This window comes from Hypanus sabinus, chromosome 6, assembly GCF_030144855.1.
Source record: "Hypanus sabinus isolate sHypSab1 chromosome 6, sHypSab1.hap1, whole genome shotgun sequence".
Lineage (NCBI taxonomy): Eukaryota > Metazoa > Chordata > Chondrichthyes > Myliobatiformes > Dasyatidae > Hypanus > Hypanus sabinus.
This window is the reverse complement of record NC_082711.1, coordinates 125,628,458-125,700,546: the sequence shown is the minus strand read 5'-3', so window position 1 is coordinate 125,700,546 and position 72,089 is coordinate 125,628,458.

The following is a 72,089-nucleotide window of genomic DNA, read 5'->3' as shown; positions in this document are numbered from 1 at the left end:
GCTGATATCCGGGAATCCTCCCATCCTGAAGCAGATCTGTTAATTGAGTTCCTGTATTCTCTGTGAAAACTATCCCTTTATCCCTGTGAACTAACTTCCCCTAGTCCTGTAATTTCTGGTATCCTGCATCAGCATTCCATGTGACATCTTGTCCAATGTTTTCTGAAAATCTACTCAGCACAGCTACAGGTTCCCTTCAAACATCTAGAAACACTCTTTTCATATCTGTCAAACATAGGTTACCTTTCACTCAATGAGATGACAGGATCTCAAAACTGGGTCACAGATAGACATATGGTAATAAGAGCTTCTAGCGCATTGACCTTCATCAAACAATGCACTAAGTATAGTGGTTGGGATGATTTTTTTCTTTTTTTGCAGTTGTGTAAGATCTGAGATCACGTTGCAATATCATGTTTACTTTTGGTCACCCTGTTACGGGAAAGATGCAATTAGGCTGGAAATAAGGCCGGGGAAGTTTAGAAGGTCAATGTTGGTACATAAACGACTGAGTTATGAAGAGACGTTGAGCAGTTTTAGGGTTTTTTTCCTTAGAGTGAGGGAGAAAGAAATGCATTATTATAGACGTGTCTGAAATAATTAGGGTCACACATAGTGTGAATGCTCAGAGATATTTTAACAGGGAATGTGGAATCGGGAATTATAGGGCACTAGATCGTGAGAGAACAGAGATCAAAAAGAAATCTGACAGGCAATTACTTACAGCCAGACGGCGGTCAGTGTATGGAACGAACTGCCGGAGGAAGTGGTTGAGGCAGGTACATTAACAAGATTCAAAAGCTATTAGCCCTGGATGGAGGTTGGAAAGATTTACTGTAGCTAGGTATAGATGCCAATTAAATGGGATCTTTGTTTGGCATGGGTCCTCTTGTCTGAAAGACCCATTTGCATGCACTGTGATGCTTCAAATCCAAACCATGTGGACTCTAGTTGATTACTCCCCTCAATGACTTACTACGTATTTATAGATCGCTGAATCCAGCATCTTGTCAACAACAGATGAGACATTAACAGTTACAGTGAGATACTTTTGCCTTCTTCCATTCTTGAACAATTTGCACACATTTGAGAATTTCTACTTCACTGATACCTTCCTAGAACACAGTGAGTTGTGAAAAACTTTAGCTTAGTTCCCCACTTCCTCTCTAGCAAATTTCTGTGAAACCACTGACTGCAGGTCGTTGGGAGCTGGTGACTTTTACTTTAAGTTCCATTAGTTTTCCTCTCATGATTGTGATTGTAAATTATTGCACTCTGTTCAAAAGTGACAATGTTCACAGTGTTGAGTTGCACACTACAATTTCCATTTGAGTTTCTGCCATCGAGTCTCTTACCATTGTTTCCTGAAGTATTCTCAATCCAGTGGGCACTCTAACCCTTAGGCATTTTCTGTGTTCTAGTCTTTATTAATACCCTTGATCTCATTTTTTCCCCTGACCTATTTACCTATTCCAACCACATCTGAAATGACCTGTTCTTGGGTAGGTTCTGTAACATAATTCGGTCTGAAACAGTTGCTGACGACTCCACATATTTCTCTTCCGCGGCATCTCTCTAGTTTGATTAGTTTTTTCAATACAAGGGTCAAATTCACCTATGATAATCACAGAGTTCCGTTCTTAACTCCCTTTGAATATTTACTTTCTCATGCTCTGTCTTATGAAGCGGGAATGGATGAGGGCGTACAGCCCAGAAACACCCATGCTGTCTTTCCCCACTGTTCATTGTCTCTACACGTGTGTCACCCCTCACCATCCCATGATTAACAGGGTCGCTCTCCTCCTTTTACTTTTGCTGATTAGTGTGGATCATTGTTAGTTAGTTAAGCTCGTCACTCCCATTGGAGCCCAGGCCACCGACGGTAGATCACCAGACACCTTTTTGCTGTGCCTGTATTTCACTGCAACTGTCTCCAGGTGCAGCGCGTCTTCGTGGTGAGTCTATTCTCTCCCAGGGGTGAGGTCCTAAGAGCTTCAGTAGTTCTGGGTTTTTTGGGATTGGTTTGCTGAGGATGGGATGTCCAACTCTCCTCCATTTCCAACTGAGATTCTGACCGTCCATGGCACAGTGCTGCAACATGGAATTGGAGGAATAGTGAGATCCTTCTCCTGGTCAGTCTGCAATCATCACCCTGTAATAGTTGTGCAATCAAATACATATCTCATAATACAGTTCTTGCATTCATTCAGCCTTTATAATTTTATATACATCTGTCAAATCTCCGTCATTCCCATACGCTCCATGGAATAAAATCCAGGCAATAAGGGTAAAATACATTGAGATCATTCTTAATCTTTCTCACCAAGGAGATTTCAGGTTCGCTCTTTTTTGGATTTTCTAATCACCTGCTTCTGTAATTCTTTGCTGTCTTTGATTTCAGTGAGAAATCCAGTCCGATTTTAGCGTCCTGAAGCCCTTTAGTTGTACTGTAGAAGTTTGCAGAAGCACAGATCTGCTTGTAAATTCGGCTCCTTCACGTGACAGTATTTTCATTTTCTCTTTACTATCTGGTAACACACATGTTTTACACTGAGACCAACTGTACCCTTGCTCACCAGCTGCTGTGTGTGAGAGAGTTTGCCTGGAGTGCTGAGTTTCAGTTCTATTGTATAAATGCCGGTGGAAATTAGTGACTCTGTTAAAATGTAAGGGGAGCTGGAAGATGTGGAGCCACTGTCCGTAGTTTGTCACTCTGACTCTGTATCATCCTCTTCCCAAGTAGTTCTATCTGCTCCTTAATCGGGCAGTTCGAGATGTTGTGTGTAACAGCCGACAACAGCAGTCAGTCTGTCACTGAGCAGCGACCTGAGCAACGACTTGAAACATGCAGAGGTAAAGGAGGCAAAGGACTGGGTAAGGGTGGAGCTATGCCCCATAAAGTGCTCTGTGGTAACATCCCGGCTATCGCCAAACAACCATCGGCCACTTGCCCGCACTGGCATATTTCAGGCTGCAGTAGCACATGCTCTCGGACACACTGAAGCTTGGTTCAGCAGCGGCGGGGGTGTTCAGCTACTGGAGAAGGAGGGGCCTGGTTGGGTAATAAAGCCTCTCAATTAATTCAGTTGTAAACCACCCCAGTGTGTGACATGAGTGGCAGCAGTGGTATTGACTGATGTGTAGTAATGTAATAGAACACTACTCAAAACATTGACCTTGAATGGGAAGAATGAAAAGGCTCTGGATGGTTTATTCCTGTAGCTTTTTTAGGTGAATAAAGATAATTTGTTAATGATGTGTACACGACTGTGTAGCTCTAGAATGATTGTGTATAGATGTTTATAGTCCTTCAGCCTCCCGAGAATGTCATGTTTATCTGTATTGTAATCCATTTGCCACCATGTAGCCCTCTTCCACAAATGATCAGGATCGCACTGTAATCTAGATAACCTTCTTCACCATCAACAACATGTCTCAATGATCAAGCCTTGTGCAGTTGTATACAAATACTTTATTAAAATAGTTAACAATGCTTCCAACTCTGTCCCCTGTAGCACATCACTAATCACCAGTCTCCATTCTGAGAAACAGTTTTATTAATCTCCAAAATCTGTGAAAGATTAATCAACCAGAACATTCCAGCCACCTGCTAATCAGTCTCTGTCCATCAAAATACTGGTTGATCCTGTCCATCAGAAACCCCCTCCATTATATTTCCCACTACTGAGGCTGACTGGCCTGTATTTCCGTGATTTGTCCGAGACAACTCTTTTAAACAATCCAAAATGATTTTTTTGTCAATTCTGAAGCAAATATATTCATAAAGGCCTCCACAACTTTCTCTCGGCTTCCACAAGGCAGTTCGTCAAGTCCTGAGGATACATCCACCTTAATGCACTGTAAGACTGCAAATAACTGCTCTCTGGTAATATCAATGCACTTCAAAGAAGCTCCACTAATTTTCACTATCCATTGAGAAATCATAACATTGTATTCGGTAAATATCAAGTCAAAATATTTATTAATTGATTAATGATCCCACCCATCCCTTCTGGCTCAAGACATGAGGAACCTGCTGATCACTATGGGGGTCTCTCTCCCGAGCCACGCTGTTAGTCTTAATACAGCTACAGGCCCTATTGTTGTGACCCTGACATGCCAGATTAATCTCTTAACAATGTTTTGTTCTCCTGCTTGCTCCCTTAAGAGTGTCATTAATCTTTTATATTCTTATCCGGTGATTTGTCCGATCCTGACCTCCTACACTCTGTCTATCCGTCTTTTATTTCTTGACCAGAGCCTTTATATCTCTCATTGTCTAAGTTTCCCTAAACTTTCCAGGTTACCCTTCAGACGTACAGCAACGTGCCTCTCCTGAAAACTTGATATCAAACTCATAAAACACTCCCACTTGTCCTTTATTCGTGTTCCCTCCTGCACTATCACGCATACAAAAAAAAAATACCTTTTCTGCGGAATAGGTGCCAAAACTGTGAACGATGTACATTCCCATCACTACCTTCAAACTAACAGAAAGAATGAAAAGACATTAACAATTGTAAGGGGAAGACGTGGCAACACGAACAAATCCTCATAAAGGGATCAGACACGGAGAGAGTGAGCAATTTCAAGTTGCTGGGAGGCAAGCTGTCTGAGGATCTAACCTGGTACCAAAATAACAATACATCTATAAAGAAGGCATGACAGTGGTTCTATTTCATTAAGAGTTTTAAGTGATCTGGTTTTTCAACTGAAACAATCAAAAACTCTTATAAAGGGACCATAGATACAATTCTGACAGGCTGTACCACTGTCGGGTGGATACTGAAAGAAGGTACAGAAATTTATAGTCATTGCCCATGACATCTTCAAATAGCGGTGCCTCAGAAAGGTGACGTCTGTAATGAAGGAGCCCATCATCCAGGACATGCGATCTTCTCATTGTTATTGTCAAGAAGAGGTATAGAAGCCTGAAAGCACACCTCAGTGATTCTGGAACAGCTTTTTTCCCCTCTGCCATACGATTTCTAACTGGGCATTGAATACATGAACACTACCTCACTTTTAGTCGGTATTATTTCTTTATTTTTCACTGATTCAATAAACGTATATGCCTACAGTTATTGATTTATTAGTTTTATTTTCTTTCTATATTATCATGTATTGCATTGAACTGCTGTTGTTAATTCAACAAATTACACGACACATACCGGTGATACCGATGATTCTGATAAATGCTTTCATGAACAACATGGGGAGCAGGTTAAGGAATGGTAAATGTTGCTCAATCCTAATGAGTGATGAGTGGCAATATTTGAATTCATAACAGAAGATGATTTTGTGAACAGAGCTTAGTCTGTCTGCATTTGCTGCTGCCCCAGGAAAGCAGATAAAATAATCAAAGACCCTTCCCAACCTTGTCATTCACTCTTCTAATACCTTCCATTGGGCAGCAGACAAAAAAGAGTGAGAAGATACAGCACCAGGGTCAGGGACAACTTCTATCCCACTGTTACTGTGCCTAATAAAGTATTCATCCTCCCTCGGAAGTTTTCATTTCTAATTATTTCACAACATTTAAGCGCAGTGGATATAATTTGGCTTTTTGACACTGATCAACAGAAGAAATAGTATTTTCTGTCAAAGTGAAAACAAATGTCTACAACGTGATGCAGTACAATAATTGATTGCAAGAACATTTAGCCCCTTTAATATGACACATCAAATCATCACTGATACAGCCAATTATTTTAGAAGACACATAATTAGTTAAATGGATATCACCATGTGCAGTCAGGAAATTTCAATTGACTGTAGTAAAAATACACCTGTATCTGGCAGGCCCGATTGCCTGTCTCCTGGCAAGAACTACATCGTGAAGACTGAAGACTCTAAGCAAATGCATTAAACGTTATTGAAAGCAAGAAAATTGGCGAAGCCTGCAAGCAACAATTATTTGTATACACAGTCTTTTCTATCTCAGCTACTGAAGCTTGTAACTCCGTCCGAGTTATCACTGGTCACTTGGTGGCCTCCATCACTGGTCGCTTGGTGGCCTCCATCACTGGTCGCAGACGCAGGGAAGTAGCGAGAGTGATGGGAACCCTTAGATTTGCCGGGGTGTTTGATGGCGAGGCCTTTTTAGAGGACCCCTAGTAAGAGTCACGAATTCCAGCTACGGTGCTGGTGAGCTCTGAATTGCAGTGGCCCTCGATGGTACAGTCGTGCAGGACGGCGGTGGCTGTTCGGAACTCTACGAAGAGAGAAGTCACCTTTAAGAGAGGAATGCATTTGTTCCCGTTGACTGGAATGTCTAGCGCCCCCGTGAGGCCCGCTGCGGGGTGCCAATGGACAACTGAGGAAAGCTGACCGCTGAGGCCTTTAACTTTGGGGACTCTCCTGTGCCACCAGGTTGGAAACACAGGCTGGTGGAGAAGATGTTGAAGCTGGAAGATATTTTTTCTCTTGGAGTGTTTGATGTGGGTTGTTCCAAGAGCACTCGCCACACCATCCGGGTGACTGATGACATCCCGTTTAGAGAGATGTCGTGGCGACTGGCCCCTGCAGACGTGGAGGATGTGCGGCAGTACTTGTGTAAGTTGATGGAAGCTGGGATCATCTCTGAATTCCGAAGCCATTATCTGTCCCCAACAGTAGTGGCCCGGAAGAAGTACGGAAAGGTTATGCATGCGTGTGGAATATAGGACCCTGAACAGACCCTGAACGGACTCTGGTCCGTGACCAGAGTCGAAGGCGTGCTGGCCTGTATGAGTTTGACGAAGTGATTTAGTGTGCTGGACTGTGGATATTGCCGGATCTTGATGTGTGAGGCCGAAAAATCGAAGACGGCATTTATATGTCCTCCGAGATTTTTCCAGTACGAAAGGATACCCCAGGGCATATCGGGAGCTCCTGCCACCTTCCAGAGGGTCATGGAGAAGGCGGCGGTGGATATAAATTTTTTCGAACTGTTGGTGTATTTCAATGACTTAATAGTAATTGGACCCACCAATAGCGAGGCTATTAAAGGTGCTAAGCCGACGGAAGGAGGAAGGGTTAAAACTTTCCTGGGACAGATGCCAGATCTGCACATAATCATAAAGACTGTGTAACGCTTGCACGAACGTCTGGTGTATGTCTAGGAGAAAATTCATCCACCCGCCAAACCGCGCCTCCCGTATACGTGGATGCTGTGAATTACACGCTAATACAAACTCGCACACACAATATCAAGTACACACCAGGTACGTTTACAGAATACACTTTATAGATCTTACCAGAACTAAGTGATTAATAACGATACAATGTATATGAAGGGAAAGAAAATAAGGAAATGTCGCCAAAATTTCTCCGACCTCCACGACCCGCTGACCTGGGACCACCCTCGGGGATCGACCAACAGTGCTGCCCTTGACCACCGCTCTCGCCGTCTCTCACCGACTCCCAAAAAGACCGCACAATCCCAGCTCCCAGACCCACAAGAGAAAATAACATCCAACCCAATTAGTTAAGAAATGAATGCAATCCCACGTTATCAGCAGCTTTAAACCCAAATAAGCTTCGGGAAGCTTCGAGAGTGCTCTATAAGAAAAGCACACTCTCACCAGTTAACATAACAAAGAAGCATTCTTACTTTTAACAAAGAAGCCATTTAGATTGACATACGCAGCAACATAAAGAAGGAACCCTTTACAACTGCTAGCTGTGATAGGCACATAATCTCGCAGATTGGGGCAGCTACAGACCCGACTGAAATAGAAGAGGTGACCACGTGGTTTTGGTCCCGGACTGTGAGCGGTCTCCGCTCATTCTTGGGGTTTTCTGGTTATTATTGGAGATTCGTGAAGGTCTGCCGTTACGCCATCTTCTGCGTGGTTACCCTCCCTTAGGGAAGAACGGGAAAGGGAAAGGGGGATGGGAGGTTGGAGAATATCTCAACTCATCGGTGCTCTTCGGACAGAGGTGGGATGCAAAATGCGAGGAGGCTTTTAAATTGCTGAAAGTGTTGCTGACCCAGGCACCTGTGTTGGCTTTTGTGGACCCCCGATTACTCTGTGTACTACACACTGACGACAGCCGAGAGGGATTAGGGGCCTTCTTCTATCAGGATCAGGGCACCGTGTTGAGCCCAGTTGTGTTTGTCAACCGGAGTTTGTCGCCCCTCGAGAAAAGCTATCCCACCCACAAGTTAGATTTCCTGGCGTTGATATGAGCGGTGGTGGATAAGCTGAGTGATTCTCTCTACGGGGCCACGTTTGAGGTGCGGACGGACCACAACCCGTTCACTTCAATCCTGACCTCTGAGAAACTGGATGTTGCAGCCCATCGGTGATTGGTAGCCTTGTCGGTATATGTTTTCAGCCTGAGGTACCGACCGCGGAGCCGGAATGTCGATGCGGACGCTTTGTTCCGACGGATGCATGAGGAACTGGAGAGGGAGGAGGAGTGGGAGAGCGTTCCTGTCCCAGGAGTGAAGTCCATGTGTCAGTTTGCTATCATCATTAAGCTATTGTGGGGAAAAGGGGAGGCCTGACCGCACAGTGGGCCGCTTGGGGGCTTCTGAAGACGCCTTACAACAGTTTACTGTGATCTGACCACTTTGAAGAACAAGCAGCTGCCGGGATTCAGTCCTGGAGAAGTATCAGCTACTCAGCGAGATGACGTGGGCATTGGCACTGTTTGGAGCGCGGTGCAGAAGGAGGATATGGCGCGGGCGAAGAAGACGAAACACGCTTCAGTGCCTCCATTATTCTGGGAATGTCTTCAGTTGAAGTTGAGGAACCAAATTCTCCATCGGATAACGGCACCCCCGGACCGACCTCGGTGTTGGCTGTTGGTTCTGCCTAAGAGGTATCGGAAGATTGTGTTGAAGTGACTGCACGATGATTCTGGACATTTGAGGGTGGAGTAGACTTGTGGAGAGCTCAAAGACAGGTTTTACTGGCCCAGAATGATGTCGGAGTTTGAAGAGTACTGCAAGTCATACATTCCCTGCATATGCCGGAAGACACTGCCTGTGCAGGCCTCTCCTCTGTCACACTTGTAGAGTGCTGGGCCCCTGGACCTCGTGTGCTTGCATTTCCTGGTCATGGAACCCGATGCTGGGAACACGGCGAATCTCTTAGCCATCACGGCCACTACAGTAGATATGCTCAGGGTTTTCCTCCCAGGGACCAGAGGGCGACCACGGTTGCAAAAGTGTTATGGGAAAATAATTGTATCCATTATGGCATTCCATAATGACCAAGGACGGGAATTTTAGAGTAAGCTGATCTATGAGTTACTGGGCATGCTTGGAGTTAAGAAATCGAGGACCACGCCCTATCATCCGCCGGGTGAGTCCCAGCCAAGGAGGTTTAATCGGACCCTACTAGACATGCTCGGGACTCTGGAGATCAGCAAGAAAGAGCAGGTAGGGCCAACATATTGGACATCCGGTTCACTGTTACAACTGTACACGAAATTAAGCTAGTGGGTACTCGTCATATTATCTGATGTTTGGGCACGAGTTTGCCCATTGACCTTTGTTTTGGGACTGACGCGGGTGACGTACCCTCGAAGTATTATCTGATGTATATGTCTGAAATGGGGAGAGAGAGCTGAAAACGGCTTATGAATTGGCGGCCGCCAAGCATAATCGAGGAAATAAGTGGAGCTATAAACAGAAAGTGAAGTTCTCTCAACTCCTGCCAGGAGATTGAGTTCTCATAAGGAATATGGGATTACCTGGAAAGCAAAGTTGGCCGACCGCTGTGCGGCTGCACCCTATGTGGTGGAGAGTCAGATGACAAACCAACCGGTCTTCCAGGAGAGGCCTGAGGAAGGGAAGGGGCATGTGAAGATTCTTCATTGGAACTACCTGTTGCCCCTGGGACATGAGGTGCAGGTAGACCTGGAGTCCAACTTGGAGTCTATACCTAGTACGAAGACACTGCGGAAGCGAGGGGCGACGGAGGATTACATCGCGAAAGAGACTGGCAGAGCCCGGCCCCCGAAACAGATGCTGATTCGGAAGATGCTGATTCGCATGACTGGTATATGCTGCCGTTGGCTATCTTCCAAGTGATGGAGTAAGAGACTCCAGGCCCTTCTCCCTCTGCGTCAGGTGAGGTGAGGGAGGCTGTTGATGGGCAACAGCGAGTGCAGAAGGACTCGGGAGGAGAGTAAGTGGGGCATGAACCAGAGACAGGGGGCTCCGAGTTGCATAGGGGTTTGAGTGACAGATCGCGGGAGGTTTCTCTAGGTGTCTCCAGTAGTGTCTGAGCCGGAGGAGCTAGACGAGGGGGTACAGAGGTCTCAAAGGATTAGGAACCACCAACCCCCAAGAGGTTTGCGTATGTTGCGCCTGGCGTGCAGGGTGTGATCTCCACAGTTTTGCGGAGTTATTTCACTGCTTTCTGCACTTCGGTTGGGCTTTCTATTTTGCGGGAAAAGTTGGCAAATTATCTGAGAGTCATAAGGGCATAACTATATTCGGTGGGGCGAGAATGCAGTAATATTAATTGTGATGTTAACTGTTAACTGCTAACAATAAAATGGCTTCTCTGTAGTGTTATAAAGAAATGGCTTCTCTGTAATGTTAACTGATGAGGTAATGTTCTTTGTAGCTGAAATATTTGGGTTAGAATTATAGAAAACGTGGAACTAACCAATGGAAGTCATATTATTCTATCTGTATGTGTGGGAACCTGGATGAGTGCGCGGGATATTGGCGAGGAGAGCTGAACAGGAAGCACATGCGAGAAACAATAAGGTTGTTTCTTACAGTGGACAACCAACAGTGGTTGGTCCCACTCCGAGGGTAATGGAGTTGGGAGGAAATCGAATGCTGGACAGGGAATTTTGCATGAGCTGCAACGTTATGCACGAACATTATAATCTCTATTCTTTGCGCCTTTTTATCTTATATTTTTGTTTCTTCACTCACTCCACAGTTCCAGTACATTTCCTAATCGTTTAAACGTACATTCTGTACAGACTGATATTTTACGTTGTGTGTTTGTGCCAGGGTGCAAACACAGCATCTACGCAAACGTGACTGTTTGACCGACAGACGGCGGTTTCCTCTCAACGAACGTGGGTTGATAGAGCTGAGTGTTACATTTGTTTCATCAGATCTGTTCTTGATTATGGCGGTGTGGCTTATGATCAGCTTCATTTACAACTTTAAAATGTTCGAATGTGATACAAGCACACGCTTTAAGATTGTGTTGTGGTTCAATAAGGTCGACTCGTTTTTCGGCTTTACTGGTTGAATTTGCGGAAATTCAATTTAATATTAACATACTGAATTAATTTGAGGGGGCAGGAAATAATCATCCTGTTCAAGGTGCTTTGGAGGACTGTCGGGCATATCACAAGAAGAGTTTTTTTTTGGGTGTGTACGGGTTCTTGGCATAATGGTTTTGTTCAATTTCGAAATATGTCCCACTGTCGCCTTCTCGGTAACGCCACCATGTTTATTTTTACTCTTCATTTGGTTGATTTTAGGATACACGATTCAATGAAGTCTGAGGATTCTCTTCGGCTTGAGAACCTGTTGATTCATCAGTATACGAGGAGTGATTGATGGATTCGTGGAGTGAGATGAGTTAGTAACTTCAAATTGTCTGCATTATGGTTCAACGAGTTGAACTGCACGACCATGTAACGAGAGCGTCTATGACCTCCAGGTGGTCCACAGCAGGGGTGATTGACAAGTTCGTGGCCTAAGGTAGAAGGAGATAGGTTATAGAGCTCTAGTTACATTCAGGTGCAGTTCAACACTTTGAGGCAGTTTTTGTGTCCGAAGTATGGGTAACAATAAAGAAACGACATATCAACCATTTATTAGGATATGTGTCAGAGAAAAGATGCCGTTATTTTGCGCTTACAGTGGGTGGAGGAAACTTGTTCATGTGAAGTTGTAATTTGCTCTGATTCCTTTTCCTTTTTGAAAGTTCATAAAACAGCTCCTTCTCGCAGATGGTCAGATTTACCATTGAAAACTAATCAATGCTTTTTTCCACATTCAAACGTTTGGATTCCTGGTGTGCACTGAATTGGGAGTGGATGAAGATACGCTGAGCATTCGGGCCCCGAGGACTCGGTAGAACCGAGTGTTCTGGGTACACAGAATCATAATCACTTACAAGTGGCGTCACAACTAGATAGATCTGGACATTGTTCTTTTTAAATCGAAGTATTGAGTACAGGAGTTCGATGTTATGTTTAAATTGTATAAGACGGCGGTGAGGTCCAAGTTGTACTATAGTGTGCAGAAAATAAAATCATATCAATAACTTGGAAAGAGCGCAGAGAAAAATTAGACTACTTTTGTTAGGGCCTGAGGACCTGATCAGCAGGAAAAGATGAAAACTTTATTTTCTGGAGTGTCGGAAAATAACGGGACAATTTTCAAAGGTGTAGAAAATTATGAGTGCTATTGCCACGGTAAATGCAGGCAGGAAATTTTTCTGAGGTTGGGTGAGACGAGAACTAGAGGTTGTAGTTTATGGGAGTAAGATTGAAATATTGAAGTGGAACCTGAGTTGGAACTCCTTCACTCTGAAGGTGGTCAGTGTGTGGGAAGAGCTGTCAGCAGAAGTTATGGATATCATTTCGAAGAAGTTCGGATATGTACATGGACGGGAGGGGTATTGAGAGCAATAGTCTAGGTGCGGTTATGGAACTCGGCAGAATAACAACTTGGTATACACGAAATGGGCAAAAAGCGTTTGTTTCCTTGTTATAGTGTTCTCTGACTCAAAATAAAGAATAGATGAAAGGGAATTTGTTTAGTCCGTTGTTGAGAAGGAAACGGAGAGCTTTCCTTTCCAACAGGGACTGTTGGTGTTGGATAGAACTGAATAGGTACTGGACATCCATGGTCAAAGAGAGGCGATCGTCAGGGATTTTAAAGTTGTTGAACAGAATACACACACACACACACACACACACACACACACTCGACATCTGCCTCCCTCGGTCTCCACTGTATTCAGGCGGATTCAGTGTGATTTCTCCCTCATTTAGTAAAGCTGTTGAAGACACACATACCCCTCCTTAACTCCATCCCTCCCCAGGTCTCTACAACGTTCTGCGTGCGTTCAATATTCGACAGATTTCAATGTGATTTCTTGCTCATTCTTCTGAACTCCCATGAGTTCATCAAACGCTCCTCAGAGGTTCGCTCTGTCATCCCGTTAACCTTCACAAATGTATCGAGTAGAGACTGTCCGGATTTTCCCTCTTCAGAATTAAACCCATGTATTGCTGTATCCCTTACAAACAATGCAAAGCTCTATAGTTCCCTGAACCAGTGTCCTCTGGTATCATGAAGGATTTCTTCCACATATCTATCCAGATGTTCTCAGCAGCAACGCTGCCTCAACAGTGACTATGCTGCCTGCTAGCTGGACTCCGACACAAACCCATACAGACACACACGAGGACGCATATAAACACACAGAGATGCAGATACATATAGATACATTAATAATGAATGCAGTTTGAACATTGAACGTTAAGAATGGGCAGGTATTTTGCAAACTGTTTGAAAGTTCTTGTTGCCGGAGAATTTAATCTGCATGTGGGGATGTCAGCAGGTTTGGGGGCGCACTTGGAAATGAGCTGCACTTTAATTAGTGGATGTGCGCTAGTTTCAGGGTGTGTTAGTGAATATGGGGTTGCACAATGATTTTGGAGTGACAGAGATTTTAGAGTGTGTATGCATTTGGGGTTGTGCACATATGTACGTCTCTCAGCGAATTTCCAGGTGCACGCGTATTTGGGGGTGTGAAGAAACTCATGGTTGTTTCATTTTTTGATTCTTTAATAATGCAGTTTGAACTTTGACCTTACTATTTGTTTTAAAGTGGAGGTTGCTATTTTGTGAAGAGTTAGGAATGTTTCCTTCTCTGGGACAGCCTTATGGGTCGGTGTATACACGGATTTGGGGTGCGCATGGATTTGAGGATGTGTGCTCACTTCGGGTTTGTCGGTGAATCTGGAGGCGCAGAGATAGGTTTAGAGATATCTCAGCGAATTTTTCCCTATAAGTACAGATATGGGGATGCGCACTTTCTGATTTGTCAATGCATCTGGGGGTGCATGAGGATTTGCGGACGTGCACAGATTTAAGGGTATGTCAACGAATGCGTGAGTGCACAGGGATTTTGGGGTGTCGGTTGCTTTGGGGGTGCACATTAATTTACGGGTTGAATGAGGGTTTGCCCGTGAGCACAGATTTGTGGGTGCACACTGGTTTGCAGATATGTGCAGAGTGGGTGTGTTGTCGGATTTGCGGGTGAACAGTGAATTGAGGGAAACGGTGGATTTCCAGTTTTGTCGAATCTCAAGGTGTTTCCTAATTTGCAAGGGGTTGGGACCCGGAGCGATAGAGCAGTGAAAGAAGTGCATGGAGTAAAGCGGGATCTAACATATAGAGAGGCTTTGAGTAAAGAGCAGCAGAATAAAGGGTATAAAGTTAGAAGGACTGAAGTGTGTGTACTTCAATGCAAGAAGCATCAGGAACTAAGGTGATGAACTGAGAGCTTGGATACATACATGGAAATATGATGTAGTGGCCATTAGGGAGAGTTGGCTGGCACAAGGGCAGGAATGGATTCTCAATATTACTGGATTTTAGTGCTTTAAAAGGGATAGGGGGGGGGGGAAGGGGGGAGTGGTAGTATTACTGGTCAGGAATACTATTACAGCTGCGGAAATGATGGGTAATGTAGCAGGATCCTCTTTTGAGTCAATATATATGGAAGTCAGGAACAGGAAGGGAGCAGTTACTCTACTGGGGCATTCTATAGGCCCCCTGGTAGAAGCAGATATACCGAGGAGCAGATTGGGAGGCAGATTTTGGGAAGATGCAAAAATAACAAGGTTGTTATCATGGATGAATTTAACTCCCCTAATATTGATTGACACTTGATTAGTTGCAAGGGTTTAGAAGGGGCAGAGTTTGTTAAGGTTGTCCAGGTTGGATTCCTGTCACAGTATGTTGACAAGCCGACTAGGGGGGGAATGCCATACTAGATCTAGTATTAGCTAACGAACCGGGTCAGGCAACAGAACTGTCAGTGGATGACCATCTGAGAGTCAGCGATCACCGCTCCCTGACCTTTCGCATTATTGTGAAAAAGGATAGAATCAGAGAGGACAGGATTTTTTTTTTTAATTGGGGAAGGGCAAATTATGAGGCTATAAGGCTAGAAATTGCGGGTGTGAACTGGGATGTTGTGTTTGCAGGGAAATGTACTGCGGACATTTGGTCGATGATTACGGAGCTCTTGCAGGTTGTTAGGGATAAATTTGTGACGGTGTGGAAGATAAAGAATGGTAGGGTGAAGGAACCATGGGTGACAAGTTAAGTGGAAAATCTAGTCAGGTGGAAGAAGGCAGCATACATGAGGTTTAGGAAGCAAGTATCAGATGGGTCTATTGTGGAATATAGGGTAGTAAGAAAGGAGCTTAAGGACGGGCGGAGGAGAATAAGAAGGGGGCATGTGAAGGCCTTGGCGAGTAGGGTAAAGGAAAATCCTAAGGCATTCTTCAATTATGTGAAGAATAAAAGGATGACAGTATTGAGGGTAGGACCGATTCGAGATACATGTGGGAAGATGTGACTGGAAGAAGTGGAAGTGAGCGAGGTCCTCAATGAATACTTCTCTTCGGTTTTCACCACTGAGAGGAAACTTAATAAGGGTGAGGACAATATGAGGGAGGTTGATGTTCTGGAGCATGTTGATATTAAGGGAGAGGAGGTGTTGGAGTTGATAAAATATATTACGACTGGTAAGTCCTCGGGGCCTGACGGAATGTTCACCAGTCTGCTCCATGATGGCACAGAAGAGATTTCTGAACCTCTGGCTAGGATCTTTATGTCCTCCTTGTCCACGGGAAAGGTACCGGAGGATTGGAGGGAGATGAATGCTGTCCCCTTGTTCAAAAAAGGTAGTAGGGATAGTCCAGGTAATTATAGACCAGTGAGCCTCACGTCTGTGGTGGGACAGCTATTGGAAAAGATTCTTAGAGATAGGATTTATGGGCATTTATGTAATCATGGTCTGATCAGGGACAGTCAGCATGGCTTTGTGAAGGGCAGATCGTGCCTAACAAGCCTCATAGAGTTCTTTGAGGATGTGACCAGGCATATAGATGAGGGTAGTGCAGCGGGTGTGATCTACATGGATTTTAGTAAGGCATTTAACAAGGTTCCACACGGTAGGCTTATTCAGAAAGTCACTGGGAATGGGATCCAGGTAAGTTTGGTCAGGTGGATTCAGAATTGGCTTGCGTGCAGAAGACATAGGGTCATGGTGGAGGGTTTACATTCAGATTGGAGGGTTGTGACTAGTGCTGTCCCACAAGGATCTGTTCTGGGACCTCTACTTTTTGTGATTTTTATTAAAGACAAAGATGAGGGGGTAGAAGGGTGCGTTGGCAAGTTTGCACACGACACCAAGGTTGGTGGTGTTGTAGATAGTGTAGAGGATTGTCGAAGATTGCAGAGAGACATTGATAGGATGCAGAAATGGGCTGAGAAGTGGCAGATGGAGTTCAACACGGAGATGTGTGAGGTGGTACACTTTGGAAGGACAAACCCCAAGGCAGAGTACAAAGTAAATGGCAGGATACTTGGTAGTGTGGAGGGGCAGAGGGATCTGGGGGTACATGACAACAGATCCCTGAATGTTGCCTCACAGGTAGATAGGCTAGTTAAGAAATCTTATGGGGTGTTAGCTTTCATAAATCGAGGGATAGAGTTTCAGAGACACGATGTAATGATACAGCTCTATAAAACTCTAGTTAGGCCACACTTGGAGTACTGTGTCCAGTTCTGGTCGCCTCACTATAGGAAGGATGTGGAAGCATTGGAAAGGGAACAGAGGACATTTACTAGGATGCTTCCTGGTTTAGAGAGTATGGATTATGATCAGAGATTAAGGGAGCTACGGCTTTACTCTTTGGAGAGAAGGAGGATGAGAGGAGACATGATAGAGGTGTACAAGAAATTAAGAGGAATAGATAGAGTGGACAGCCAGCGCCTCTTCCCCAGGGCACCACTGCTTGGTACAGGAGGACATGGCTTTAAGGTAAGGGAAGGGAAGTTCAAGGGGGATATTTGAAGAAGGTTTTACACTCAGAGTGGTTGGTGCGTGGAATGCACTGCCTGCGTCAGATGTGGAGGCAGATACACTAGTGAAGTTTAAGAGACAACTGAGCAGGTGTATGGAGGAATATGAGGTGGGGGATTATATGGCTGGCAGGGTTTGAGGGTCAGCACGACATTGTGGGCCGAATGGTCTGTAATGTGCTGTACTATTCTCTGTTATGTGTTCTATGTTCCGTTTATGCAAACCTTAACAACAGATGCGAAGTGAATTTTGACCTCTGTCTTTTTTCATGGAGACAGCTATTTTGTGAAATGATTCTCACTGTAGGATAATCTAATGTGCATGTAGTAGTGTCGGCATGTACGGGGGTGCGCACGGATTATGGGGGCAGACGGATTTGGCGGGATTCGGTGGTTCTGAAGTATGCTCATGGATTTGGAGGTGCGCACGTATTTCTGGTTTCTCAGGATGTGGAGCTGTGACGTCTCTCAAAATTTTTATTTACAGATACTTTAATCATAAAGGGAGTTTCGACATTGAAATGTGTTCTTGTTATTTACACAGGTGGACGCCGCGATTTTGTGAACTATTTGAAATGATTATTTGCTCTGCGATAATCTAATGTGTAATGTGGGGTGTCCGCTGATTTGGAGCTGTGATCGATGTCAAGGTTGTTTCATTTGTACATATAATAATGAAAATACAATTTGAATTTTGACCTCTGTTCTTGATTTTTTTTTTATGGTTCCAGCAGCCATTTTGTGAAGTCTTTGAAATGAGAGTGCTGTGGCATCTGCGGATTACGGACATAGATGGAAAGGGACCGAACCAAGGGGGATAAACAGAATAGGAGATGGACATGTTTATAGTCAGGCAGGGCCAGGCAGAGCCAATCGGTCTACCCACACAATAACATATGTAGACACACACTCACACACACACACACACACACACACACACACACACACACTCACACACACGCACACTCACACGCACACGCACACGCGCGCGCGCACACACACACACACACACACACACACACACACACACACACACACACACACACACACATACATACACACCGCTTTCTTATCCATCTCTCCGCCGTGTTCTTTGACACATACAAAGTAACATGACGGCTAAGCTTCATGGACATGCATGAGGGTTAGGGGTAGGTTGTTGAATTTCCCCCAGATGTTCTTATATTGGAGGGTTTTGTGGATATGAAAGTATTTATTCATCATCACATACAACCATTTTCTTGGGGTCCTTCTCCGTAGAGTCTCCCAAAGAAAAAAAAAACTACATCAAGAGTTTATACTCCTGAGAGAATGGTAATAGTGCGTTATTCAATATCAATTCACAAGCCACAATGACGTAATTTACTTCAACATTCTGTGTCTAACAAATGAGTTCTTTTAATTGATTCGTAATTGACTTTTAATGAATAAGACACCTCGGAAGGTTCAGTTTGTTTGTTGGAACAAACTACTCACAGAATTGGTCTAAAATTAATTCTCTAAATTAATTACAATTAGTCACCGTCGGTATTGTCCTGTCCGATGTAATCAGTTTGTAAATAATTTAAAACTATATTTTTTAATCTTTTGCAATCTGTCCTTGTGGTGTCGCGAAATGATATTCAAATTCAGGCATGTGGAGCTTCAAAATTTCATTACGAGAAATCGCCTGGAGCACAGAGGAATAAATCACTGGACAGAGACAATATCTGCAATGTTAGATAGGTAAAAGAGTGTGGAGAAAATGTTCACTGCCGTCATTGGAGTTCCTGGTGAGTGAACAGAGCAATTCATGTTCGGTATTTCTGAATGCTAACCGGTGTGAACCTGTTTATGATCATTTTACCTGCTTCCAACTTAGTCATCACTGTCCAAGTATCCGTCAGGACTATCGATCCTGTCAAATCAACATATTTGATGCCAAGTGGAATTAAACATTTTATTTTTCATCTGACTCACGGGATCGACGCGATCTTTGTTCGTACCTTCAATGTCATCTTGTCCAGAGTTGTACGAATGCTGGGGAAGGGCAGCTATCCGGGAAGGGAAGAGAGCATTTAAATGACACCTTCTCCAGACTTGTGTCAGTGCTGGGGACAGGCATCTCTCCAGAATGCTTGAAACGGGCCCTAGAAGCGACTGGAATCGGGATCACGACCGATCGTTGTTCATGCAGCTCGTTTTTATCGCCGACGATTGCTCACACGTCGTCTTATCCCCACACTGAAGGAGAGAGTTTAGAGACGGAGACACCCGTGTTTGGTGTTAGATTCCAGCAGCGCTGACCTTTAGCTGAAAACCCGATCTCGTGTTAATTCTTGGAAAATGTGTCCAATAATGACCCGTGTGTGTGAGTGTCTATATCTCTTACTCTTTCTCTAGTGAATTTAGTGGCGATTCAGATCCTTTCCAAGGGAAAGTGCGGCCTCTCTATCTGCACCACTCGCTACCTGGTGTCTATGGCAGCAGCGGATCTACTGACCATTATCACAGAGGTCATTTTGTATCAAATCAGATTGTATTACTTCCTTTGCAGTTTTCTGAGCATGACCCCTGTGTGCAGGGTTATCGATGTACTGACCTTCACAGCCACAGCCTGTTCTGTCTGGTTCACCGTCACTTTCACCTTTGATCGGTTTGTCGCCATTTGCTGCCAGAAGCTGAAAACAAAATATTGCACCTGGAAAACTGCGGTTGTGGTTCTAACATCTTGCGTACTGTTCTGTCTGAAAGAACTTTCCCCGATACTTCATATACAAACCCTGCGTGTTCCCCGACAATATAGCGTGGTTCTGTGAGACCATTGACAATGCTTTCTCTGGCACTGGGTGGGTAGGATATGTATGGCTTGATACAATTTTAACTCCGTTCCAACCTTTCACTGCGATCCTGCTGCTCAACGCTCTGACAGACAGGCACATTTTAGCGGCCAGTCGCATCCATAAGAATTTGCGGTGTTAGAGCAAGGGGAAGAACCGCAGTGACCAGGAGATAGACAGCAGGGGGAGGTCTGTGGTTTTACTCTGCACCCTCTCTGGCAGGTTCATCCTCCTGTGGATGACACTGGTTGTAAATGTCACATATTATCAGGTCTCGGGAAAAGGAGTCGATTTCAATTATTCTGAATTAATCTTTCACTACGTCTGATTTTTGCTCAGGAATTTCAGCTCCTGCACGAACACATGTATTTACGGAATCACACAGTCGAAATTCAGGGAACAGGTGATCAGCGCGGCGAAATATCTGGTCACCGTGGTGCTTCAATTCAGTAGTAAAGCCGCGAACTGAGCACAAGCCAGAGGTGGCTGTTGTGTCCCCAGTCCGGGTTCCAGCTCCTCACATTCACAGAATGAACTCCCAGCTGTTATTCCAGGGCGGACTGTCCCATCAATTGGCAGCTCCGGGACATTAGGATAGTGCGTGTGTGTAGGGTGGGGGTGGGGGTGGGGGTGGGGGTGGGGGTGGGGGGTGGGGGTGCCTAGCACCGTCCAGCAGACTCAGTGTCTCAGTGGTCCCACCAAATGCCAGTGAAAAATATACTCCGGATTCGATACGTCCATTGGTCTGTCGACAGGGTCATGCATTCCCATTCCCATCAACCAAGCCACCAATATTCCCATTCTCGTCCGCCAACCTCACAGCTCGACGTCTCCATTAAACGGCGACGGTCTGGTCTGATGCTGGTTAGGTAATCCACTGTCAATCAAACCAGTGTCCAATGTCCCCTTGAATGATTGGCTAACCTGAAGAACTAGGGTGGGCTCTGGATGAACGGCGTTTGACACTCGAAATTAAAGTCGCGTTCTCGCCATCCACTGGACTGGAGTGTGATGCAGAGAAATGGGAAATAAAACCTTCACTGATTCTTTATTTTCAAATGAAAGCTAAATTACCCCCGAAATGTCCTTTAGATTGTACACAATAAAACACAATGCCCTGAATGAAATTAAAACCATACAATAACTTAGAACTGTTCTTAAACGAAATCAACCTTCAAAAACTGTAATGAAGCCTGCATCTGATTTCTTTCTACCCGATGTATTTGACCATGAAATAGTATTTGTTCAATCGTTTCACAATGATAAAACCTACACGACACAGAATGGTATTTTCTAACGCGACAAAAGGAATAATTGAGCATAGTTTGAACATTTCTAAGTTTTTATCCCATTTCCCTTACACCCAAACAGTGTTACGTATTCGGTTTAGAAGCCACCATTTGTGGCCATTATCCCATCGTTCTTACCATAAACCCTTAATTTCTAGCCCTTCAAACCACTTTAGTACTGATTTGCTAAGCGGAAATTATTTGCGAAGTTCAATTCATAACTGAAGCTTTAACAGCTTGTTTAACTAAACTGTCTAGTCGCTAATCCCTTTCAACAACTCTGTGTGCAGGGACCCATACGAGTAGGATATGTAAACCAATAGTTTGTGTATGAAATAATGTTTGATGCGTTTCCACGGTAACGCTGACCGACTGCTAGAATAACCGGTTTTCAGACTCATCAAAAGAATAAGGAACCTTAACAAATTACAACTTTACATGTACAATTTTTCTCCATCCACTGTAAGCCTAAAATGATGGCAACAAATTCTGCTGCATATACTGATAAATGGTTGTTGAGTTGTTTCTTTATCGCCACGTACATAATTTAACATCAAAAGCAGCCACACTAACATCCCAGTTAAATTATGTTTTGATTCTCCTGCAACAATGGTTAACATAACATAACAATTTTCCTTAATATACGTGAACTAACAGCTGTCAGGCATAACGGAATCTTAAGATTTTATTAAACCGTGTACAGCAACATTAAATAAACCAGTCATAGGCAGAATAAGATGAGGTTTTAGAAACTGTGACAAGGGGAATATTGGATAATCCAACAATTCTATCGTCCCAGCGTGACAAGATCGCAGCCATCTAAAACTGTTCTCAACATTCATCTAACACTACTCCAACAGAGTGATCATTACTCTGCCCCATGAAATTAATCCAGAATGCTAATATCAACTACTATCTCCAGAATTATGAGGGCAACTGTCTTCTTTCAAGCAGTAGAACCAAAGCAGGGGTTGACCTTACAGCACCACAACACAATCATAAATCATATGTTTGAATAACATCCAAACATTCTAACGTTGAAGATGAAGCTGATCCATGAGCCACACAGGGATAATCAAGTGCAGACCTAATGAAACAAAAAAAGGTCAACAAAGATTTTCATATAGCACCAGAATACCCCAAGATATTTATTGCTCCTTTATTTTTATTAGTTAGTTTCCTGATATGGTGTTTCTCAATCCAGATACCTAGAAACCTTCAACTATTTGACCTTAAAATTTCAAATCAAATTCAGTTCTACTATTGCTATTTCTTAAACACATAATTTGTGCATTAGCTACTGAAAGCTTAATTCTTCATATATTTGCGCGATTCAAACGTATTAATTGCTAATTGCATCCAATATTGAAAACGAAATTGAAATTTCTGCCTCCAATCTATCGATTTCATTATTTGCACAGTGATTTACACACAACAGTGCCTTTCTGAAAAATATTATTATCATAATATTAAATAATAAAGGGCTGCAAATAAAACTTGTTGTTTATTAACCTCTACCCCATTCATACCTGAAAGGAACTTTCCTACCCGTACCAGCAGAGACTGGTAAAACTCCGAAAAATAATCTGCCCTTCAAACCTAATTTCCATAATTTAATCAAAATTCCTTCCTTCCATCAATATCATATGCCTTTTCAATATCAAAAACCCTGTTATGACAACATCTCGTGTGTTGGAGAGCTTGCATTTGAAGCACCTTAATGGATATTTCTTATGATTTCAGTGGGACAAAAAATAATCCGGTGTTTCAACACTGAATCCAGTGTTATGTGATGTAGAGCCCCTGCTCTGTGCCCGACTCTACTGTGCTGTTGCTGGAATGCACAGCATGGTGTTTATCTCGAGTGGAGTCATAGAAACACAAATGTTTTTGAGGAGGACTTTCTGGTCGAGATCTGATTTGCAGAGGATTCTGTCAATGCAATATCTTGTTGTTTCTTAGTTTGATAAACAACGGTTTTAATAATATAAACCAGAATTGCCGCGGGGTCAACAGAAGACCTCTGGTCGGTGGAGTCTTTGTCTCCTGGTAAACTAAACACCCTGACATATGTTCTACCATTGGTACTCATACATCTAAAAGTTAGGGAAGTTGAATGTTCTTGATATAGACGTCAAGAGGCAGACGGACGAACCCTCTGCGTTGATCCGACAGCCTCCGACCACTGGTGGTGGTGTTGTGTCTGCTGAGTACTGCTGGCGCTATAGGAGATCCCGAGTGCTGGTGGCGCGTGGGAACCTCCAAGCATTGCTGGCGCACTCGGGAATTCCGACCACTGGTGGTGATGATGGAGGGAATGGTAACGCGCAGGCGCAGTGCTGCTTCCGGTTCTCCTGCTCGGCCGATGATAAGGAACGGGCCGATTTTTGGGTTGGTTTTAAACGTGGGCGATTGCACTGGGAAAGCGCCGGGACCAAGCTCTGCCGAACAGCTGAAAGCTTCATGTTTTTCCGTCCCATAGCAGGGATTTCGTTTTTGCACCCGAGCCCGAGCTGTGGGATCAGGTACACACGCAAAATGCTGCAGGAACTCATCAGGCCAGCTGCATCTACGGACAAAAGTATAGTTGACATTTCTGGCCGAAACGCTTCGGAGGACTGAAGAAAATGAATCTGAGGAGAACGTTTAAATGGTTTAATATGGGTGGGACGAAACACAAGATGATGGAGAAACCTGAAAGGGGAGGGATGAATTAAAGAGTTGGGAAGTCCATTGGTGAAAGAGACAGAATACAATGAAAAAGATCGGGGTGGGGAGCGGTGCCTCCAGAGGGAGTCGATGTGCGGACAAGGGGATGAGGCAAGAAAGGAATAAGATGATGTGAAATTGTGAATGAAGGGAAAGGGCAAGAACTTGGTTAGAAAAATCAATGTACATGCCCTCAGTTTGGAGACTACCCACATGTCATATAAGGTATTGTTCCTTCAACGTGAGTGTGGCCTCATCATGACAGTGGATGAAGCTATGGATGGACATATTGGAATGGGAATGGAAAGTTGAATCAAAATGGGTGGCTACTGGGATATCCTGCTTATTCTGCTGGACGGAGTGTAAGTGCTTGGTGAATCAGTCTTCTGATTTATGCCAAGAGGCCACACCAGGAGCACTGAACATAGTACATGACACCAATAGACTCAAAGGTGAAGTGTTGCCTCACCTGGAAGAACTGTTTAGGGCACTGAGTGGTAGTGAGACAGGATGTGTAAATGCAGGTGTAGCACTTCCTCTGCTTGCAAGGATAAGTGCCAGGAGGGAGATAAGTGGAGAGGGACGAATGGACAAGGCAGTCGCGTAGGGAATGATCCCGGAGGAAAGCAGAAACTGGGGGGAAGGGGCAGAGCAGATGTGTTTGTTGGTGGGAACCCGTTGGAGGTGGCGGAAGTTTCGGAAAATTATTTGCAGGATGCAGAGGCTAGTGGTGCGATAGGTGAGGACGAGTACCTGGTAGCATCGAGGGAGGATGAGGAAAGAGCAGATGTGCATGAAATGGAAGGGAAGCCATTTTCTTTGAAAAAGCAGTACATCTCCTTCCTTCTCGAATGAAAAGCCTCATCCTGCGAGCAGCTGCGCACTGGTGAAAGAAGAATTGAGAGAAGGGGATGGTGTTTTAACAAGTAACAGTGTGAGATCCTTTAGGCAGTTGTGAGAGTCCGTGGGTTTGAAATAGACATTGGGGAATAAGCTGTCTCTCGAGACAGAAACAGTGATTTCGAGAAAGAGAAGGGAGGTGTCAGATATGGACAAGGTAATTTTTAGTGCAAGGGTGGAAGTTGATCTGCAAACGTCGACTATACTCTTTTCCTGGTCTGATCAGTTTCTCCGGCATTTTTTGTGTGTTGCTCTGATTTCCAGCATTTGCAGACTTTCTCTTCTCTGTGGGATCAGTTAGTTGTGGTTCCCCTAACTGCGAGGGGTTTGGGGTGAAGTGGATCTGTCTTGGAGAATGGGGAGAGATTATGCGTGGTCGTGTGGGCGTGGGGGGAGGGGTGTGATGTGTGTGGGTTTGGAGGCCTGGGGAAATGTGAAGAATGTTGGGAATTGTGGGGGTATCGGATGCAGCGTGACCCGGGGAAGATGGGTGTCGGGGCAAATTAAGTTGTAAACTACGGAGGGTATCATCCATTAGATCAGTCAGCTTGCATGTCTTTTCTGGAAGCAAAAATTCTATCTTAATATTAATTAAAGTCAAATCCTGCTGTTAACATTGTATTTGTTACAGGGCCACAGAGTCTGGGAACAGCTGTCACCGTCATGGCCTGCGAGTACGGATTGGGATTGTCAGAAACGTGAGAAGGACATGGGTTTCTTAAGCCGTTTGTGAGATATAAATGACCTGACAGTGGGTTCGGATCTGGTGGCATTTCTGGAGTTCAGAAAGCGAATAGGAAAACGTCTAATGACAACAGATTTTACATGGTCACGAGTGGCGGGATACAGGAGCTGGCAAATAAATTGGTTTCTTTGTATATATATATATTTTTTAAATTTTAACTCTTGTTTCAGCTAGTGGCTTAATATAAGGGGTGATAGCCTCTGGCCCGGCCAAACTAAAGAAATCTCGTTTGTACGGATGTTACGCGATGTGTCCTCTGTTTCAAATTATACCCTGAAATATCAAACAGGAGACGATATGCCATTAAACGATTAAGCTTTATAATTCTTACTTTGAATATCTGGTTAGTAAAGAAACGAAAAAAAAAGGAAAAACAGGCCCAATCTCATCCCTGTCTGTTGCGTGATGTTGGAGCTCACTAATAAGACGATCGTTCACCATCGACCTCCACTGATCGACGCTGCCCTTCGGACCCTCGTTCCAAGTCCATCACGTCCGGCGGTCTTTCCACTCTCTCCATCTGCGTCTTCTCTCCAAATATCTGCCCGATAGAAGTCCGCGAAAATATCTCTTCCTGCTCACAAGAAAGTACACCAGCATTCCAAAATCCATTATCTCTGGTCATAACCCAAACATTGCTGCTAAAGAGAAACCATTACACGATTAGGGAAATCTTGAAGCATGCTACACTCTGCCACCATCACATTTAATCATGTCCTCATGACGTTGAAATAATTCGCCAACACCTCATGCAAATTACGAGGACTTATGAGGCTATCAGGCAGGAAATTGGAAACAGATGTTCTCAGGGAAAAGTACGGAAGAAACGTGGCAAAAATTCAACGGATATTTGTGTAGAGATCTGTAAATGTAAGTTCCAATGAGACAGCGATGTTATGGTAGAGTACAGGAACCGTGGTGCACAAAGTCTATAATAAACCTAGTCAAGAAGACGAGAAAAGCTGACGAAACGTTCAGAGAGCTAGGTAATGTTATAGACCTAGGTGATTATAACGCTACTAGGAAAGAGCTCAAGAAGGAAATAAGAAGCGCCAGAAGAGCCATGAGAAGGTCTTGGCAGGCAGAATTAAGGAAAACCCCAAGAATATGAAAAGCAAAAGGACGAAACGTGAAAGAAGGGTGGCAGTGAGAAAGTGTGTATGGAGCCGGAGGAAATAGCAGAGGTACAAAATGAATGCTTTATTTCAGTATTCACTGTGGAAAAGGATCATTGTGATTGTAGTGATGACATGCAACAGTCTGAAAAGCTTGACCATGTAGATATTAAGAAAGAGGATGTGCTGCAGCTTAGGGAAAACATCAAGTTGTATAAGTCGCCGGGATCGGACGAAATGTACCTCAGGCTACTCAGGAAGGAGCTGAAGGAAATTGCTGAGCCTCTGGCGTTGACCTTTGCATATCAATGGGGACTGGAGACGTTCCCGATGATTGGAGGGTAGCGGATGTTGTTCCTTTATTCAAGAAAGGATGTAGAGTTAGCATATGAAATTATAGACCAGTAAGTCTTACCTCAGTGGTTGGTATAAGCTGCTGGAGAAGATCCCGAGAGGCACGGGTTATGAACATATTGAGAGGTATAATATGATTAGCAGCAGTCAGGATGGCTTTGCCAAGGGCAGGTTGTGCCTTACGAGCCTGACTGATTTTTTTGAGGATGTGATTAAACACATTGATGAAGGAAGAGCAGTAGATGTAGTGTATATGGATTTCAGCAAGGCATTTGATAAATTTCCCCTACAAGGCTTATTGAGAAATTAAGGTGGCATGGGATCCAAGGGGACATTGCTTTGTGGATCCGGAACTGGCTTGCCTGCAGAAAGCAAAGAGTGGTTGTAGACGGGTCATATTCTGCATTGAGATCGGTGACCAGTGAAGAGCCTCAGGGAACTGTTCAAGGACCATGACTCTTCGTGATGTTTATAAATGACCTGGATGAGGAAGTGGAGGGTAGGGTTAGTAAGTTTGCTGATGACACAAAGTTTGGACGTGTTGTGATTACTGTGGAGGTCAGTCAGAGGTTACAGCGGGTTATTCATAGGATGCCATTCTTGAGGCCATTGGACACTGCAAGCAGCTGCGCAGGTTGGTTCTGTGGTTATGAAGGCATACGGTGGATTGGCCTTCATCAATCATAGAATTGAGAGGCACCGAGAGGAAATGTTACAGCTATGTAGGACCCTAATCAGACCACACTTGAAGTACTGTGCTCAGTTCTGGTCGCCTCACTACAGGAAGGCTGTGGAAGCCATGGAAAGGGTGCAGAGAATGTTATCTGGATAGGGTAGTATGCCTTATGAGAATAAATTGAGTAAACTCGGCCCTTTCTCCATGGAGAGACGGACGATAAGAGGTAACCTGATAGGGGTCTATAAGATGATGAGAGGCATTGATCGTGTGGATAGTCAGAGGCTTATTTCCCAGGATTGAAATGGTTACCACAAGAGGGCACAAGCATAAGGTGCTGGGAAGTAGGTACAGAGGAGCAGTCAAGGGTAAATGTTTTACTCAGAGAGTGGTAAGTGCTTGGAACGGCTGCCAGCAGCGGTGGGGGATGCAGATACGATTGGGTCTTTTAAGAGAGTTCTAGATATGTACATGGATATTAGTAAAACAGAGTTCTTGGTAAGCCTAGTAATTTCCAAGGTTGGAACATGTTCAGTACAGCTTTATAGGCCGAAGGGCCTGTATTCTGCTGTTGGTTTTCTATGTTTCTCTGCTTCCATATTTCACTCTCTCCATTCGTGTTTTCTCTCCACATTTCTCCCCGGCAAAAGTCCGAGAAAATACATATTTCCGCTAACAAGGGAGAACGCCAATATTCCAGAATCCGTTATCTCTGGTCATAACCCAAACATTGCTGCTACAGAAAAACGAAATTTAGTCATGTCTACATGACGTTGCGATAATTAGGCAGTATTTCCTGCAAATCACAATGGCCAGACAAGGTGTCAAAGGCAGTGACATAGTTCCCCAACACAGTAGGGGTCACACTCTGTTCCCTGGTGCAACGTAGACCAACCTATCCGGTGTCTCCTAATTCTTTGTGACATCAAGTTCCGACACTACTGGAGATAATTCCGGTCTACCTGCGGAGCGCTCCCCCCTAGCTATCACTTGTGCCCACCTGCAATTCGGAGATCTATGTTCTGTGATCAAACCCCGCTTCCCCTCCCCCTGCGGAGTCCCTTTGCAACCCAGGCTACCCACAGATAGTCCCTGCCCCCACTTCACCTGCCTCAATGGAAGAAGAGCCGGGAGTCTCTTACTCAATCACTGGGGAATTAGTGAAAGGCAGCATATACCACACATTCGCGTACTCATCTTCCGAATCAGCAACCCTCTCAGGGGTGGGGGCCGGCCTAAATTGCCTGTTAGGGGTCAAGTAGACACACGGGTTGCCAAAGAGTCTTCTTACAAGGTGCAGGCTCCAAGTCCGGCTCCGGGATTATCTGCACCTCTTGACCCAGGGGCAACAGTTGGTTCTGGTAGAGAATCTTAACAGGACCATTCACATCCACCGGCTTCTCCCGGAAAACTGGTAGGTCTGGCATCTGACACTCCGCCACGTAGGGCGTAGCAGTCCAGCGGTCAGCCAACTTATTCTTTCCAGATAGCCCCAAATTCCTTATGAGGACTCTGTCTCTCGGAAAGAGTTGGGAGAACTTTATCTTTTGATCATACCTTCTCTTATTGCCTTGATTCTGCTGGGCCGTCGCGACACCAGCTAATTCAAAAGCCCTTTTCAACTCTCCTCTCATATCAGACACATACATCAGTTAAGTCTTCGCTTGTAAGTGACCCTCGTCAGTCCCAAACTAAAGGTCATTCGGCAACCACGCCTCGCGCCCAAACATCACATAATATGTAGAGCACCCAGAAGCTTCATCTGTGTACAATTATAACTGTGAACCAAATAACAAATGTGTTTGACTCAACCTGCTCTTCTTGCTGATCTCTCGGGCGCGATCATGTCTAGGAAGGTCTCTGGCTGGGGTTCACCCTATCGCTAACAGTGTGTAGTCCCTGATTTCTCGACTGCAATTATGCACAGTAAATCACAGATAAGTCTGCTCTCGTAATCCCGTCCCTCATCACTATGTATACGCCTGGTAAGTTCATAATAAATGAAATACTTCTCCCTGAACACCTTGCACCGTAGTCGCCCTCTGGTGCTTTATGGGTGAAACCTGAGCATATCTGGTGTAGTGGTCCCTCATAACTAAGGCATTCGTCATGTTGCTGGCATCGATTTCTATGGACAGGACATCAATACACACCAGATTCAGAGGCCCCGCACTCTGCGGTGGAACAAGGGAGCTGCCAGCGTAAGCAGCGACTTCCACCGTATGAATCGAATGCATGACTTGTAAATTTCTTCAACCGGCGACTTCATGCGGGGCCAACAAAACCTGACCCTGCGAAATCTATTGATCTTTTCCACCCCTAAATGTCCAGAATCATCATTAAAAGATTTCAATGCCATCCTCCGATACTTCTCGAGCAGAATCAGCTGGCAAGCTACTAGTTGATAGTAGCAAGCAAGTACTGCTATACATGGAATACTATATACACACACACATATATATGCTCATTTTAATTATGTCAACATGCTTACAAGTTGCATATTATGTATTTTTATGCCATGACAATGTTTTAATTTTTTATTTTGCTGTTTGCAATGGTTTCCTCTTTCACTGAAGCCTGGCACATTCATACTCACTTGTCGTTAGCATTCTTCTACTCGAAGGACGCAAACGACTTGAGCATCCGCTTTCACTATGCGACATGCTATCTGCGATGCCAAGCCCACCCTCCACCCTCTTACTGTCTAGGCAGCTGTTCCCAATATGCCGTGGACCAATACCATTTAACAAAGGCCCGTGGACCTCAGATTTGGAATCTCTGTTTCTCGACGAAGAAGCCTTGCGTTACCTATCTTTTCCTGACAGCTGAAGACCTGAAACTGGTAATATTTCCGGGAATCTTCTCTGCACCATCTTCAGCTTAACGTCACCCTGCTCTATTGGCTGACAAATAAGGCGGAGAATACTTCTTCAGATCCCACCGGGGACATGAACAGAGTAATCAGATGATGACCACCCACTTTGTGCACACTGCTTCATCAACACTGAGAATTGTCACAAACACATTTTCCCCTTTCTATCTACTCGTATGTCTGTCTCTTCAGTATGCCTGTATCCAGAGGTCACTCTGTACTGGAGCACTATCGAGAGCACAACTGCTTGCTGTGCAATTCCATGCACCCAGCTTTCACGGTAGCTCCTAGCCAAACTGCTTCTGTTCATCAAGATCATACTGTATCTGCACGGGACGCGATCATCTTTGTGTCACCTGCAGACTTACTGCCCTGGTTAACAACGTTGTAATTCAAATCGTTATTATAGATGGCCAACAGCTGTGAGCTCAGATATGATCCCTGTAGCACAGTTGAGCCTCTGGTTCTCAACAGATTTCTTCAGGGCAGTCCTGAAGTTTGTTACCAACGCAGTGAATCTAGCCCCGCACTCAAGCACTATAGGTCGCAAGTTTGGATTTAACGCGGGATTAAGGCCGTCAAATCGGACGGAAATGGAATTACAAGCAGAGTTGACAAGCGAGATGCAGTAGACGTGGCGTACTTGGATTTTCAGAAGGTCTTAAACAAGGTGTCGCACATGAGGCTGTTTAGCAACATAAGAGCCTATGGAATTACAAGGAAGTTACAGCATGAGTGGAGCATTGGCTGATCGACAGAACACAGAGGGTGGGAATAAAGGGATCATGTTATGGCCAGCTCCCAGTTCCCAGTTGTATCTGTTGCTACAAAGATAGAGGAGCGGGTAGAGTTGGAGAAATAGAGAACCTGCAGAGAGTCTTAGATAGTTTAAGGGAATAGGCTAAGAAGTGGCAAAGAAAATACAAAGTTGTATAGTGTATAGTCTTGCACTTTGGAGGAAGAAATAAAGGGGCAGACTATAATTTAGATGGAAAGAGAATTCAAAATGCAGAAATGCAAAGGGACTTGGGAGTCCTTGTGCAAGATACCTTAAAAGGTAACCTCCAAGTTGAGTCGTTTGTGAGGAAGGCATATACAATGTTGGCATTCATTTCCAGAGGTATAGAATATAACAGCAGAGATGTGATGTTGAGGCTCTGTAAAGTACTTGTGAGACCACACGTGGAGTATTGTGTGCAGTTTTGGGCTCCTTATTTTAGAAAGGATGCACTGACACTGGAGAGAATTCAGAGTCGATTGACGGGAAAAATTCCAGAAATGAAATATTTACGGAACGATGAACGTCTGGCAGCTCATGGGTTGTATTCCCTGGAGTTCAGGAAAATGAGCGGGAATCTCATAGAAACATTCAGAATGTTAAAGGCATGAGCAGATTAGATATGACAAATTTATTTCCCAAGGTGCGGTATTCTAGGACAAGGGAGCACGTCCTTACGATAAAGGAGCTCTTTTTAAAACTGACAAGTGGAAAAATTACTTTATTTAAAGGGTAGTACATATGTAGAATTTGTTGGTACAAGCGGCCGTGGAGACCAAATCATTGGGTCTATTTAAGGCAGAGACAAACAGGCTCCTGATTAGCCGGGGCATCAGAGGGTATGGAGTGAAACATGGGAGTAGAGATAACTGGAATAATTTAATCAGACCATTACTGAATGGCAGAGCAGACTCGATGGGCCAAATGGCTACTCCGGCTCCTATATATGGTCTGATGGAAAGACTAACCGTGCAAGAGACTCGAGTTGAGCGTCTCAATGTGTTTGTCAAAATGTGTCGAGGAAGACAGACAGACAGATAGACATACATTATTGATCCCGAGGGAAATTGGGTTTCGTTACAGTCGCATCAACCAAGAATAGTGCAGAGATATAGCAATATAAAACCACAAATAATTAAATAATAATAGGTAAATAATGCCAAGTGGAAATAATGAGGTGGGTTTTCAAAGCTTGCAGGGAGAAGAATGGGCTGAACGTTGGCAGATTTAGTTTAATGCTGAGAAGTGTGAGGTTCTACATTTTGGCAGGAATAATCCAAATAGAACATACAAGATAAATGGTAGGGCATTGAGGAATGCAGAGGAACAGAGAGATCTAGGAATAACAGTGCATAGTTCCCTGAAGGTGGAGTTTCATGTAGATAGGGTGGTGAAGAAGGCTTTTGGAGCGCTGGCCTTTATAAATCAAAGCATTGAGTACAGAAGTTGGGATGTAATGTTAAAATTATACAAGGCATTGGTAAGGCCAAATTTGGAATATTGTGTACAGTTCTGGTCACCGAATTATAGGAAAGATATCAATAAATTAGAGAGAGTGCAGAGACGACTTACTAGGAAGTTACCTGGGTTTCAGCACTTAAGTTACAGAGAAAGGTTGAACAAGTTAGGTCTCTATTCACTGGAGCGTAGAAGGTTGAGGGGGGATTTGATCGAGGTATTTAAAATTTTGAGAGGGATAGATAGAGTTAACGTGAATAGGCTGTTTCCATTGAGAGTAGGGGAGATTCAAGCGAGAAGACATGATTTGAGAGTTAGGGGGCATAAGTTTAAGGGAAACACGAGTGGGTATTTCTTTACTCAGAGAGTGATAGCTGTGTGGAATGAACTTCCTGTAGAAGTAGTAGAGGCCAGTTCAGTTGTGTCATTTAAGGTAAAATTGGATAGGTATATGGACAGGAAAGGAGTGGAGGGTTATGGGCTGAGTGCGGGTAGGTGGGACTAGGTGAGATTAAGAGTTCGGCACGGACTAGGAGGGCTGAGATGGCCTGTTTCCGTGCTGTGATTGTTATTTGGTTATATGGTTATAAGTCCAGGACCAGCCAATTGACTCAGGGTGTCTGACACTCCGAGGCAGGAGTTGTAAAGATTGAATCCCATAGTTAGGAATGACTTCTTATGACGCTCTGTGTTACATCTCGGTGGAATGTGTCTCTGGCTGAATGTACTCCTGAGCCTAACCAGTACATTATGTAGTGGATGGGAGACATTGTCCAAGATGGAATGCAGCTTGTACAGCACCCTCTTTTCAGACACCACCGTCAGAGTGTCCAGTTCCACCCCCACAACATCACTAGCCTTACGAATGCGTTTGTTGATTCTGTTGGTGTCTGCTACCCTCAGCCTGCTGCTCCAGCACGCAACAGCAAACATGATAGCACTGACCACCACAGACTCGTGGACAACTTCGGCCCGAAATGCCGTGATATTCCGAATGATAAGTGTCGTTTTAGATGCTGAAATATATGCCAATGTTCCGCTAGTTGTACTAGTCCAATAAGCGTGATAGAGTGCATTGGTCTGAGGAAAGTTTTGAGTTTATTTCAGCAATCCCTGAATGCACATCCCAATATACTCATATAGAGTCAGGGCGGCTGCGTCTCGGGAAGGTGTACTCGGGCATGTACAGTCTCATCGCTGAGGGGAGCAGTTTGATTGATACCGGCCAAACAACCTGACATGGAGAAATATTTCTGGTGGTGTTTGAAACAATATCCCTGTTGCTGCAAGACTTCAGCTCCCACACATTAATCATTAGCATGATTATATTTTGTTTTATTTGGTGTTTTGCAATTATATCTCTTAACTGAACACAATCTGCTCCAGCGGGGATTTCTCTCGGCTGTCGTCATCTGGATTTCACGTTTTCTAATCCATGTTTCTATCTATACTAAGTCCCTGTAGAGTTTTCAGATGATATGAAACCCAGGAAATATGTATCGAAGCTTCAGTATTTCATTCGGAGGGACTGCCTGCGGCATATCGGGATATATTGTCTCACATACAAAATGATTGGCGAATAATACAATGTTGACAGAGTACTGTACCTGATCATCGCCGTCATTGGACCTACTTTTAAGCCATTACTTCATTTTGCATAAAACCGTGTGTGAATTTAGTTGGGGGAGAAAAACACTATGGAGTAGATCTAAACAAGTAATTTGTGATGTTTTGCCTTTGCGTAATAAATTCCTATTTATGATGGTGATCTGCAGAAAAGGGGAATACGGGGGAGTTACTGCCGGTGAGTAAAACGTGCCGATGTTTCATGTAACGATCGCTGTACAGGGAAGGGAATCCCGCACCAGCTACTGAAGGAGGGAACGGGCGGAAGCACAGAAACTCAAACGGGTCGCACCATCATGGAATTAAAACCTTCTATGAAATATCGAAACCATTGAGGCGAGTAAACGTGGATTCAGCAAGAAGCTGGAGATCGTTGTGACTGCAGCCCTATCAAGACCGCAAATCTCCTCTCCACCTTGACCCGTCCACTTGAGCATTACTTTGGGGTAATAGCCAACATTATCAAGCGCAATTTGATCATTCCGATTATCCTTTTTCTCCCCATTCCCTCGGCCAGTGGATACAAAGTACGAATCACCAGACTCAGGGACTGCTTGTATCCCATTCTAATCAGAGTCAGGAACAGACCTCTCAAGTGCTGAAAGATGAAGAGACATTTTCATTTTCCAATCTACCTCGTCGGAGCACTTGCACATTTTCTTTCCAATGTATGGCTTGTTCTCCGTCAGTGCAAACCCATATTTTGGAACTCGTCTTTCTATGCCAGCGTAAGTGCAACTTCTGAATGGCGTGATATGTCGTGACGGCTTGCAGAGCAAGTTTTTGCTTGTATTTTGAAAGATGTGACAATAATAAACAAAAGTAATTATAATGAATTGGCAATCGAATTTGGTAAAGCTGCATTAGTTTGTGAGGGTGGTATCTGTGGAGATGATTAATTAATATTCTGTTGTTTGGATCGTTAGAAAATATTTGTTGAAGTCTCGTATAAACGATGCTATTGCGTGAAGTAAGCAGGTGGGTTTCATGGACTGAAATGTGGTAACATCTGGAACCTATGCTTTGCAATAACTAGGACTGGCAAGCAGTGGCTGTCATGTACCTCAGGGATCAGCGTTTCGCTCCCAGCTATTCACAATGTACATTGACCTCTTGGTTTAGGGAATCCAATGTAGAATTTCCAATTTTGATGGCTGCACCCAACTTGTGCTATTGTGAGTGCCCGGGTGTCACAAGCCTTCATAAATAATTTGGAAGACCGAGGGCATCGCAGTAAATGTTTGATAGGACAGAGTATTTTCATTACTGTGACTGAAAGCGAAATCTTGATCATGAATGGAATCCAAGTTTCTAAGTACATCCGATAATAAAGACAAACAGCAAACTATTAAGAAGGACAACAGTGCATTGGTTTTCCGTTCAATCTCCAGGTGCTGAGTTAGGAATGTCGGAGTAAAATATTTCAGTACTTTGGCGAAGCCACACCTGGTGTCAAATGAGTCAGAGAGCGGGTGAATCAGCATTTGTATGGGAATTCCGTGATATTGAGATTGACAAGGTTCACACACACCGGAGATAGAAGCACTGGCTGAGTTCTCATTCGGCAGACGGCCATGTGAATGTTTCTCATGGCGCTGTTATATTCGGTGCGATTCCAGTTCAATAACGGTGCTTGTCTTCTGCCGAACTCTAGAGAGCGCATTTCCTCTCCCAAAGCTCCCTCACCTCCATTCAGACACTGAAGATCAATTGTTTTACTTTTCACTCTCTTTGGCACCTTCATAATACTGTAGATGACGACCGTTTCAAACTACTTCTATTCTCAGGCAAAAGGACCAGGGATAGAGGGCAATGATTCCGAATTTATTTTTAACAATGTTTGCCATTTGCTCAGAAATATCAGATGCTGCACCAACACATTTATTTATGCCGCAAGCCAGTGCAAATTTAGGAAGGAAATGAAAAGCTCGGTTACATACCCAGTCAACTCAATGCTTCGACTCATAAAGAAGATCAACAACTGACATAACCTATCAGAGTCTGCAGTGAGAACAAACTGTGTTGTTCTTGTCAGTAATGTTCCTCGGCACTAGGTGGTGCTGCTGAGCAGAGCGTCCCTGCAGAGGACAAACAAATGATCCGCATATCGAAATTAACTCTGCCGCTTTTAGCTCTTCCTATCAATCCCGGGAACCAACATCCCTTACCAACAAATTCCAAGATGATGCTTGCCCCTTCATGGCGAATACACTCACCATGCAGAGTCATTAACCGTCTTGCACATCATTTGTCGACCTATTACCATCTCCATTATATCACCCTGCCTCACAAGTTTCAGATACTTACCGTGTTTGTTCTTCAATGTGTAAGAGTGACTATAGCAAGGTACCATATCCCAACATTTCCATCACATTATGGTTGATAAGCGATTAATATATTAGATCTTAATCTTCCCATGCTGTTCTGTGCCTGCTCGTTATAAAGACCGTTGCGAAGGAAATAATCACTCTAAGTCTCATTGTCTACAGGAAATTTGACATACCTCTGTCAGGTACGCCTCAAACTTCTCGGCTCCAAGGGGGAAAAAAAAAACACATAGATGGCCATCCATTCTGTTTTCATTGCTGAATATATTCATTCCAGATCAATGTGTTGTTTCTGCCCGCTCCATAATTTTAGATCCAAAGCTGTATTGAGACGTCTGCTCTGGACTAAACGATGTTGGCATGGTTTTGCCATGATCTCATTTATTTTCTTTCTATGCCCCCGAAATGGAAGGTAACTAGCCCATAAGTACTATTTATTCAATTAATACTGCTGCCAACACGATGGTATTATCGCTCATCAACTTAGAAACCCACATATCATCAAACTCCTCATGGCGTTGTTCGTCCCTTCCTACCCGTTTACCAAAATCAATCTATTCTCAAAGTCCACCCTCTTCATTATTATCAATTTTCATATAATCTGAGAGTTGCAAATCGCAGCAGCTGCAGTCAACTTAACGCAGCTGTGTAATGTGCACAACATACTGCAGGTGTCCACTACCAACTCCCGTGGTATACCATTGGTCACGAATTTACAACTGGAAACCGTCCTTGGTGATCACATCCGACAGGCAAGTCAATTTCAAGTCTATTCAGAAATGTAAAACTGCTATCCTTGATTATCCCGTCAGATAACTCATTGAAATACTTGCAGACTGTGTCAACCAGACTATTTTTAACTTAAAAACATAGAAATCCTACAGCACAATACAGCCCCTTCGGACCAGAAAGTAGTGCTGAACGTATCCGTACCATCCAAAGTATTAGGCTTACCAACAGCTCTCTATTTAACTAAGCTCCATGTACTTATCTAAAAGCCTCTTAAAAGACCCCATCACCGTTGCCTGCAGCCCATTCCACGCACTCACCACTCTGAGTAAAAAACTTACCCCTGACATCACCTCTATAAGTACTCCATAATACCTTAAACCTGTGTGCTCTTGTGGCAACCATTTCAGCCCTGGGAAAAAGATTCTGACAATCCAGACGATCAATGCCTTTCATCATCTTGTGCACCTCTATCAGGTCACCTCTCATCCTCTATCACTCCAACGAGAAAAGACCGAGTTCAATCAACCTATTCTTATAAAGCATGCTCCCCAATCCAGGCAACATCCTTGTAATCTTCTCTGCACCCTTTCTATGGCTTCCACCCCCTTCATGTAGTGAGGCGAACAGAACTGAGCATAGTACTCCAAGTGGGGTCTGTCCAGGGTCCTATATAGCTGCAGTATTACCTCTCTGCTCCTAAATTCAATTCTACGCCTTCTTAACAACAGAGTCAACCTGCGTAGCTGCTTTCAGCTCCTATGGACTCAGACCCAAGATCCCACTGATCTTCCACACTGCTAAGATTCTTACAATTAATACGATGTTCTGCCATCATATTTGACTTACTGAAATGAACCATTTCGCACTTATCTAGGTTGAACTCCATCTGCCTCCTCTCAGCCCAGTTTTTCATCCTATCAATGTACCTCTGTAACCTCTGACAGTCCTCCACACTATCCACAACACCCCCATACTAACCTATCCCTTCACTTCCTAATCCAGGTCATTTAAGAAGAAACACGAAGAGTAGGGATCCTAGAACAGATCCCAGAGGCCCTCGACCGGTGACCGACCTCCATGCAGAATATGATCCGTCTACAACCACTCTGGCTTAGTTTCTGTAGGCAAGCCAGTTCTGGATCCACAAAGCAATGTCACCTTGGATCCCATGCTTGCTTACTTTCTCAGTAAGCCTTGCATGGGGTATCTTATCACATGCCTTGCTGAAATCCATACACATTACATCTACTACTCTTCCATTATCAATGTGTTAAGTCACATCCTCAAAAAATTCAATGAGACTGGTAAGGTACGACCTGCCCTTTACAAACCATGCTGACTACTCCTAATCATAGTATACCTCTCCCAAATGTTCATTAACCCTGCCTAACGTGATTTTCTCCATCAACTTAACAATCGCTAAAAAACCGTCTATAATTTCCTGGGCTATCTCTGCTCCTTTTCTTGTATAAAAGAACACCATCTGCAACCCTCCAAACCTCATGAAACTATCCCGTTCTTATTGATGATGCGAAGATCATTGCTGGAGGATCAGCCATCTCCTCCCTCGCCTGCCACAGTAGCCTGGGGTACATTTCTTCCGGTCACGGCGACCTATCCATCTTGATGTTTTCCAATATCTCCAGCACATCCTCTTTCTTATTATCTACATGACGTAGTTTCTGTGAACACATACAGAACATTACGAGCGGTAATTGATACATATGTGGCCGAAGGTAGAAGGAATCAATTAAAAAAAACAAAAAACTTGGCACATTTATTTTTTCTCCCTCCCCTAGTGTTGCCTGCATGTTCTCCTGAACCTCCTTGGGTGATAAGCCCTTGAGACCGAGGTAGTGGATGATGTTGTCCATTTTCTCGGACAGTACTTAGTTGCAATTTTCAATTATCTGAAATAGAAATACCACAAAACTTATTAACTTCAAACTTTTTACATAATCACTCAACGATTTGAACTGCACGTGCATGTAACGAGAGCTGTATAACTCATCTCCTTCTACCTTAGTCCACAAACTTATCATCTCCCTTACTGTGGATCACCTACTGGAGTTCCAAGACGCTGTCTTCTACAAAGAAGAGATCCGTATGCTCCACTGTCTCTGGACTAAGTGTGTAAATGTAGGAGGGGACTATGTTGAAAAATAAATGTACTAGGTTCTCTAAAGTTGACTCCTTCTACCTTAAGACACGAACTTAAAAAATCACGCTGCGTAAAATCGTCAGATCGGATATCTACATAACATGAATTTCTGAGTCTGTAATGGCGCATTCATCGTGCCCTCTGATTTATTCTCAATAAGTTCTTCATGATTGACAAACTTCACAGTTCTCCAATTACGTTCAAAAAACAATCTACTGGAAAGTTCAAGGAGTGAAGCAGCCTGTTCATGTGTTGCGAACAGCTGTTGCACATTTGGTACTTACATTCCAGCGTTGTTGCTCTCCAATCATCTGGCACCCCTTCTCTGATCACCCAGCACTTGAACTTTCAGGTTGGACTGCAGGAATCTTGTTTTCCGAAAAACACGGGTGAATTCGCAGCAGACCACTGTGACGTTCTTTCTGGTTTTCAGTCTGCTCAGATATCAAAATCGACATTTGTGTAGTTGTGTTATCCAGATTTCAATACCCACCACCCCCCGCAACCTTGCCAACGCAACAAACTAACTAAGATCGCTTGACCTGATGATTACAGATGATAGATATTCATTATACCATCACTGACCTCCTTCATTTCATTGTATTTGTCGCCCCAGGCTCATATCCTGTCTGCCCTCTTCACGTTCACGTTCATACACTTAATGTAGTCGCAGACATAACAGGCTTACTTTCATCACACCGGAAACTCTACGTAATTGAGGAAATATAAATGGTCAAGTGATCTTCGTGTGGCAACCCAAGAATACCCACATAGACACATGACAATATCAAGTGCTGCTTTACATTTCTCAATTATTTTACTGATATGGTGCTTCAATGTTGAATTTGATCCCTCGGCCAGTTAGTTGACACAATTTCGGAGCAACTAAACATAACCTTATGTTCCCAACAGTGTTCTAGGACTCTTTTAACAGTGTGATCATGTCTTTATCCTCTCCAATTAATCCAATATGTTAACATCAACTTCAACCTCCGCAGCTGTAAGGGTAATTGCCCCATTTGAAGCAGTAAATCCAAAACAAGTGACGACCGTGCTGCACCACAATGCAGGCTTCATGTCTGTGCTGGTATCACATCCAAGCATTTTTAATTTAAAGATGGAAGTTGATCACAGCCGTAAAAATCTAATTGAACAAATATAAATGTTCAAGGGTTTTTCGCGTGGCATCTCAAGAATATCCACATAGACTCTTACGGATATGAGGTGCTGCTTTACATTGATCAATAATTTTACTGATATAATGGTTCAATGTTGAATTTGATCCTTCTGCTAAATAGTTGACAGTTTGGGAGCAATTGGGCTCCAAGCACCAGACCCTACAACACCAAGTAGGATAGGCTGCTGTCCCAACAAGTGACTGCGCCCTTTAACACCACACCTCTCCCCACTTTTCCCTGACTTTTGGCTCCACTGGCAGGTTAACATTCCGCCGGTGTTTGCCCCCCATTGTGACGAAACCCTCTAACCACCACCACCATGTGCTCAGTCATTTCCACAGATGAGACCCTCCTGTCCCTACCTGGACAAGTATACTGTTTGCCCCCATCACACCATTTTTATCCATTAAATAAAATCCCCTCCCACTCCGTCCTTCTTTTCCCGGGATAGCTATCCCCCCCAAGGAGGGTTCATCAAGCCAATGGGCAAGTGATCTCTTTGTCCCTCTGTGATATATCAGACCCCGACCGCAGCAGACGCTTAACAAACGCCCCAACTTCCCTCGGAGGGAAAAATAAATAAATCAGAAAGCGGACCAACACTTCAGGGTTTTTTTCGGACTTGACGGGGCGTTCAAAGTGGGAGCGGGAAACGGCTTCAGTAGCGGTAACACGCTCATGGCTGGTCTGCCTCCTCTATTGGGTGTAGGCGACGATTGACATCGATATGCACCAACGTGAACAGCGTAAATCCGATATCATCTGTTGACAGCCTGAGGTTGGGAGGTCACTGATTGTTAGCTCAGTCATTAAACCGTCTCAACGCCAGCTGAGTAGCGCGAGAGTGACACAGTACGTGACAGGTGACGTCAGAACCCGGTGTAGGGAGCCCATGTGTGACGTCAGTCGCGTGGGGCTCCAGTGTGAAATCACGTGTGTGGGTGGTCTTGCATTTGATACACCGCAATGGACGTTTCTTATGATTTCACTGGGACAAAAAAAACACGGGTTTCATCACTGAATCTTGTGTTGTGTGATGTAGAGACCCTGCTATGTGCCCGGCTGTGCCGGTTGTTGATAGTATGGGCAGTGTGTTGTTTATCTTCGAGTGGCGTGATGGAAGGACAAATGTTTTTAGGGTGGTCTCTCTGGAGGAGAGCTGATTCGGGCAGGATTCTGTCAGTGCACTTTCTTGATGTATTGTAACTTGATAAACTACAGTTTTAATATTCTCAGCCAGAGTTGCCTCGGGGATAACAGAAGACCTCTAGTCTCTGGAGTCTTTGTCTCCTGGTAAACAAAATACCCTGACACTGATACTACCATAGGTACTTCTTTCTCTGAAAGCCAGTGAATCATTTAAACAGCTGATCACTGAGTTGAATCATGTTTGTTGGCCATCACGGTTTGCATATGCAGTCGTTTCTGCTTGATTTGGAGGTCAAGCGTGTCCCAGTGAAAGAGGAAGCCGGGCGAGCCCAGAGCGTTGAACATCTGGCCTCCGATCACTGGTGGCGCTGCTTGTGTCGATGTTATGACCCTGAAGGCTGTGATGCTGCCCGATCTGCTGAGTTCATCCAGCTTTTTTGTACGTCTTGTTTAGACCTTGAAGGCTGCTTGTGATGCTGGTACCTCCGAGCACTGCGGGGCTCTAGAAAACTCCGACGGTTGCTGGCAGTGCTGAACGGAATGGTAACGCACAGGCGCATAGCTGACCCTTCTTGTCCCGTTCCGGCGGCGGTGAAAAAGGGGCTGTATTCGGGTGTATGTTAATCAGGGGCCGGTTGCAGTGGGAAAGGGTTGGGATTAAGCTCTGCCGGACGGCTGGAGGCTTCGGGCAGACTAGTTTTAATTTTTTTCATTATTGGAGCCCGGGCTGTTGGATTAGTTACACACCCAAAGCATTGGAGGAACTCAGTGGTCCAGGCTGAATCTACGGAAAAGAGCACAATCCTCATTTAGTACCGGAACCATTCGGCAGGACTGGAGAAAAATAACTGACGAGTAGATTTAAAATGTGGGGTGAGGGGAGAGAGAAACACAAGGTAATAGGGGAAACTAAAAAGGGGAAAGGATGAAGTAAAGAGCTGGGAGATTGATTTGTGAAAGAGACGGACAGCCATGGAAGTAAGAAAAGGGGGAAGCGATGGGTGTTCAAAGTAAGAGGCGGAAAATGTGATGGGAAATTCTGATGGAGAGGAGGGTGTGGGAGACATTGTTGAACGTTAGAGTTATTAAAGTTCCTGACATCAGTTTGGAGGCTATCGAAATGGAATATGAGTTGCTGTTCCTCCAACCTAAGGGTGGCGTCATAAAGACAGTAGATGAGGACAAAAATGGACATTGGGAATGGGAAGTGGAATTAAAATTGGTGGTCACTGTGAGATCCCGTTTATTCTGGCAGATGGAGCATAGGTGCTCTGCAAAGCGGTCTTTCAATCCACGTTGGGTCTCAATGATATACAGAAGACCGCACCAGGAGCACCGGGCACAGTAGATGACCCCCAACAGACTCAAGGGTGAAGAATCGCCTCACTTGGAAGGACAGTTTAGGGTTCTGAATGGTAGTGTGGAAGGAAGTGCAGGGGCACGTGTAGCACTTGTGCATCCTGCAAGGATAAGTGCCCGAAGGCAGATCAGTGGGGAAGGAAGAATGGACAAAGGAGTCAGGTAGGGAGAGGTCCTTGTGCAAAGTGGACAGATATATTTGGTGTTTGGGTTCCGTTGGAGGTGGCAGAAGTTTCTGAGATTCATGTGCTGCACACGGAGGCTCCCGGAGTGGTAGGTAAGGACAGGGGGGTGTCCACACCCTATCCTTGTTAGGGTGGTGGTAGGATGGGTGAAATGTAAGTGAAGCCCCTTTCTCTGACACAGGACAGTCTCTTCATTCCAGAATGGAAAGTCTCATCCTGAGAACAGATGCGGAGGAGAGGGAGGAATTGAGAGAAAGAGATGGCATCTTTTGAAGAAACAGGATGGGAAGAGGTATAGTCTACGTAGCTGTGATAGTCTGTGGGTTTGTAAAAGGCATCAGTGGATAGCTGCCTCCGGAGGTAGAGACAGTGAGATTGAGAAACGGGAGCGAGGTGTCAGAAATGGACCAGGTAAATTTGAGGGTCAGGTGGAAGTTGGTCTGCAAATGTTGACTGTACTATTTTTCATAAATATTGTCTGGCTAGTGAGACGCAGATAATGAGAAATATTCACCCGTCAGAGTTATAATACCATTCAGTCAGTCGAACGTCAGGCAAATATTGTGCAAAATCAAAAAAAAAAGAAACCTGCAAAATTGTGATGATTACTCTCTGAAGCAAATGCAATTGCCGGAAACTAACCAGGTTTCAAGCGTGTGAAGATGGTTCTTCAGGATCGTCAATGCGAGTTATCTAAGGGCGTGAGCTGAGCGGTGTATATACGTACTACAAAATATTTTTCTCCCAGCCATGCTACAAAATTCCGAATTGTGTCTCTCCAGTGAATACAATTGCTGTCATTGTCAATAGACAATAGGTGCAGGAGTAGGCCATTCAGCCCTTCTAGCCAGCAGCGAAATTCACTGTGATCATGGCTGATCATACACAATCAGTAGCCTGTTCCTGCCCTCTCCCCATATCCCTTGACCCCACTATCCATGAGCTCTATCTAACTCTCTCTTGAAAGCATCCAGAGACTTGGCCTCCACTGCCTTCTGGGGCAGAGCATTCCACATATCCACCACGCTCTGGGTGAAAAGGTTTTTCCGCATCACTGTTCTAAATGGCCTATCCCTTATCGTTAAACTGTGGCCTCTAGTTCTGGACTCACCCATCAGCGGGAACATGCTTCCTGCCTCCAGCGTGTCCAATCCCTCAATAATTTTAGGTGTCTCAATCAGATCCCCTCTCATCCTTCTAAATTACAGTGTATACAAGCCCAGTCGCTCCAATCTTTTAACATATGACAGTCCCACCATTCCGGGAATTAACCTTGTGAACCTACGCTGCACTCCCTCAATAGCATGAATGTCCTTCCTCATATTTGGAGACCAAAAGTGCACACAGTACTCCAGGTGGGGTCTCACCAGGGCCCTGTACAGCTGTAGAAGGACCTCTTTACTCCTATACTCAATTCCTCTTGTTATAAAAGCCAGCATGCCATTAGCTTTCTTCACTGCCTGCTGTACCTACATGCTTGCTTTCATTGACTGATGTACAAGAACACCTAGATCTCGTTGTACTTCCACTTTTCCTAACTTGACTCCATTTAGATAGTAATCTGCCTTCCTGTTCTTGCCACCAACGTGGATAACCTCACATTTAAACACGTTAAACTGCATCTACCAAACATTTGGCCACTCACCCAACCTGTCCAATTCACCCTGCAATCTTATAACATCGTCCAGACATTTCACACTGCCACCCAGCTTTGTGTCATCAGCAAATTTGCTAATTTACTTTTAATCCCTTCATCTAAATCGTTCATGTATATTATAAACAGCTGCGGTCCCAGCAACGAACCTTGCGGTACCCCACTGGTCACAGCCTGCCATTCCGAAAGGGACCCGTTAATCGCTACTCTTTGTTTCCAGTCAGCCAGCCAATTTTCAATCCATGTCAGTACTCTTCCCCCAATGCCATGTGCTCTAATTGTGCCCACTAATCTCCTTTGTGGGACTTTATCAAAAGCTCTTTGGAAGTCCAGGTACACTACATCCACTGGCTCTCCTTTGTCCATTTTCATAGTTACATCCTCAAAAAACTCCAGAAGATTAGTCATGCATGATTTTCCCTTCATAAATCCATGCTGACTCGGACTGATCCTTCTACTGCTATCCAAAGGTGTCGTAATTTCATCTTTTCTAATTTACTCCAGCATGTTTTCCCAGCACTGACGTCACGCTAACAGTTCTATAATCCCCTGTTTTCTCTCTCCCTCCTTTCTTGAAAAGTGGGACAACATTAGCCACCCACCAGTCAGCGGGAACTGTTCCTGAATCTATAGAACATTTGAAAATGATTACCAATGCGTCCACGATTTCTGGAGCCACCTCTTTAAGTACCCTGGGATGCAGACAATCAGGTGCCGGGGACTTATCAGCCTTCAGACTCAACAGTCTATCCAACACTGTTTCTTGCCTAATATAAATTCATTTCAGTTCATCCTTTACCCTAGTTCCTTTGACCATTATGACATCTGGGAGATTGTTTGTGTCTTCCCTAGTGAAGACAGATCCAGTGCACTTGTTCAACTCATCTGCCATTTCCTTGTTTCCCATAATAAATTCATCCTTTTCTGTCTTCAATGGTCCAATTTTGGTCTTAACTATTTTGTTGCTATTCACATACCTAAAGAAGCTTTTACTATCCTCCTTTATATTCTTGGCTAGTTTACCTTCGTACCTCATTTTTTATTGGCGTATTGCCTTTTTTGTTATCTTCTGTTGCTCTTTAAAAACTTCCCAGTTCCCCGGTTTCCCGCTCATCTTTGCTATGTTATACTTCTTCTCTTTTATTTTTGCACTGCCCTTTACTTCCCACGTCAGCCACGGCTGACTTTTACTCCTCTTAGGATCTTTCTTCCTCTTTGGAATGAACCGGTCCTGCACCTTCTACATTATTCCCAGAAATACCTGCCATTGCTGTTCCACTGTCTTCCCTGCTGGGGTATTATTCCATTGAACTTTGGCCAGCTCCTCCCTCATAGCTGCACAGTTTCCTTTCTTCAACTGTAATTCTGACACATCCGATTTTCCCTTCTCCTTCTCAAATTGTAGGTTAAAACATATGGTCACTGCCTCGTAATGGTTCCTTTACCTCCAGGTCCTGGTAGCTCAACTGCGGTTCATGCTCAACACTAAATCTTAAATTGCCTTCTCCCTGGTAGGCTCCAGTACAGGCTGTTCTAAGAATCCATCTCGGAGGCACTTCATAAACTCCCTTTCTTGGGGTCCAGTAACATTCTGATTCTCCCAATCTCATGACAACTGTATCATTACCTTTGCGACATGCCAATTTTAACTCTTCAATCAACTTACACCCTACATCCAGACTGCTGTTTGGGGGACTGTAGATAACTCCCATTAGGGTCTTTCTACCCTCAGAATTTCTGAGTTCTATCCATACTGACTCTACTTCCCCTGATTCTATGTCCCCCCTCGCAAGGGACTGAATATCATTCCTCACCAACAGAGCCACCCCACCCCCTCTGCCAGTCAGTCTGTCCTTTTAATAAGATGTATATCCTTGAATATTCATTTCCCAGGCCCTGTCCGCTTGCAGCCATGTCTCTGTTATTCCCACACCATCGTACTTGTCAATTTCCAACTGAGCCTCAAGCTTATCTACTTTATTCCTTATACCTCGTGCATTCATATATAATAATTTTAATTCGTTACTCTCCTCTCCTTTCATATCAATTCCTATTTCACTTGGCCATACTGTATGATCTCTTCTTGCGCCTTCTACTCCATTGATTCTGCATCCTGCAAATGTTGATTTTGTACTGGTCGAATAAACATCGTAAACATTTATTATGCTAATTATCATCAACTACCACCAGCATTGAAATATTTAACGGCTCAGTGAAACGTGTGTCTTCCACATTCAGGAACACATAAACATATTTTTCATTTTAACAGTTTTAAGATCTCCCTGTCGTTAACAGGGAACCATTCTGCTCTGCCGACGCTCAGATTTGATTCTTATTTAGTGCACGTTGTACATGCAATGGAAGTGACTAATTATCAATATTTCTTAAATTTGTAGCTCAAGTTTCATGCGAAAATAGAATCTTCAAGACCATTAATCTTAAAAAGTTTTAAGCAGTAACATTGCACCTCTGGTGGCGGGCTTGTCATACTCTACTGGAGGTAGCTCGTCCACTTTTAGTCCCCCCATAACACCCATCTCTTATCAGTGGCTCCGAGTTACTGCTTGCATTCGACAGTAGCAAATCCTGGTATGGCGCTTCAACAGGCGGGCTAAACCAGGTAGGGTATACAGGAAACTTGAACCCCCGTGCGTTAGGAATTTGCTTACCCCAGCATGTGAAGACAGTTCCCGGACCCGGCGGAAGGAAAAGCAAGGCACACAGGCGGTCATGGATATCCGCTACAGCCTGACGTTTTTTCCTGCCATTGGACCGAGAGTTTTGAGGCCGAGAGAGTGGAACCACCCCAGCTTAATGGCTTTTTCACTATGAAATTCTTCCTTCACAAGTTACGTCAACGTCGGAAACGACGGGCAATCAACACCGATAAGCAATAATTAAAAAAATAATAATTAGAAATACACCAACAAACTAAATCAGCTAGGACATAACCCATTGATGTTCTTCCAGGATTTTTCCCAGGAGGATGTTCACAAACATTTCAAGCATACATCTCTTTTTTCGTTATAATTCTGCATATTCCATAGAAATTGTCAGCACAGCGACTTCAAAGAAAGACTTTTATAGTTTATCGCCAACGGGTGCAGTTACATAAATAAGTGAATGAATAAATAGATAGATAGATAGATAGATAGATAGATAGATAGATAGATAGATAGATAGATAGATAGATAGATAGATAGATAGATAGATAGATAGATAGATAGATAGATAGATAGATAGATAGATAGATGGAGAAGAGTTATATTTACGAGACAGAAAATCTGATTCCCTTTCTTGGCTGTGCGGCGACAACTGGCGTTATTTCCTTCCTTCCAAGTTATCCATTACAACAATGAACAGGGCTGTTGCATGTTACAGGAACATCACTGCCCACGCGGTGTTATCAGTGCTAATTTTCACATGCCAGCGACCGCATGTATAATGTCTCTTCTTGTCCAGATCGCTCAATTCTGGAATGTTATTATCATATTTCATTCAGTCCCAGGAGTCTATTTTCATATGTACTGGGCTTGTCCTAGTTTGGAGAAATTCCGGAGAGAATTCCTTTGAAGTTTATCCCAGATACTTAATTGCTACTTGGAAACTAATCGTCTGATTGCTCTTTTCGGCACCTCGGGAGAGGTTGACACGCATCTGAGTCCGACTAAACGACGTAGGTTATCTTTTGCCTCTCATGTGGCCAGGCGTGCAATCCTTCTCAGGTGGAGAGAAGTTGCCCCGCCCATTTATGTTCAATGGCTCAGAGACATTATGTCCTGCTTCGACCATGAAATATTCATTATTCACTTCTTAATTCGGACATAAAACTCCAAAAGGTGTGCAGATATTTTCTTGAATATTTTTATAATTCCCGTTGAGATTAAGTGTACATCCCTTTTTTTCTTTTAGATTTCAATCGATCCCTTACTTTCAGCTTCTATCGGTTAAGATTTACGATTTTTTTTATGCGTAAACGTAGTATAGCTTAGGAAGTAGGTAACATACCTTCTTTTTATAAATACAGCTCTGTAGTAATAAACGTTCAAATTAACTTTTCTATATATCGTGAGCTTAGCTTGGATGTGGTAGTGGGAGGGTGGGGTGGTTACTAACTTTAAACGATTCAACATGGTTTCTTTTCCTTAACTGTTATGAATTGTACATTTGATATTGTTTGCACCGTTTAAACCTCTTTTTTAATGTTTATTTTTATTGTTGATGTATTGTAGAAACTTATAAAAAAAATAAAATGCTCTTCAGCAGAATCACACTATCAGTGATGATGCCCTGCAATCAATGATCACGCTACCGCTGGATATCAGAACATATTGGTTATGTATTTATTTGTCAAAGTCTGCTCCATTGCAGCAATTATAAACACAAATTACAACCTGCAGAATCAGTATCTGAAATGTGTAATCATAATTGACATTCATAGTACCCCCCAGAGCAGGAGATGACTATGGCACATGCAGAGATTTTCCGTGCAAGTTATCGTTCAGAGGGGAGAGTTGGACGGTCAATGTAACAAAGAGTCACCGAAACATCAGTGGACATAAAGACATTAAACAGCGGCTTTTTTTTTTGTTGGTATTTTCGTAATCATATCTGTTGTGACCCAACGGATAAGGAGACATATTCACTCTTTTTTGTCCTATCATCACATTGGGCCGTGTTTATCAAGTCAAGTCCAGTCAGTTCAAATCACTTTTTATTGTCATTTTGACCATAACTGCTGGTACAGTACACAGTAAAAACGAGTCAACGTTTTTCAGGACCATGGTGATACATGAAACAATACAAAAACTACAGTGAACTACGTAAAAACTTCACAGGAAATAAAAACATACTAGATTACAGACCTACCCAGGACTGCAAATATTGCACAAAACAGTGCAGGCATTACAATAAATAATAAGCAAAAGAATAGGCACAGTTGAGGGCAGTAGGTTGGTGTCAGGCCAGGCTCTGGGTATTGAGGAATCTGAGAGCTTGGGGGAAGAGACTTAACATAATCTGGTCGTGAGAGCCCGAATTCTTCGGTGCCTTTTCCCAGACGACAGGAGGGAGGAGTGTTTATATGTGGGGTGCGTGGGGTCCTTCATAATGCTGTTTGCTTTGCGAATGCAGCGTGTAGTGTAACTGTCCGTAATGTCGGGATGAGAGACCCTGATGATCTTCTCAGCTGACATCACTATCCTCTGCAAAGTCTTGCGATCCAAGATAGTGCAATTTCTGAACCAGGCAGTGATGCAGCTGCCCACGATGCTCTGAATACAACCCTTGTAGAATCTGATTAGAATGGAGTTGGGAGATGGACTTTCCTCAGCCCTCGCAGAAAGTAGAGACGCTGCTGGGCTTTCTTTGCTATGGAGCTAGTGTTGAGGGACCAGGTGAGATTCTCTGTCAGGTGAACACCAAGATAATTGGTGCTCTTAACGATCTCTACAGAGTCGTCGTCGATGTTTAGCGAAGAGTGGTCGCTCCTGAAGTCAAGAGCCGTCTCTTTATTTTTGTTCACATTCAGAAACAGGTTGTTGGTTCTTCACCAGTCCGTCAGCCGCTGCACTTCCTCTCTGTAAGCTGACTCGATTTTCTTGCTGATGAGACCCACCACGGTCGTGTCATCTGCGAACTTCATGATGTGGATCGAGCTGTGTGTTGCAGCACAGTCATGGATCAGCAGAGTGAACAGCAGTGGACTGAGCACGCAGCCCTGGGGAGCCCCCGTGCTCAGTGTGATGGTGTTGGAGATGCTGCCTCCGATCCTGACTGATTGAGGTTTCCCAATCAGGAAGTCTAGTATCCAGTTGCAGAGGGAGGTGTTCAGACCCACTAGGCTCAGCTTTCCAGTCAGTTTCTGAGAGATTAAGTCTGTGAACAGCATTCGAACGTACGTGTCTTTTATGCCCAGGTGGGTTAGGGCCAGGTGGACGGTGATGGCAAGGTCGTTTTCTGTTGAACGGTTGGCACGGTACCCGAACGGCACGGGGTCTAGCGTGGTTGATAGCAGGGTCTTGATGTGCCTCATGAAGAGCCTCTCGAAACACTTCATGATGATGAATGTGAGTGCACCGGGACGGTAGTCTTTGAGGCAGGATACTAAATATTTCTTTGACACGGGGTAGATGGTGGCGGCCTTGAAGTATGTTAGAACGGTGGCTCTCCTCAGTGACATGTTGAAAATGTCAGTGAGAACATCTCCCGGCTTGTCTGCCCACCCTCTAAGAACTCTACCAGGAATGTTGTCAGGTTCAGCAGCCTTCCATGGTTTGGCCCTGCACAGGGTACTTCTCACATCGGTTACGGTGAGACACAATACCTGGCCATTTAGAGGAGGGGTGGACTTCCTCGCAGCCTCGTCACTTTCCACCTCAAAGCGAACGTAGAAGTTATGCAGTGCATCTGTGAAGTGATGTTGTCCTGCAGTTGCTGATGTCCTGAATGCTCTTCCACATAGGCCGCTTGTCGCCGCTGTCCTGAAAGTGTCTGTGGATACGTTGGGTGTATGCACGTGCTGATGGCCCGGGATTGTTTGGCCCTTGCTGTTGTTTGGGTTGCCTTGTTGCATGCTCTGAAGACGTAGTCACGGGTCCTCTGCAGCGCATGGCTTCTGGTTAGCAATTGTAGAGATGGTCTTGGACAGAGTGACGTCTTCAATGCACTTGCTGATGTAGCTAGTCACTGATGCCATGTACTACTCTAAGTTGGTAGAGTCGCCATCAGTTGCGACCTCTCTGAACATGTGCCAGATAGTGTTGTGACGAGGTCCAGAATTGACCCTATGAACTGTGCTGCTATTAAGAGAGAGAGAGGTGTCCATCGCAATGAGGGAGCGAGCGAGAGAGAGAGAGAGAGAGAGAGAGAGAGAGAGAGAGACAGAGACTGTTCGAAAGATTGATGTTATGGTTTTTCTACATGCTTGTTACCTTTCCACAAGGGAAATTGCCTGCTTGTAAAACTCTCACAGGGAGAGGGGGGGGGCGGAGCAGTTTTATAGACAGCTGGTGTGTAACATGTGGGGATAAATACCAGGTCCGCTGATACACAGACGGACACACAGTATTGGACACTGGGCGAGCTTTGTTGTCTCCACAGGAAGGTGGGGTTTTTGGAGGATCGATTCTGGGAAATCGATCCGTGGCTCTTGCAGTGTGAAAAGGTGTGATCGGTGGTGAATTATTTGTGTGTCCACCATTGTCTGGTTGATAATTCCATCACTGCAAAATGTCGCATTGTGTTATGTTCACAGTAGGTGACTTCAACATGATTTTGGAGGACAACGGGGATTTCAGAAGACAGCGGAAAGATCGACGGCATCAGCTCACCTCTCAACTCTCTCTCTCTCTCTCTCTCTCACCAACGTTACTCAACTAACTACCTCGAACTGAACTGAATTCTCTTCATCATTGTAAGACTATATCCATTCACCCCTAGGTTTGAAAGATCCTAGTCTGTTCCTATTTCCACACTTATGTGTCTGTATATATATATATATTTGCTAACCTGTTTGATATACTTGCATTTATAGTACTATATGGCGTAGTTACTAATAAATGCTTTTAGTTAATAGCAAATCGAGACTCCAATGTGTTTTCCATTTCTGCTGGTTCTTTAGCCCGTCACAGGGTACGTGGCAGTGTGCTCAAAACAGTTTTGAAGAGCAGAGATGCTTCTTGCTCGCCAGGTTTGCTGCCCAGTTTTTCACCTGTTTCTGAACTGGTTTGGAGCGCCTGACGAGCGGCATAACAGAGATGTTCTCTGCGTAACTGAGGTGGGAGATGTTTGTGAGAATAAATTCCAACGCGTTCTCCCCTCTCGTTGTAAAGTCAATATACTGATGAAATTTGGGGAGAACTGACTTAAATTTCGCATGGTTGAAATCTTCGGCGACAATAAACAGACTATCAGTGTATGCGTTCTTAAGTTCGCTAGTAGCCCCATATAATTCACAGAGCGCCTCCTTAGCATTAGCGCTGGGTGGGGGGGGGGGGGGGAGGGAAATGTAGACACCGACTAAAAGGACAGTGGTGAATTACTGTGGTAAATAAAATGGTCTACATCTAACAGTCACAAACCCCACTGGCGATGAGCAGAATCTGGAAACCAGCACAGAGTTCTTGCACCATTCTGTATTGATGTAAACACACAAGCCGCCACGATGAGTATACCGGAAAGAGTTACTTCCCTGTCCGCTCGAAACAGGGCGAGCCCGTCCAGCTGAACGGCGGAGTCCGGGACTCCATCAGTGAGCCACGTCTCTGTGAAAACTTACGCACAGCCGACTCTGTACTCCCGCCGAGTAATTCGTTGCAGTCCAATTTATTGCCCAGGGAGCGGACATTGGAGAGCAGAATGGACTGGAGAACCGGCCGGCAAGGGTTTTCTTTTTGGCTGGCACGGACCACTGCCCGCTTGCCTCGCTTCAGCTTCATTTCATATCGCTTATGACGTCCTCAACTCTGTCCACCTGCATCAGGCGACTCCGAGAACTGTAGGCCCGTCCCTTCAGCAAGCCGATGTCGTGTAATTTACCCATCATATCTTCATGAATGTTTGTTTTTGGGCGATCTCTCTGTTGTAGCAGTATCTAGCGATGGTAGGTAGTCGATCTGTTATCCATGTGACATAATCAAAAATTGTGTCTCAAATTTCGGGGGGACCCGCACATTTCTGTTTTCGTATAGCTAAAAGGTATTCAGTGTTATTAATTCACAAGTTCTGCTGCACTCTTATATTTAATCAGCCCACACAGAAAAAAAAAATCCGCTCATTGTTCAGTGGGTTCGCGGATAAAGAAAAACAATGACGAAAATAGTTTCAGCCTGCGTTCAGTGGGTTCAGATCATGGAAACCTCAGGGCAACATGAGAATGGGAAGCTTTCGACTCCTTTACACAACGGATATGATTTACTCCGATTTCTCATGCCAGGGATAAAACAGTGAATATATATATATTTTTAAATACCCTGAAGTATAAACAAATGCTAGGTATGCTTAACCTTTTTTAAACAACTGTGCTATATGCTGTGAATAATTGTGTAAGCTTTCTGTGCAGAACAATACAAGAGAATTATTATACATCACTAGTCAGATTAATTAAAGTCAAGCTGAGGTATAGTTAACCAGCAATATTTCGGCACTTGCAGAATTACGAGATACGCTCAGTTTGTGTACAATAAAATTGAGACAGCTAAAAAAATTGAAATAATTTGTAAGTATTTTTGCTCGAATGAGATAAAACATTGCAAGGAATAGAATAAAGTGGTGTCTGCAGGATGAGCAGTAACCTGGAAGACAACCGGATGAATATGTACACGCTCTCGAAGGTGAGAGATGGAAACAGCTGGACGAGACACCCTCCTTGTTCAGCTCTTTGCCTTTTCCTCCTGTCATTTTACAGATTCGGACATATATTTTCATTTGTAAGACTAAGTGAATTTTGTACGTTTACAATGAAGTCCTATCACAAGCATTTTATTGACCTATCCATTCAAACTTGAATCTGGACTCGTATGTGGATACGTGGAAACAGAATCAGAGGTTGCATAATCATGAACAGCTTGTATTCAGAGGCTAGAGGTAATGGTCTGGGAATCGAGAAGTGCTTTAAATAAATCATTTACTATGCAATGATGGGTAGGGCTTTATATTGTACACAGGAACTTTACTGCAGTTTCCTGTCATGGTGAATATTTAAATTGCTGCTTTTCCAGAACAATTACTGCGTACCCACCGACAATGTCATTGCTGACCATGATGACGACAACATTGGTAAACCAGGCCCATCACTGACTAGACTACTAATACTGTTGTCTCAGCAGACTTACCAGTGACACAGAGTTTAAAGAATTATTTATTAATGGACGGTGAATTTAAAGTGACGAGAGACAATAGGAAGTGTCCACTTCGACCAATTAATTGGGTAGGTATATGGAAAGAGGAAAGTCGGAATGTGTTTAAGGTATACACTTCCACAGTATTCAGAATGTAATTGGACAGTACGTGGATAGGAAGGCTTTACAGGGTAAGTCAAAGGGGGGCAAATGAAGATAGCTTAGATGGTACGAACTGCTTGGCCGCCGTTTCTACATCCGGTAACTAAGCCTGTTTACTTTAAGAACTGGAACATTAGTAGCTTCTGCGATTCGGTACCTGAGTTGAGATTCATTTCCGATTTCGGGCACTTGCGGCAGCTGGATTTCTGTCATCGTTCATGGAGGGCAAATTATGAAAAATCACAACTTTCACATGAGATTATTTTGCTTGTCAATATATAAATGGTCAGTTCGAAGCACGTGACTGAAGCATCTGGATAAAACTTGTCCTCACATCCTATATGGAAGAGGACAGCGAGGCTTGAGAGGAAGTGCGGCGGCGGCCATTTTCAAATTGTCCAGTTGCTTCTCAGATCGGAGTTCTGAGAGGCGGGACTGCTCAGGCGCGTGAAGGAGGCCCGGGAAGGAGGCAAGATATATAAAGAACGCCGCCTTAAGAAGCGGGCAGCTTCGATTGCGGGCAGCGGAGTGAGCCGGGCGCAGAGTGTAGGGCTTGGGCTCAGAGGGCTTAGGCGGAAGAGGGCACAGTAGGCTTATCTTTTAGTTCTTGTATTTTCAGTTATTTGGGAGTATGAGTGTGAGGGCAGCGTGTTGTTCTCGGTGTCGGATGTGGGAGATCCCGGAGTCTCCGAGCCTCCCGGACGTCCATATCTGCGCCAGGTGCGCCGAACTGCAGCTCCTGAGGGACCGAGTTAGGGAACTGGAGCTGCAGCTCGATGACCTTCGCCTGGTCAGGGAGAGTGAGGAGGTGATAGAGAGGAGTTACAGGTAGGTGGTCACTCCGGGACCACTGGAGGCAGATAGGTGGGTTACAGTCAGGAAGGGGAAGAGGCAGGTACTAGAGAGTACCCCAGTGGCTGTACCCCTTGACAATAAATACTCATGTTTGAGTACTGTTGGGGGGGACAGCCTACCTGGTGGGAGTGACAGTGGCCGGGCCTCCGGCACAGAGGACGGCCCAGTAGCTCAGAAGGGTAGGGATAGAAGAAAGTGGTCCATAGTAATAGGGGACTCAATAGTCAGGGGTTCAGACAGGCGTTTCTGTGGAGGTGACCGGGAATCCCGGATGGTAATTTGCCTCCCTGGTGCCAGGGTTCGGGACGTTTCTGATCGCGTCCAAGATATCCTGAATTGGGAGGGTGAAAAGCCAGAGGTCGTGGTACATATAGGTACCAATGACATAGGAAGGAAAGGGGAAGAGGTCCTGAAACGAGAGTATAGGGAGTTAGGAAGGCAGTTAAGAAGAAGGACTGCAAAGGGAGTAATCTCGGGCTTACTGCCTGTGCCACGCGACAGTGAGAGTAGGAATATAATTAGGTGGAGGATGAATGCATGGCTGTGGGATTGGAGCAGGGGGCAGGGATTCAAGTTTCTGGATCATTGGGACCTCTTCTGGGGCAGGAGTGACCTGTTCAAGAAGGACGGGTTAAACTTGAATCGTGGGGGGACCAATATCCTAGCGGGGAGGTTTGCTAGGGCTACAGGGCGGACTTTAAACTAGTAAGATGGGGGGGGGGGGCGGGAGACTATTTGAGGAGTCTATGGGAGAGGAGGTTAGTTCACCAGTGGAGCAAGTAAATAGACAGTGTGTGAGGGAGGAAAGGCAGGTGCTGGAGAAGGGAAGCGCTCAGCCCGAAGATGTAGGGGAGAAGAAAGAAAAGGATAATAAATTTGAATGCATTGTTAGGGATGGAAAGAGAGGAGGAGATGGAGAGTATCTTAAATGTATCTATTTTAATGCTAGGAGCATTTTAAGAAAGGTGGATGAGCTTAAAGCGTGGATTGATACCTGGAATTATGATGTTGTAGCTATTAGTGAAACATGGTTGCAGGAAGGGTGTGATTGGCAACTAAATATTTCTGGATTTAGTTGCTTCAGGTGTGATAGAGTAGGAGGGGCCAGAGGAGGAGGTGTTGCATTGCTTGTCCGAGAAAATCTTATGGCGGTGCTTTGGAAGGATAGATTAGAGAGCTCCTCTAGGGAGGCCATTTGGGTGGAATTGAAGAATGGGAAAGGTGCAGTAACACTGATAGGAGTGTATTATAGGCCACCTAATGGGGCGCGTGAGTTGGAAGAGCAAATGTGTAAGGATATAGCAGATATTTGTAGTAAACACAAGGTGGTGATTGTGGGAGATTTTAATTTTCCACACATAGACTGGGAAGCTCATTCTGTAAAAGGGCTGGATGGTTTAGAGTTTGTGAAATGTGTGCAGGATAGTTTTTTTGCAACAATACATAGAAGTACCGACTAGAGATGGGGCAGTGTTGGATCTCCTGTTAGGGAATGCGATAGGTCAGCTGACAGATGTATGTGTTGGGGAGCACTTCGGGTCCAGTGATCACAATAGCATTAGCTTCAATATAATTATGGAGAAGGACAGGACTGGACCTAGAGTTGAGATTTTTGATGGGAGAAAGGCTAACTTTGAGGGGATGCGAAGGGATTTAGAGAGAGTGGATTGGGTCCAGTTGTTTTATGGGAAGGATGTAATAGAGAAATGGAGGTCATTTAAGGGTGAAATTATGAGGGTACAGAATCTTTATGTTCCTGTTAGGGTGAAAGGAAAGGTTAAAGGTTTGAGAGCACCATGGTTTTCAAGGGATATTAGAAATTTGGTTCAGAAAAAGGGGGATATCTACAATAGATATAGGCAGCATGGAGTAAAGGAATTGCTCAAGGAATATAAAGAATGTAAAAGGAATCTTAAGAAATAGATTAGAAAAGCTAAAGGAAGATACGAGGTTGGTTTGGCAAATAAGGTGAAAGTAAATCCGAAATGTTTCTACAGTTATATTAAAAGCAAGAGGATACTGAGGGATAAAATTGGCCCCTTAGAGAATCAGAGTGTGCAGCTATGTGTGCAACCGAAGGAGATGGGAGAGATTTTGAATGATTTCTTCTCTTCGGTATTCACTAAGGAGAAGGATATTGAATTGTCTAAGGTGTGGGAAACAAGTAAGGAAGTTATGGAACCTACGACAATTAAAGAGGTGGAGGTACTGGCGCTTTTAAGAAATTTAAAAGTGGATAAATCTCCGGGTCCTGACAGGATATTCCCCAGGACCTTGAGCGAAGTTTGTGTAGAAATAGCAGGAGCTCTGACGGAGATCTTTAATATGTCATTAGAAACGGGGATTGTGCCGGAGGATTGGCGTATTGCTCATGTGGTTCCATTGTTTAAAAAGGGTTCTAGAAGGAAGCCTAGCAATTATAGACCTGTCAGTTTGACATCAGTTGTGGGTAAATTAATGGATAGTATTTATAATTATCTGGATAGACGGGATCTGATTAGAAGTAGCCAACATGGATTTGTGCGTGGAAGGTCAAGTTTGACAAGCCTTATTGAATTTTTTTTGAAGAAGTTACGAGGAATGTTGACGAGGGTAAGGCAGTGGATGTAGTCTATATGGACTTCAGCAAAGCCTTTGACAAAGTTCCACATGGAAGGTTAGTTAAGAAGGTTCAGTCGTTAGGTATTAATGCTGGAGTAATAAAATGGATTCAACAGTGGCTAGATGGGAGATGCCAGAGAGTAGTGGTGGATAATTGTTTATCGGGATGGAGGCCGGTGACTAGCGGGGTGCCTCAGGGAACTGTTTTGGGCCCAATGTTGTTTGTAATATACATAAATGATCTGGATGATGGGGTGGTAAATTGGATTAGTAAGTATGCCGCTGATACTAAGGTAGGAGGTGTTGTGGATAATGAGGTTGATTTTCAAAGCTTGCAGGGAGATTTATGCCGGTTAGAAGAATGGGCTGAACGTTGGCAGATGGAGTTTAATGCTGAGAAGTGTGAGGTTCTACATTTTGGCAGGAATAATCCAAATAGAACATACAGAGTAAATGGTAGGGCATTGAGGAATGCAGAGGAACAGAGAGATCTAGGAATAACTGTGCATAGTTCCCTGAAAGTGGAGTCTCATGTAGATAGGGTGGTGAAGAGGGCTTTTGGAACGCTGGCCTTTATAAATCAAAGCATTGAGTACAGAAGTTGGGATGTAATGCTAAAGTTGTACAAGGCATTGGTAAGGCCAAATTTGGAATATTGTGCGCAGTTCTGGTCACCGAATTATAGGAAAGATATCAATAAATTAGAGAGAGTGCAGAGACGATTTACTAGGATGTTACCTGGGTTTTAGCAATTAAGTTACAGAGAAAGGTTGAACAAGTTAGGTCTCTATTCATTGGAGCGTAGAAGGTTGAGGGGGGATTTGATCGAGGTATTTAAAATTTTGAGAGGGATAGATAGAGTTGACGTGAACAGGCTGTTTCCATTGAGAGTAGGGGAGATTCAAACTAGAGGACATGATTTGAGAGTTAGGGGGCAGAAGTTTAAGGGAAACACGAGGGGGTATTTCTTTACTCAAAGAGTGATAGCTGTGTGGAATGAGCTTCCTGTAGAAGTAGTAGAGGCCAGTTCAGTTGTGTCATTTAAGGTAAAATTGGATAGGTATATGGACAGGAAAGGAGTGGAGGGTTATGGGCTGAGTGCGGGTAGGTGGGACTAGGTGAGATTAAGGGTTCGGCACGGACTAGGAGGGCCAAGATGGCCTGTTTCCGTGCTGTGATTGTTATATGGTTATATATGGTTATATCTTTGCGTTGAAGGGAGCAGCATCAGGAGCCACACTACGGAGCTTTTTGTACAACTCTAGTGTGGGATCATGCACGGGTTCTGTTTTAAGGAAAATATTGTAAATCCATTTCTTTTTTCCTTTCTGATTCAACAGCTGAATGTACTTAGAATGAAATAATGAATCGTGAAAGTGTTAAAGTCTGTAGAAGCACAAATTTATCAGGATGACACACAATCTACTCATCAGCCACGAAGTAAATCAGGGAAAGACAGGTGGTAAAGAATATCCATCGGTGGTTCAGTGATCTGACCCATTGAATACTGGAGAGAAACCACTGGCCGATAGTTGAACTCGCCAAAGTACATTTATGCCAACACCACTATGTCTTCCTGCTACCAGTTGTCGTTACCTATTCTCAGGCAATGTATTGAGTTGGTCATGGCAGCTGAGATCGGCCCCGTGGTTTGTTCATCCTGCAGCATGTGGGACACTGCCAGTGTCCCTGACGACTATGTGTGCAGGAAGTGTGTCCTGCTGCAGCTTCTGGCGGACCGCATTGAGCGTCTGGAGCTGCGATTGGATTCATACTGGAGCATCCGTGATGCTGAGAAAGTCGTGAATAGCACGTTCAGTGAGTTGGCCACACCGCAGGTAAAGGCTACACAGGCAGAAAGGGAAGGGGTGGCCACTAGACAGCGTAGAAGTAGGCAGGTAGTGCAGGAGTCCCCTGAGGTCATCTTCCTCCTAAACAGATATACTGTTTTGGATACTGTTGGGGGAGATGCCTCATCAGGGGAAGGCAGCAGCAGCCGAGTTTATTGCACCATGGGTGGCTCTGCGGCACAGGAGGGAAGGAAAAGGAGTGGGGGAGCTATAGTGATAGGGGATTCGATTGTAAGGGGAATAGATAGGCGTTTCTGCCGCCTCAAACGAGACTCCAGGATGGTACGTTGCCTCCCTGGTGCAAGGATCAAGGATGTCTCTGAGCGGCTGCAGGACATTTTGGAGTGGGAGGGTGAACAGCCAGTGGTCGTGGTAAAGATAGGTACCAACGATATAGGTAAAAAACGGGATGAGGTCCTACAAGGTGAATTTAGGGAGTTAGGAGATAAACTAAAAATTAGGACCACAAAGTTAATAATCTCTGGATTACTACCAGTGCCACGTGCTAGTCAGAGGAGAAATAGGAGAATATTTCAGACGAATACGGGACTTGATAAATGGTGCAAGCGGGAGGGATTCAAATTCTGGGGCATTGGAACCAGTTCTGGGGGTGGTGGAACCGGTATAAACAGGTCGATCTGCACTTGGGCTGGACTGGAACCAATGTCCGAGGGGGAGCGTTTGCTACTGCTGTTCAGGAGGAGTTAAACTAATGTGGCAGAGGGATGGGAACATGTGCAGAGAGGTAGAGGGGTGTAAAATGAGGGTAGAAGCAAAAATTAGTAAGGTGAAAAGTAAAAGTGGCAGGCAGGCAAATCCAGGGCAAAAAGCAAAAAGGGCCACATTCCAACATAATTTTATAAGGGCTAAGTCTGTTGTAAAAACAAGCCTGAAGGCTTTGTGTGTCAATGCGAGGAGCATTCGTAACAAGATGGATGAATTGAATGTGCAGATAGTTATTAATGAATATGATATAGTTGGGATCACCGAGACATGGCTGCAGGGTGACGAAGAATGGAAGCTGGCAGGGAACATAAAAGCTGACTGTATAAGCTTTTATAGATATCTGAAAAGAAAACGATTTGTCAAGACAAATGTCGGTCCCTTACAGTCAGAAACGGGTTAAATGATCATAGGGAACAAAGATATGGCAGACCAATTGAATAACTACTTTGGTTCTGTCTTCACTAAGGAGGACAAAAGTAATCTTCGGGAAATAGCAGGGGACCGAGGGTCCAGTGAGATCGAGGAACTGAGGGAAATACATGTTAGTAGGGAAGTGGCGTTAGGTAAATTGCAGGGATTAAAGGCAGATGAATCCCCAGGGCCAGATGGTCTGCATCCCAGAGTGGTTAATGAAGTAGCCCAAGACATAGTGGATGCATTAGTGATAATTTTTCAAAACTCCTTAGATTCTGGATTAGTTTCTGAGGTTTGAAGGGTGGCTATTGTAACCCCACTTTTTTAAAAAAGGAGGGAGAGAAAAACTGGGGAATTATAGACCGGTTAGTCTGACATCGGTGGTGGGGAAAATGCTACACTCGGTTATCAAAGATGAGAAAATAGCACATTTGGAAAGAGGTGAAATCATCAGACCAAGTCAGCATGGATTTGTGAAATGAAAGTCATGTCTGACGAATCTTACAGTATTTTTTGAAGATGTAACTAGTAGAGTGGATAGGGAAAAGTCAGTGGATCCGGTATATTTAGATTTTCAAAAGGCTTTTGAAAAGGCCCCACACAGGGGATTATTGTGCAAACTTAAAACACACGATATTGCGGGTATGGTATTGATGTGGATAGGGAATTGTTTGGCAGACAGGAAGCAAAGAGTGGGAGTAAACGGGACCTTTTCAGAATGGCAGGCAATGAGTAGCAGGGTACCGCAAGGCTCAGTGCTGGGACCCCAGTTGGTTACAATATTTATTAATGATTTAGACGAGGGAATTAAATGCAGCATCTCCAAGTTCGCGGATGACGCGAAGCTGGGCGGCAGTGTTAGCTGTGTGGAGGATGCTAAGAGGATGCAGGGTGACTTGAATAGGTTAGGTGAGTGGGAAAATTCATGGCAGATACAATTTAATGTGGATAAATGTGAGGTTATTCACTTTGGTTGCAAGAACAGGAAAACAGATTATTATCTGGACGGTGGCCGATTAGTAAAAGGGGAGGTGCAACGAGACCTGGGTGTCATTGTACACCATCATTGAAGGGTGGCATGCAGGTACTGCAGGCGGTGAAAAAGGCAAATGGTATGTTGGCATTCATGGCAAAATGATTAGAATACAGGAGCAGGGAGGTTCAACTGCAGTTGTACAAGGCCTTGGCGAGACCACAACTAAAGTATTGTGTGCAGTTTTGGTCCCCTAATCTGTGGAAAGACATTCTTGCCATAGAGGGAGTACAGAGAAGGTTCACCAGATTGATTCCTGAGATGGGAGGACTTTCATATGAAGAAACATTGGATCGACTAGTCTTATACTCACTGGAATTTAGAAGATTGAGGGGGGATCTTAATGAAACGTATAAAATTCTGAAGGGATTGGACAGGCTAGATGTAGTAAGACTGTTTCCGGTGTTGGGAAATTCCAGAACGAGGGGACACAGTTTAAGGATAAAGGGGAAGGGTTTTAGAACCGAGATGAGGAGAAACTTCTTCACACAGAGAGTGGTGAATCTGTGGAATTCTCTGCCACAGGAAACAGTTGAGGCCAGTTCGTTGGCTATATTTAAGAGGAAGTTAGATATGCCCCTTGTGGCTAAAGGGATCGGGGGTATGGAGAGAAAGCAGGTACAGGGCTCTGAGTTGGATGATCAGCCATGATCATACTGAATGGCGGTGCAGGTTCGAATGGCCGAATGGCCTACTCCTGCACTTATTGTCGATGTTTCTATATTTCTATGTTTCTCAGACAGAACAAGTAAACACAAATGCTATTATTGACAAATTTACTATTTCCTTTAAAAGTCATAAGGAAAAAAAATAGAACGATTGTGTTCTTCCTTTAATTACAAATTTCTTCCATGTTTAATATGATGATATCTGCGATATTACGCTTTCATATATAGTCTGAGACGTTTTGTGTGTAATTCAGCAATATCTAATAACAGGAGCATTTATCCTCACAGACTTTGCTCCCCTACTGTTCAAATCAAGGGTTAATATTTCATCTTATTTCATGAAATATAATTAACATCATTTCAAGGGTGGTTGTAGTATCACCGGAGAGACATCTTCTCCATTTAATACATTGTCATCCAGATCATTGCTATAGATGACAAATAACAATGGACTCAGCACTGATCCCTGTGGCACACTAGTAGTCACAGGCCTCCACTCAGAGTAGCAATCCTCCGCTACCACTCTTTGGCTTCTTCCATTGAGCTTGCTGTTCAATCTGTCTGGAAATGCAGGAGACCTGAGGCAAAATGAGAGCAACGGAGTGGATTCAGCGGAGAACGATAAGTTCCATAACAGATCGCAAAATAATAAAACAGAATGACGCCAGAAGCCACTGCAAAATGGACAAGAGAAATTAAACACCATATGCAACAATGTAAACGTTGTGCAGGTCGAGTGAAAGCCATAAAATACTGGTTGAGGCCGATTGGATTGATGAGTGAACAAGAGAGGTCGTTGAGAATTGGAATTAAGTAGGCTGCAGATCATGTGCATAGAACGAGTGGCAGGTGAATCCTATCAGCTGGGTGAAGACAAGGATATGTCAGTGTAAGCAGGCCTGACGGAAATTCAAACCCCACCACCCTCCATGTTCGGTACCCGACGGCCTTAGGCGATCCGGATAGGTCCGTTAGAACTTATTGATGAAAGATTGATCCAAGATGTTGTTACGGAGGAAGACATTGATTACTAAAGCTTATTAATCAATTAATTATCAACAGAAAGAACTGTGACAATCCACACTGCAGAAAGTCAGACCCTGATTTCCTTGGAGAACATTCCCTCTCTGTTTGTATTTCAACCTCTGCCTACAATCTGGAATATTTTGCGGGTTTTGAAGTTAATCTGGGTGCCATGTTTATAACAGCATTTGCCGCCTACACGCACATAAAAGTTATGCTTGGTTATTTTATGCATTAGTTTTAACATTTCCGTATATAGGATGAAGGTTAAGCCAGAATATCGCAAAAAAAATGTTTCCCTAGTTAACGGAATGTTAATTCTCATGACCTGGATATTGTGTTTAGCAAACAATTGATAATATTACTCTTCACACTATCGGGCACCTTCATGTTACTCAGTCTGACAGCATCGGGGAATCATTTTACCCTTCTTTTTCCCCATGTATTAGGATCCCGACCGTATTCCTCTGCAGGTATCATTGAACAAATCGGACACCTGCTCACGCACATCAGTTCCTTTGTAAACATCGATAATTTAGCATTTACTCATGCTAAATTTAGAGAAAAGTTAAAGACTTTGACAATGTCAAAAGGCAGTATTATTCTGACATTGATCTTGAAAAATGTCATTCAAACCAGGCCGTCATGTCTTCTGTAGTTTTTGGCTTCATTTCATGCTGTCTGTTACAAATTGCACATTCTCTCAGGAATCCGGTATGTTATTAAGAAAAAGATTGACATCATAACCAGGTGATTTATATACTCCCTGCTAATTGCTAATCTGAGTATTATATCGAGTGATTATACTTAGTATAATGTAACAGGGGAAAAATCAACGAGCAGAATAGTAGGGAATTGAGTCTTAAGGGAAAAAAAATCATCAGGGCCACCTTGGATCATAATCAGAGACTGGTGTCAGAGATAAGAAGAGTCGATGTAGACGTGTGTTTTCCTTCAGTTAATTGGGAGAAAACAAAATTTATCAGTCGGTAATTCAATAGTTCCATTTAATCGCACAGACTCTATACAATATACAGCATGAAATTCTTGCTCCGCAGACATCCACGGAAACAGAAGTGTAAAAAGATGAGGGACGGAACAGAATTTAGAAGTCGAACACGTCCCCCTACTCGTCTCTCACACGCAGAAGCAGAAGCAAAGCATCGACCGTCCCCTTTCTACAGGTAATGCAGAAAATCGCACCGGCACCCTCCTCCTACCAAACAAGCAATAGCGGACCGGTAGGGAATAAAAACATGATTTTACAGTACAACAACAACTAAATTTTAGAAAGGACAAGTCAGCATACCACGGCTCTCTCTCTCTCTCTCTCTCTCTCTCTCTCTCTCTCTCTCTCTCTCTCTCTCCCCTCTCTCTCTCCCTCTCTCTCTGTCTCTCCTGTCTCTCTCTCTCACTGTCTCTCTCTCCCCTCCTCCCTCCATTCGTAATAAAGGAGCACAGAAGTGCCGCAAGTTCACAGGGGAAACTAATACAATAACAAAAACACACTCACTGATAGACGATGTTAAAGTTCTCTCATTCTCCGACTCGAGTATCGAAAACACACCCGTTCTTAAAAACACGAGAAAGAGAGCGTGAATGCATAATCCGAGTGCAGAGGCCTCCAACAGGTGATCGGGTATTCGCGATATTCCATTTTTCACCCCGAGATTCTTCAGACAATAATACCTGCATGGAATCCGTGCTTTCCCGAGCACCGCAAATTCTCGGAAGCCCTTGACTTACAGACTGTGTCTTTGGGATATTTACAGACAGACGGTTGGTAAGCCCCGAGAGTGGGGACCATTGCCATAAGGAAATTAAGGTTGACTCTAGCTTTATGTCAGGCTATTCCCGAACTGCATCCACCTTGAAGAGGAACAGCAGACGTTAAAGGAAGAAATTAAGCTGTTTCTGCAGATGAGCTCGAAGAAGCCGCTTTCTCGCGCCATCGTGGCATCTCCCAATTACTACACTCACAGCATCTCAAGCATTCAAAGTTGGGTACTGAAAGAGGGAAGAATAGGTATGTTTTATCCGAATGTTGTTGACAGACAATTTCAGCAATTGCAATGTGGATGAAGAATGCACTCAATTTTGTCACTGTAATTGGTGAAAAGATCATAAATGTTTATGTAACCTCTCTGTATATGCCATTTTATTTTAACTTCAGCAGGCTTATTTTTTTATCAGTTAACTGACTCCGAGTTGGCCCTGATTGAAAGATTCATGCATGACGGATCCAGTTTATTGCCGACGCAACCGAGTGCTCAGAGTGTACATCAGGCGTTGAATAATGTTTTTCTTCATATGAACAAAGAAAAAAAGAACAAGGAAAAAAGAAAAAAAAACAAACAAAAAAAAAAGAACAAAGCAACACTACCGACCTTCCTGCCGCTCTGAATTCTCCACAATTCTGTAAGTGCGTAACAGACGTTTAGCACAATGACTCTGGTTAGATTGCTCGCAAGTTAACGGACCAAATGCCCTGAACATATCTCGTTACGCGTGCCACCGATCAAGTCTGAAACTCGTCAGAACGTCAACTCCGGACCTCACGCGGTCTCAGCTCACATCTATGGGTGAAGCATAGGAAGACGATGGCGACTAACGGCGAATCATTTGCTTATGTTTTCAGAAAGAGCTGGATTACTATCATTGATATCTCCTTTTTTCTTACATTTCAAAGTTTTATTGAAGACCCTAACCTGTGGTTACACGGTGACTTCTGATCTTTGCGGAAATGGGACCCGCCCTCGTGGTCTCAGCCTGTAAGACTTGCGTGCATTCAGGGTTCCAGATTTTCGTGGCTCAGCAGGTGTGCCGATTCAATGCGGGTGACACCGCCGCGTGATGCGCAGTAGGAGGCGTCAGATCTTTAGCAGCGAGCTGGCAGCTGGCTGTGCGCCCAGAGACCCAAGTTCTTTGGACACAGATCTCGGAACAAATGACGCAAGAATCTTTCATGGTATGTTCAACTGCCGGTAAAATTGTAACGTTTGGAGTACTACAAGGTTGTGTCTTTATTGATTCGTTGCTGCAGGCTTGAGTCCCCGGTGGTGGGTGACGATGTTTTTTTGTTGGTTGGAGGTGGTGGGATGGGTCGTTACTTTGCTGTTGAATAGGACAGGGGAACTAGAGAGCGGACTATTTCCTGATTCTAACATTGACGGTCATTCATTCTTTTAGGCACTTTTCTGTTTTCCTTGATGTTTGCGAAGAAGAGGAATTTCAAGATTTATATTGTAAATATTGCTCTGACATTAAATGTACCTGTTGAAACATATTGTTTATAATCTACAGTAAATTCAGATGTGCTCTGCTGAATATCTCTCCGCAAAAGGGACCCATCAACCCAGCAAGCAAAAAAAAAAATCTCTTCCATTGGCTCTCCTGTCCGTATTCCTTTCGATCAGCCATAGGCATAACGTTTGCAAAAATTCGAACTTCCGGAATTCACAAAACATTACCAGAATTTGGGGAAATATCTGTTTGATTAGATTCCAAGTTCTTCCAGTGAAGACTTATTAATGCACAGAAACAGGCATTTCACACAGATTTTCTTTGCCAACTAGCTGCCTTCACGCAGAATTTTCGAATGATTGTCGTTCGCCTGTACTGAATGTTCCTGTCCAGACGTCTGTTTATGCTTCTTACCTTAGCGATCTTTCATTTAGGTAAAACCACAATAGTCTCTGAGGACAGATTGTTCCTCAAGCACCCTTTAACTCTTCTCCATTTCACTTTGACACTCTGGCCTCTAACCTCTACCCCCTTACTTTGAAATACGTAAATTTCGACTTACCCGATCAACTACCCACGGGAAGATAGAAACCGCTCGAAATTCATCCGCCAGCCCCAGTTACTACAGGGAAAATAATCGCAAACTACTCAATCTCTGATAAAGCCCCAGTCACGGTAGCAACCCTGCGAATCTTGTCTAACCAATCTGTAAGCTAATCAGAGCTCAACCGGAGCGTATACCAGTGCGTTTCACGACCGGGACTCTGGATAAACATCGGCGGTTCCATTCAGTTGCCCTGTTTTGACCGAAAAGCTTCTCTCTCTCAGACAGACTTGGTGCAAGTGCTTCAACTAGATTACGACCTTAATCAGCCTCATTCCGGACAATGAGCATGTTATCTTGTCTTCCAGTTGTGGGTCATATCTACGAATCGATAAACATCTTTTCGAGTGCAGAGGAACACTGCTTACCAACGGTGAAATAACGCGAGAGTTTATCAGATGATGCTATCAGCGGAATGCAATACATCTTTAGTAGAAATGCATAACCGCTCCCCCTGATGCTCCCAATTACCAGGGTGTCGGTTCCACACAGATAAGACTGCGTCTAACTCGCCGTCCATTCCCTTTGCGTTCAGTTTCCGATACCAATTATTTGATATGTATTGTGGCGAGATTATTGATCAGAATCACAGTGTTGGCACTTGTTGCCCCGAAACTCCCACCATCACCCTCCCACCGGTACAAGGTCTCTGGGCGCAGACATGATGCATTCGCCTATATTCCATATCGTATGATTAAAGTCCGGCCGCTATACTTGCTCAGGGAGTTTGCTGTTGTGCTCAACAACCCTGAGTGTAAACGCCAAGGACGCATCGGAAAAGCTTTACAATATCTCCAGCTCTCTATTAAACGCACCCGGGTGGTCTATTCGCCAAAGCGAGAGAATTTAATCATGTTAACCTGCAGGATATTTTACCGAAATTCCACCAAAATTGTACCCTTGTGATAATGCGACACTCAAAATGGACCATGTTTATAAGAAAAAAAGCGATACACCCGATGTACTCTTCTCTGCCCATCTGACTTCTCCATAATATTAATCCCAGTAAACCGAACGTTGCTGAAAGTGGAGAAATCAGTCACGAGGATCACGACTGTATGGTCTATTGAGGAAATCTGTATGCCTCAGGATTGTGTTGCACGGAGTAACTAGCACAATTATAAGAAGGCCGATGCACACATTGAAGGTACAGGCCTAGTGTAATATATCTCAGCTATCACCTGCTACTTCTGTAAGTCTGCTGGCCGCATTGCTACCACAAGCATGGTCATCGTATGTCCTCGACAGAAACTCTGGCTGTACGCAGAGATACGCTTACCTTTAAAACCAGCGACGCTGTCTTCCAGTCTAGCGACAAAAAAAAAAACTACACAAAGCAACAACAACCAGTACTATTATCACTACTCTGTCTTCCTTCCCCATTTGCGACGAGAGGGAATGTCGCAATGGAAGGAACCAGGGGCAAGAATCTGAAGGAAGTGTTTTACATGCACTACATCCATTGAAACTAGGTATCTAAGAAATATTGATCATGATATTGGGACATTACTGTCCCCGGATAATTATAGTCAGCTGTTATAGGAAACTGACCACCTGAGAGCACTGTAATGTCAAAGTACGGCAGAAGAAAGGAAATTGATTGGTCTATGCTTCCACGCAAACATATCAGAAGGCCACAATCAAGAGCAGTTTTATAAAGCTTCAGAATTACATTCGTAACATTCGACTTTTTTTTCCGAAAATACAAGGATGGAGGACTAAGTGAAGAATTAAAGAATCCGTTAAGTTGCTTTTGGGTATTAGCAGAGAATATCGCTAGACGTGCTAACCAAATGTAACCGTACTAGCGGCAAGCAGATAAACAAAATAATTTAAGAAATAGGAACACAGGTAGAGCATTTGGCCTATTGAGCTTGTTCCGACATTTAATAAGGTCATGGCCAATCTTACCATGGACTCATCTCCACATACCTGTCTTTTTGTTAGCCCTTAATTCCACTACTTTGCAAAAGTCCTTCCGACCTTGTCTTAAATATATTTCCTGGGGAAGCCTGCAATGATTCATTGGGCAGAGCATTCTGCAGATTCAACAATCTCTGGGAAAACATTTCTTACTTATCTCCGTCCAAAATCTGTATTGCCGTAACTTGAACCATTACCTGGAGTTGCAGCCTCTATCTTAGTTTTATATGTTTCTAAATCTTGTAACCCCAGGTCACAACCTTCAAGATAGAGAAAGAAGAAAAAACGATATTAAAGATAGAAATACTGCTGAATCAGAAGATGCAAGAGAGTCTCCATTTGGCGCCATCATCGTAAGCTCCTCCCTCCGATTGTACGAAGGTAACAAACGAAAGGAATATACCTTCACTCCGGCTCTGAAGCAGTAAAGTACATAGTTCCGGATTGGTGGGTGGGCGCGTATGGCAAAGGCAGCAGAGCAGTGTACAAATCTGTTACTTTAACGGTGATGATGGGATTAATTAACCTGATAGTATACAATAAATCGCTTATTTAATCTCAATCATATCTTTGTTCAGTGATTGGAAGTGAGAAAACGTTTAAGTCTTTGAGGATTTGGTGGCGTAGAGATGTCGTCCTTTAGATATGTTGAATAATAATTTGCGGACGATACATAACTTCCAGCGTCCATTTGCTTTTGATTCGAAAGTATTTCTTAAATGTTGCATGTTTCGAATTATAGATTTTTTGTTAACTGTTGAACACTTAAAAGCTATGCGATAATTTAAAGTGTGAACGCATTGAGAATGTAAAATACTGTACAAGGTCTGGACACTTTTGCGTTCAGTTGAAAGAGAGACGGAGGTAATACGTGGGTGAATGAACGGAAGGCAATCTTGTGATTTTTCGCATTGCATTGAACGGATGTTTGAATTAATCTGTTCTTTAACAAGAGTATCTCACTGTCGCAAATATTTGCACTATCGGTGGAAATAAATTTTCAGGAATATGTGAATATCAGAGACTGCTTCTTTTTCCGCAATTGAATCAAGTCTTAGTGTACAGAGGCGTAAATCCTTTGTTCTTTAGAGTACTTGATGAGCATTTTCACTTTAGGAATTAACTGTTTATTCTATATACGCCAGTTACCAGCGCAGTTTTGAAGGAGTAAATTGTGCAGCTTAGATTTTTGTTTTGCCTTACGTATTGCGTTCGATTACGTTTTTGTGCTTGTTTGCTGTGGTAATGATTTCAGAGCGAGACCCGAATACGACAATGGCCATGTGAAATCAAGGCTAAATGGATCAAGATATGAGTGTCTTTATTCCGGGTACGATAAACCCGCTGTCAAAGGTAAATTGACATAAAACAAATTCGTGTGTACTTGAATTGGGAATTTGAAATTCGCTTTCTTGGAGGCTGGTTTATTTGGAAAGCAATAAATGATGCTGCTGGATTTTTGAAATGCTGATCTTGAGTTGCATGGTTCATTCCGAAAAAAAAAATGTTTTGATGTAATCGTAGCATCTGCCCTGTAATAGCAATAAGTGATTTCAGTTTAGATATCGCGCAGTTTCAGTCCAACTTCTGTAGCTTGCTTTCCAAATCAGCCCTAACTCAATACATTATCCAAGTCCTGCAGGATGGTCAAATAAAGCAACATGCACAACATGCTGGAGGAAGTCAGCAGTTCCGGCAGCATCCGTTGAAACGAACAGTCAACGTTACGGGCCAGGACTCTTCGTTAGAGCTGTTGAGGACAAGTTAAAGTCTGTCTTTCAGAACACTATAATGTAGATTTAGATATAGTTGTAAAGTGTACTGAAGTTTAGATCTTCCTTGTGGAAGATCACGCCACAGGCAGAGTGCACTCCATCCACTAGCTCTTCGGCTTTCCCTCGGTTAGCCAGTTCTGGATCTATGCAGCCAAATTTCACTGGATCCCAGGCTAACTGGCTTTCTAAAAGTGTGCA